A 63,472-nucleotide genomic window follows, 5' to 3' on the forward strand; every position below is an offset into this window, starting at 1 on the left:
AGTCATGGCAAAGGCATGTCTGAGAAAAAGCTTATAAAGAGATTTTAACTTATTTCTAACAAAAAATTAAACTTTTAGTTTTGTTTGATTGATTGTTTGTTTAAAGTTAATTAAAAAATTACCTTTTAACTTATATAACTACTTTTGGCTTATAATATGTTAAAATATATAAAAATCTTTATAAAACTTTGATATTATTTTATTAGTACATTGTTTCTATCATTTTATACTTTTAAGTTTTAAGCAACAAATTTAGCTATTTTGCCGAATATCTTTAAAGAAATACGAGAGGGGTACCCGCGCAATGCGGCGGTGGTAGTGGCGACGGTATTGGTGATAATGGTAGCGGTAACGGTGTAGTTATCAATGTAAAAGTATAAATGTTTCGCTAATGAAACCCTAATTAGAGAGAGGAGCATTTGCTTATTTAGGTATTATAGATATAGATTATAGATTTAGATAAATATAAAAAGTCAAGGACAAGTCTGTTATTTCAAAGACGGAATAGTTTAATTTAAAATTGGGTCTTTTGCTTTATAAGAGAGTAAGATAAGATATATATATATATATATATATACTAGGTCTTTTACCGCACGATGTGCGACTAATTAAAATATCGTTAATAAAAAATATATATATATATAAGAAAAATAATCTAAATGTGGACATTGATAATTAATATAAGTGTTTTGTGTTAATTTATACAACCATATCATTTGTTGGTACTTGTATTTTTTTAATATGAAGGCCAAATAGGGCATCAAAGCCGAAAATCCATGAAAAAAGCAGATTATATTTAGGCTTAATAAAAATGGGAGAAAATTTTGAAATTAAATAAAAACTTGGTTAGTCAGATAAAGGGTTAGTTAGTAAAGAAAATAAAGATGAGAGAAAGTTTAGAAATAAAGAAAATCACGACCTGCAAATCTACGCTAAACAACAAATATATTTATTATTGGATAGTCGGTAATATTAGTCAACCGTGTAAAAAAAAAATATGTGAGTAAACCTCATTAATAAAAAAATATAATGGACAACCGTATAAAAATGGGATAATACATTGTTCTTCCCGTGATTAATTTTTTTTAAAACATCATGCGAGACAAAAAAAAAAGAAAAAGAAAAAAAAAAAAGGCTAGAACTACCTTACTAAAACACACGTCCTCTGTAAACTCTCAATCCCTTCCTCCATCGACGGCCGCCGCAGCCTTCACACCAGCCGTCTCACCACTAGCCGCAGAACTCTAGGGCCGTTGCAGCACATCAGGTTTGTTTTCTTTCTTTCCTGATTTCTGTTTGTGAAAACATAGGAGTATATGATTTGTGAAAAGTATATGGATTTATTTAGCATTATGAACTGAGTCAATCTTTAACATCGGAGATATGTGTGTCTATATATATATATATGTATGTATGTATGTATTTCTGTAAGCTAACACACTTTCTTTACAATATGCACATAAGGTGTTCGATAAAATGCCATTCGAGTTTATTCTATTGGTTAACATGTATAAAACAACATATGATATAGTGAATAATGTGTACTTTCTTTATTGAACATTAGATACAAAGGATATAAGTAATAGAGATGGAATTCTGCCCAACTTGTGGGATCTTGTTGAAGTATGAGTTACCTGGTGCTAATCATCCTGCCCGGTTTTTCTGTCCGACGTGTCCGTATGTTACCAAACTTGAGCCCATGGTAACTTTACCTATAAAATACTACGCCATAAACTAATAACTATTGTCTTGCCTTGTGGTTTATATTCGTTGTGTTTAATATCAATGTGTAGGTTGAGATTAAACGAAAGCAACGTTTGGTTAAAAAAGAAGTTGATCCGATTATCACGAAAGATGACATGAGTAATGCACCAAAAACCGATCAAGGTATGTATATGTTTTATGATTTGTCGGAGATGAGTTGTTTTTGAGACTTTGTTGTTTATCTTTAGTTTACGGGCTCTTTGTTTGTTGCAGCACATTGTCCAAATTGTGGTCACAACAGGGCTGCATACATCCAGTTTCAAACAAGGTCAGCTGATGAGCCTATGACGATTAACTTCACTTGTGAGAAATGTACTCACTGTTGGCGCGAGGACTAACTTTCATATCTTGAATGTGTTTGTGTATCATACAATAACGACTTACGGGTACTTTAAATTAGTGCCTTCTTATTGTGGATCGTTTATATCTTGTTACGTAATTTTGAAGTTATCAAGTTTTAGTTGATTTAAGGCATTTAAAAGTTGTGAACACATGCCCAGTTGCCCACAAATGCAGCTTTTATAACATGTTATTACTTGAGAGAGGAACAAAATTGCATTACTCTGCAGCAAGATAATTTTTCGTTTTCTTTCAATTCAACATTTTTTCACTTCTTTGTAGATCTCTTTCTAATTGCTTCAACTTCCTTATCCCTCGCCTTTTTTCACCTCTTAGCACTATTGTATATACCTTGCCTCCAATCATCCATAGCTTTGCTTTATCACCTTCATATAGGGAAAGAAACGAACCATTTCCGGTCATCTCCCTTTACTTTCAAAGACCCTACTTGTGGTGACCATGTCCAACTGTGAGTACACTTGAGCAGCCACATGAGCTGTTAGCTTATCCTTCACCCTCTAATCTAAATGTCATCCAGATTATTTAATAAATTGTTTATTTCAAGCTACTGTTTCACATGCATTTTCTTGGAATATCCACGATACTGCTGATTCATGATTATGGCAGCAAACCTTGGGATTTTCTTAATTACTTTTACATTTACTTTGTAATCTTTGTACTGGTGCCTACCTACTAAACCTAGGGGATTTTGTTAGAAGTGAAAGTTGAACAACCAAAAACTATGTGTTAGTAAAGATGTAAGACATTGAAACGCGATAATTCATCATGAGCTGCAACCAAGTGGTCAGAGCGAAGATTGTACGTAAGCGACGGAATTCAGGGTTTTGTTGTGGTAATCTTCTTGTTTTTCATGTATATGTTCGGCTAGAGAAAGAACGATGGCAGAAGCGGATAGAAGCCTATCTCATGTATATTCGTAGTAGATTTGTAGGCGTTCATGTAATTGCGATATATGAGTAACATCAGGGCTATAGATTTTGTGAGATATGTTGTACCTAGTTAAAGAAAACAAAACATCGAATACGACGGTGTAGTTTTAGATAGCCTGTAATTTAAGATAAAACGACGATTTGTAATTAAAGTCATGTAGTCACTGATTGTGTGCTAAAAAATCTAAATAGATAATAAATCTATACTCAGTAGGGTGTTTTAAAGTTATCATTAAATGTTTATCACTGTGAGTTCGCGGAGGGTTAATTGAGTGTTTGAGTCCTTTCACCTTTGTAGCCTTGTTTGCTATTTTAAACATTAAATATTTCCATCTAATATATAACATTATTTGCCCGACACGGGCAGTATACTACTAATATATCAAATTTCACTTTGCAAACTTCTTTGTTAACCAATATACATGCCCAAAAGTACATGGTATAAGAATAAAACTAAACTCCATGAGAAGGTTGCTTAGAAGCGGTATATGAGTCATATTCAGTAAAACTTACAAGTAAACCAGATATAAAGATAACAACTAGGGTTGATGTTTTCATTATTATATAATTTCAAGACCACAGTAAATCTATGATAAGATTGTTTATTTACAATGGGATGGTATACAAAGTCAACAGATTCCAAGCACGATATTCATTTCCTTAAACATGTTTAAATTGCAGGGACGGACTTGTATTCAAATGATGGTATAATGTTTTCAATTTTTAAAATAAAGATAGTATAAATACACAACGGCTTATACACGAATGAAAAAGGATATTGTATACTGAAATACGATTTGTTAAATTCGCCACTGTATATAAAGAAACTGAATATTTCAATCCATAAAAACTAAAAACCAATACGCCTAATGCAGGCCACCAATTTCATCCAACACAACGACCGATGCATACGCATCGGAAAAAAGAACACGTCAAGGCCTCGACTTCAACCTGTTGGATGCCATACATCACAGGTTACCGATGGTGATGGGTCACGGGCGGCGTGGATTGAGATCATCTAAAGTTGAAAAAAACTTTATAGGTAAAGTGAAAGGATTTTGACCATTGGATATTTATGGTCAAAATTCAAAGATCTTAATTTTACTCATAAAGTTGTTTTTATCTTTTGGGTTTTGCTAAACGAAACCCTAAGGGCTTTCGTTAAGCTGTATTAAATAGTTGTACACTTATTATAAAAATCAAGGGGTGAACTTTTGATATTAAAATATACATCTTTTTATGCACGTTAAGTAAAATCTTAAAGGCTATATTTAGCATTTCCTTAACTTTAATGGATATTTATCTGGACGCAATAAAGGAGTTTTTTTCCAAACTAGTGTAGTTGAAAAAATTATTTACCAAATTAGTATAGTTTTAAATTTATTTACCAATTTGGGTTGGAACTTAAGTTAACAATTTTTTTCATTAAGTTTAAAACTAATTTAACATCACTTTACCCGTTATAGTGTTGTTATTCAACTTTTATAAAAATAACAATAACAGTAATTGGTTTTCTTACAACTTATACGCATGTAATGACTGTCAAATTGTTTTTGTGTTTTGGAAAAAAAAAAAAAAACAATTGAAACTTTTCGTCAGAATGAACTGAATAATTTTTTTTTTTAAATTTCTATTTAACGGTTGAACTGAATAATTTTGTAATGAGATTCAAAAACGTTATCAGAATTACATATTTACAAATATAGAAATATGAGTAACACTTACACTTTTGGTTAAAAAGGAAATGAATAATCTGGACTTTTGGTTAAAATGAAATGAATAATCTGGTAATCGGATTCAAGATCCGACTTTCAAATACCGCTACAAAATTTTAATTTTTAGAAAACCATTTATTATTAAAATTGGCTAAATGGGTCGGCATGGGTAACCCTCAAGATCTTATGCAAAGTTTATCTTTTATGATTCAGTATCTAAAATATAACTATAAAGTCATCTTATTTCGGTAACAAATCAAATTCTAAAAAAGATATTTAAAGAGTTTATTATTAGTTATAAAAAAATATAATAAAATATAATGTAAGATGATTGATGAAGATTATAAAAAGATAATATAAAAATAATAATTTGTGAAAAAGATTATTTAGAGAGTGTACTCATTAGTTATTTTCAGTATTTTAAAATTTCAAAGTTTTAATCAATTTCATATAATAAAATATAATGTAAGATGATTGGTGGAGGTTATAAAAAAAATAATTGTTTGTAAAATTTAACGTATATTGATGTAATACCATAATACTATATAATGTTAAATTAAATTTTAAACCAAAATGGTAAATATTTTTAAAAATATACTAATTTGGTAAATAAAATTCCCCATTACACTATTTTGGAAAAAAACTCCGCAATAAAGTATATTTATTGTTTCACATCTATTTATTGTGACTCAATTTATTGTTTGATAAAAAAAAAAGGGAAGGAAGGTTCATAGAAGGGAGGAAGAGAAAGAAGACAAGGAATAGAAGGTGATATCCATTTTTTAGTGAATGTTTCCAAGGATTTAGAACCTACCTTCCCATGAAGTTTCCTACGAACGTTTGCTTTGGTTTTTCCTTAAAAACATATAGAAAAGAAACGATATCTACAATCACGATAATTATTACTATAACTACATTTTATATATGATAGTGTGAAACACTTTATTATACCGACATTCTCTTATCAACATTGTCAAATATCGAAGAAAATTAGAAGCGAGATTCTCTATTATCTCCATATATATTATAAAGATTTTATTATTTTTGTTTAAACCCTTTAACCTTTTATTAATACCGGAGTTATGTCCGTGCGATGCGGCGGTATAATGGCGATGGTGACGGATTGTGGTGACACGCGGAAGTAGCGGCGACAACGATGACGGCAGCGGTGGTGTGGCGGCGAATAGTTTTGGCTATTGATATAATGTAGTTTTGATGAATTATTGAAACTTAAAATGAATATCAAAATTTAAATTTAATGTTGAAAATAAAAGAAAGTTTGCGAGAGAATAGATTGAATAGATAGATACTTACCTTAAATACATATGCACATGCGTTAGAATGTTAGATAACCAAAGTCGACAGTCGACGAAGTCGGTCATCTGTGGGTCTGCATTACCCTAGGCTACATGTAGTAATTGAAGTTAAATAGATTTATAAAAAACTCAATAATCATTGAACATTGCGTGGATACCATTTTTAATACCTATCAAAACTTTCAAAAGCGAAATTTTCTTGATCAAATTGTCAGATTAATATTGATTGTAAATCAATCTACGAGTATTACATTTGTTATTGAATAGTTATATCTTTAAGGAAAAATGTTACGATTAGTTATTATTAGTATAAGGTTTAGTATTTTCGATTTCAATCTAACCAATATTGTCTCTGTCGATCATTCTAATTTTTAGACTTTCAAACAAAAAGAATACTTTCTTGGAAATATATATAACCTCTCGTATCATATTCTATTATGAACAATGATATTTTTTTTATTTTAGAATGACAAATTATAGAAATAAGGCCATACATAGATGCAGAGTGCATTTATTTGTAAAATATTAAAAAACTATTTATAAAAACCCTTCACCTTTATGATATCTACAAAGAGAAATGATTAATCTTTCCTCCTAATTTCAATATATTAACAAGGGATAAAATTAAAAGATAAAATTTGAAAAGAAAATTAGTGGTTACATGTCTCACCATCTAATGATTTTAAGATGATTTTTAAAAGAATCTTTCTTTTTTCATCTACAAAATCAATTCTTATTATCGTCTTGCTTTATGTGCAGTCAACTACCCAAAACAGTTTCTCATAAAAATATTAAAATACCGATACTATTCAACAATAACTAAAAAGAAAAATAACAAATCAACGATGATGGACAACAATAGGTCGTTATTTTCGATGCATATATGTGTATAAGCTTACATCTTATTATACATTTTGCATTGCGTTGTTATAATATAAATGTATTTTATAATGAAGTTGTGAATAGCTATTTAAGAAATATCTAAAATATATTATAAAATAGTGTATATATTTGACGTAACGATCGATTATTAGATTACCTGTTTATTTTAATTGATGTGAAAGTTACCCATAATGTTGGAAACTTATAATGATCAAAATTTATACCTTCCCAAGTGCAAACCTGATGACAAGTTAATTATTTTTTATTTTTAAACTAAGTTTTGATTCAGACACGTTAAAGACAATTTTAAACAGAAATTTTCTGGACCTTCAACCCCCTTCTCATGGAAATTCCTTATAACAAGTTGTTAATTATTATAGTAATTGCAACAATTCTTTTTAACTACTTTATAAAAATCCCACGAACCTAAGATTAATTTGCACCCATGATTTGTGGGTAGAAACCCAAATGCACCCATGAGTTGATCTGATTTCATTTACAATCGCTAACAATACTTAATTTTGTTTAACCAACGTATTAGAAAAAGTGGGATACGATCTTTTTTACTTTTACATGTGGGTATACTATTTCAGAATGACAAGTTTTTAATTGACATCCATAAGTCAGAAGCTTTCCATCGCTATATATATGTCATTCAATCATTTCAAACTTCAACCACACCACCAAGAAAGTAAAAAGACAAAAAAAAAACAAATGGAAGAAAAAGGATATCAAGACTTGCTTCCTGTGATGGCGGAGAAACTAGATCTTAGCACTTTCATGGAGGAGCTATGTGGCGGTTTTCGTCTACTGGCAGACGAAAAAATAGGGGTGATCACACCGCAAAGTTTACGAAATAATTCAAGAGTTCTTGGAATTGAAGAAATGACCATGGAAGATGCACATGGTATGGTTAAGGAAGGTGACCTTGATGGAGATGGGTACTTGAACGAAACCGAGTTTTGTATACTCATGGTGAGACTTAGTCCAGAAATGATGCAAGATGCAGAGATGTGGTTGGAAAAAGCCATTGAAGATGAGATCATCAAGAAAGCTTGTACTTGTACTTCACCATCACTGGATTATATTGAATAAGTTTAATTAGTATGATGGATAAGTTGTTCATATCGATCATCTTCTCTGTTCATTTTATTATTATTAAGTACAATATTATTAAAATAACTATATAATTATATGTATTACTATGTTGTTAAGAGTGATATAAAACTAGTCAAGTTTTCTTTGGAGCTCCAAAAAAGTTGCATCTTATTAATGGCAACGATAGTTTCTTTATGAGAAATGTTAAACATTTCATACAAGTTTTTACATTATACTGGGAAGGATTAATCTTCTTAACTAATCATCAAAAAATCCTCCTAATTATAAGATCATGACATGTGGTATAATTAAGAGATGATATTAGGTAAGAGAATTTATGGAATCCATATGTAAAGTTTTGAAGGTTTTAGAAGGATTTTTGAAAGGATATTTAAGAAGATTAATCATTTTCCATTCTATCGATATTTATTGATTCTTCAGCCATAAATTCGTAAACCTTATTAATAAAGATCTATTTGTCACTATAACAATGGTTTTTTTTCTACTAACAAATCTAATTAATACAAGAGTACTAAACTAACTACTCCTAATACAACTAAATTATTCTATGCCAATATGACACGCATATATATTTCACGGAAAATGATAAATCTTCCTAACCAATCCTTCTAATATATCCACTTGCTAACACATGTAATCCACTAATTCTCTTTTCTAATCCCACCCCCTGATTTTCCACATGTCACGATCCTATTAATTAGAAGGATTTCTAGGCTAAAGAATTAGGAGGATTGATCATTACCCATATTTCACACACATGTATATTTCACACTAAGAGAGCGGGCCATCATGTCGACGCTCCAACGGATAGTCAAGGTTCGGTGTGCTGACCCTTTGCATTTTTGCAAGTCAGGCCGACCTCTCTTGTTGGAGATTATCTAAGAGGCCAATCTAAAGTAATAATTTGACTAATACATCCACAGTTTATTGGTGTTTTTGTTTTATGGAAGATAAAATAAGCAAATCAACCATTGACAATTTGATAATACACGAACCTATCATCAATATAGATATCGGATAGACGGGCAAAGTCGAATAGTAGTAGTAGACACGGTCCCCTAGCCTATATCCTTAATCCTTAATTAATTATACGCCGAACACCAAACTTTAATTAATCACGAAGTGCATAGACCTCCTAGCTCGGTTGTTAAGACCATCCCCATTTACAATTCAACTCACCAACATTATTCATTAAAAAATTAAATCCTTTCTTTTATATCTACCAAACCAACTATAACCAATTTTTACACTCCCATTAATAACCCAACCAAACTATTTTTTAATATAGAATAATAATAATAATGTTTTAATTATTAACATTTCTTTTATTCTAAATATGTTATAAAAAATGAAATATTTTTATATAACAACAAATTAAGTTATTTATCTTTAAAAAATAATAATTAATAATACAAAAAAAAGTAAAAAATATTATGCTACAAGGAAAAGAAATTGTAGTCACTATATAAAATAAAATTGTAATATACTTTATACAGACTATATAAAATTTATATAACCATCCAACTAAGTATAATATGCAAATGTGAAGTAGCATATATAAAAGCAAAGATAATATAATACATCTGCGATATCTGTTAAGCAGAAAAAGAGCCACGTCAAAATATTAGTGTCACAAATGTTAGTTGTTCAGCCCACTTGGTTGGTCACAATTTGTATTAATTAATAATATTATACTACTTTATGTCCAACCGACCAGTCCATTTTTCAAGCGATATGATGGTCTAAAGAAATATATTTATACCTTAATCAATTGTATAATAAACGAGCATAGTATATGCGCGTTACGGCGAATACTATTGACATAGAATACAAGTGTCCTTATTTTTCACTGTTGATTTGGGTCTCATAGAGATGTTCCGCGCGCGGCGGTGGTGTTGAAGGAAGGTGGAGGCGATGGACGGTGGAGTTGATGGTTGGGTTTTGAAGACAGCGGTGGAGGTGTGTGTATTTTTGTGGCAGAAAGAAAACAATAGGTAAAATAGATGTGAATAAGGGCAGGAATAAGGAGAGATAAAAAAGTAAAATTGCATGTTCCAAATCTTGTAAACTTTTAACAGAAGTTGATAATTTTTAATAAGGAGTATAGATAGTTCAATCTAGTTTTCTTTCAATCCTATTGAATCATGACTATTTGTATTGTTATTCAACGATTCAAAGTTCTTTGTTTTCTATTCAAACGCAAAATACATTTAATTTTGTTTTGTTTTGTTTTAAAGTTAAAACGGTCTAACACTCATCTTGACCTTTGAACAAACTCATTATTCAAATTGGGGTTATAAACTATAATCAAGCATTAGCAATTTTCTTGAGCTATAAACATAGATTTGTTTTTTTTTATTAATTTGGGCTTGTAAACTAGGGCTTATTGCCAAATATTATCTATTATTTTTTTTTAATTAAAAGGTGAATAAAAAAAATCTACATCTAAAAAGATATAATGTATTTTTGTCGGTATGAAAAAGTATATTCATTTTTCGTTCGATTTAAACATACGCTTTGACATTCATTAACTATATGTTCATCTATGTTTATCACGTGTTTATCGGCAAACAAAAAAGTAATTACGTACTATATTTGGCGGAAGCCAAATGAAGAGTGGTTGGCTCAACTGCAGGCTACTTGTAATTTTTAGGGAGATTTACATATGATATATATATATATATATGGGGTAACACTCCGGTAAGAACAGTTTTAAAATAAAAATGGTGAAAATATCTTAAAAACATCATTTTGATGCATTAAAAGTCCATAAAACTAACATAGTGCAGAACTAATTATCTTTATTTAAGTGTTTAACAACACATTCATCTGTCAAAATCGAAATAATCATGTTTTTTATTTTGTGCATCCATCTTGGATGCATAATCATCAAAATGATGCATCCAACAAAAAAACGTGATTTTTTCGATTTTGATGAATCAAATTGTTGTTAAACACTTAATTAAAGATAATTAGTTCTGCACTATGTTAGTTTTATAGACTTTTAACGCATCAAAATGATGTTTTTAAGGTATTCTCACCGTTCTTGTTTTAAAACTGTTCTTATTTGATTGTCCCCATATATATATATATCATTTTTTTTAGGCATAATTATAATCGAGTTATTAGGACTCAAAACCCGTAGAAGGCGACACTGAGCACTTTTTTTCTTTCGACATATCTACCCAAACTTTGCTTTAGAAACATTGTATTTAAGCATTAAATTGTATTTAAGCATTAAAAGCTTACACTTTGGGTAGATATGTAATTATGTCTAAAATGTAGGATATATATGTTTATATTCTTAATTTTTATTAGGGTAAATTACATAAATTATACTTGAGGTTTGTTTAAAACTACATCAGTCATGCCTACAATTTAAAAATTACCCAAGACATGTTCATTGTTATCAAAAACTTACACTAACCATATCTTTCACTGACGTCCGTCCATTTGGTCGTTAAGTCAAGTTACATGTCGTGTATGTGAGATATCAAAACTGTAATTTCGTATATACTTCAGATATCATCTTTGTAATTCACCATAAAATAATTATTAAAATTTTAGAGTTACATGGTTGTCAAAACTATATGATTCTTTATTCACCTTGCATGTGAGGTATCAAAATTGGAAAGTGATATATCCGTAACAATTTTTAGCCATTCACAATAATACATACTTTATACAGTTATACATTGTACAATACAACATGTATATTTGTTGTAAATGGCAAAAAACAGTTGTAAGTATATCACTCCCCATCAAAATTGTATTCTAGTAGACAATTTTCTAACTATTTCGTTTTGTATACTGTTATAAAACAATAGGTTCACCTTTTTACTGTGTGTTCTATTTGTTATACTTCCTTATTATTTTTATTAAACTTTTTATGCTATATTAATATACAACTTGCTGTAAAATATTATATCATTGTTATCGATGTGTCATTGTTTACTTAATAAAACTATTATTCTATGTTATGGTGGTATCTCATATTTGGACTTTATTATCTATTGATTAGAAAAAGGTAGAACAGGTTGCTAGTGATTTTTTTTTATTTATATTTTGTTATTACTTTTTTTATTATTATTATTATAGCTTACGTTGATATATGAAATTATGACTCCTTCTTTAATGTTGGTATAAGACTTATAACTACCTTTTATTAAGTTTTCAATTTTAAAGTGTATTTTGTATATGTTGTGTTGACATATGACTAATTGTAAGACATCATACCATTGTTATCGAAATGCTATTATTTATATTAAGTAATAGATCTTTAGTAAGGGTGTCGTTTCGTTGTCAAAATATGTTGGCCATATGTAAATGATATGGTATAATTTCTAGTCTTGTATTATGTTGTAGTGGTCGTGTTAAAATTTTGTTGTAATGTACTATAGTAAGTCATTACGGGTCGTTGGCCGTTTGGTCTTTTTGGGTAATGAAAGCTACGTTGTAGTTTCTATCGGTTAATATGTCTTGGGTATGATTTAAGTGATGTAAAGTGTTTAAGTTATTGTTTTATTGGGTTTGGAAAGGTGTATAAGTGTTGAGTAGTTTTGTTTTGTGTAGAAAATCATTATTTAGATGATGAGGTTTCAGATGTAACACATCTAAGCTTGGTCGACCAACGTCAGATTGGTGAGTCGAAAATCTATGACCTTAATTTGACCCACTAAAAATTTCAAGTAAGATATATCAATTTAAACCTGATCTGGGTCAACCCAAATCAAATTGATTAATCATAATAAACTGTTTTTGGTCTATTGGATTACGGAAGCCAAATAGCTTGATTTTGGGCTAAATGGGTCAAATGAGTTGTTTTTGGGTAAAATGGGTTGGCGGCTTGATTGGTTAGTATTCGATCAACTTGGTTAAATGGGTTGGTCTTAAGTCAAGTGAGTTGGGGTTGGCGATTTTGTATGTCAAATGGGTTGGTTTTCGGTTAAGTCGGTCAAATGGGTCGATGTTTGTTATTTTATCCTTGGGTTTGTGGGCCGACAAGACTACCCAACCTGAAAAAATTACGTTGGTGGGTTATCAGGTTGATAATCTTTGACCCAATTCTAATATTTTGCAGATCAAGTTTCAGATTGAATCAAGCATTGATAGTCTTAATTTATAGGGCTATGTTTAAAACAATAGCCAAATGAGTCATGTTTTTTTTTTTTTAAAGCAATAACTATATTATATTACTCAAAAACCACTAACAAGATGTTAGAAGTCATAATACAAAATTTAAAATATACAAATTTACATATCTAAATTCTATCCAAAACTGCTAAGATTGCAAAGTGGTTGAAAAAATTTACGCCGATTACAAAATTAACTAAGACATAAGAAACAAACCCCAAGAACGAAGGTCGATTAACCGGGTTTTTACTGCGTGATGTTTTTTGATACGACTCCAAACAAGTCTTGAGGAAAACACGACCCAACAAACAAAATAAGAACCATTTGGCTTTCAAAAAAAAAAACATTACCCTTGACAAGGTCGTTTGGAAGTGTGTTTATCATGTCTCGAACCAAATCCAATTCGTCAAAGGACTTAAGTGGTCTTCGCCAATTCCATTGCCAACACAAATTACCCTTGACTCTTGATGAGGTAATATCTAAATAAGTCTTGAAAAAAATTAAGTGCGACCCATCTAGTCTTAGAGAGCGGCATACAATGAGTTTTATGAATTATTTTAATCATATATTTCTTTATTACAAGTAATATAGTTGGTGGAGATGTGAATATACTTTAATTTATTATAATGGTTTATATTTTATAAATTATAATTAAAAAAATAATTGTATTATTTATTTTATATATACGATATTTTCTTTGAACATTCAATAAATATACGACATTGACAAAACCTCATCATATAATGTTGAAGCCTTGCACATATTTTAGACAACGAGATGTTAATCATAACCCGTTAAAATCACAGGTAAAATGGGAAGTGTTTCTAACCACTTAATTCATTGACAAAACAATATTTTTTATATTTTACAGAGATATCATTTGATTAATTATACAATAATTTAATTTGAAATTAATGTGACATGTGTATTATCTCGTCAGCATTATAACCAGTGTTTCAAATACCGGTACATACCGGCCGACATTACCCGGAATACTAGATACCTGGTGATACCCCGGTACAATTATCCCAGTATTTTGTTTGATATTTTCACTATTCAATACCGACCGGTATTTCTGGTATTTTCCGGTATTACCGGAATGGTAATACCGGTAAGTTGATTTTTTTTTTGAATTTGTTTTAAAATTATTTTTTGATACTTTAATGTTATGTTTTGTTATTTGTAAACTTTAAAACTTATATTTTGTTATGAAATACCTATTTGGTATTATTTTTGAGTGGATTGTACTTGTATTTTGACTATTTTCGTTAAATTATAACAAGTTTTGTAGGATTTCTATAATAATAAAAATACAAAAATTAAATTTCCGTCGGTATACCGATAATACCGGTACTGGGTACCCGACGATACGACCAAAATACCGTTATTTAAAACATTGATTATAATAGTGAAAAGATAGATTCAAATCTTATTATTTTCATCACGAGAACTCAAAATTCATCTGATTAAAAAATAATCTTAAACTTTATCATCCTCCTCCTAATAGAACTCAAAATTCTCCTGATTTAATTATTTTGCAATATTTACTTCATTCCGATTTTAAATTATTATTTGATCGGGTTCCACCCGTAGCTAAACTCGTCATCCCAACTGTCCAATACACTAATCATTGTCTTATTGTTCTAACATCAACCGTAAATTCCTATATGCAAGTAAGATATATACCATAAATCTAAACTTAACTTTCATGCTTTCTTTCCCCAATATTTATATAACTCTGCAACTCCAGTTTATTTCATCATCATCTGTTTTTACTGTATCTATTATATATAGTTGTATCTATCTGTATCTCTGTTCATACTTCCAAATTCAGAAATCAGAATCAACAACCTCTCTTACATCTTCATCTTCGAATCTACTACCATGACTTACGTTTACGCGATCTAATTTCATCATTTCTGAGCGAAAGGTAATTATTTCCTGACATAATTTCTATTTTTATCTGACTGTAAAAAGTTAGCTGCAATCTGACATTCAGTATTTAAGACTGTATTTATGTATGTTATTATATTTATAACCTAAAATTATTTAAATGAACAAATTGTTATTGACTTTAGGTCTATTATATTTCTGAAGTTTTTCAGTGTTATTTGTAGTCCAGTATATATATATATATAGTCTAGTTATATACTTGTTTCAAGTCATGAGGTAATTAATTTATGGAATTCATTAACTGTATGACTGTAAAATTAGATATAGTTTGAAAATCTGTCCTGTATGTAGTGTGATAACCTAGAATTTTTAGAATGAATGACGGATAGCGATAAATCGGTACTGTATCTTATATCAGTAGAGTATAGTAAGTACATATCGTCCGGCATATGTATATATTTAAGATGATGCTGATATGGTTGAATATAATAGTTATGTTTCGTTGTTGGTTCGGATGTTAGTTGATAGTTATAGAAGCTCATTAAAGAAATTAAAGTTATAGAATAGTTATAGTTTACTATATCAGTGTTAGAAGTTTTGTTTTGATTTTCAACGTGTATGCGGAATTTGCGGATATAGTTAACGGACCAGATAGTTTTGTTTTGTACGGTTTATGAGAGTGTTTGAAATCATACTATATGTCGGATATTATATATATATTAGAGGGTGATAACATAAATCTCTCCTTTGAAAAAGGTAAACCTCACAGTTTCATTTGTACTGTTGGTGTAACGTGGAAGGCAGCAGGCAGTGACTTCATGGTTTAATTTTGGGTTTTTTTTTAGATATTATGATTACTTTGCTTGGTTCTTAAAGGTTGTATATGTTAATTGCCATGACTGTCGATTACTCTCTTCGTATAGCTGTGTATAGGCCAGTTTTTGTATTTCCTTGCATCTCTGTATTTATGCTTTTGGAAAGTTAATTATTTTTAGTTTTATGCAACATATCATGACAAATAATAGTTGTATCTGTTATTGTGATGACAATATATTCAAAAGGTAAAACCTGATATTCATCATATGTCATATAAACCTTTATGTGAAGTCAACGTGCTTACCGGATAGTTATAAATTCTGAATTCAAGTATGGCAATTATGTCCTCATTCGTTTGCCTTTGCTTTGGATAGCTAATGAAGGAGATATAAAGAGGTTGTTTAATTTTCTTATTCATATTATCATGATAATTCTCTCAATTATCACGACAGTATTAACATGTAACAACACCTTTCTGCTAAGTTAATGGCCTGAAGAAGATAACTGATGTAAATAATTATTGAAGATATATATAAGCGGAACGTTTAAAAGATCTCGTAGTCAAGATTATCAGCAATTTCATATAGTAAAATATATGTTCTCCAATATTGTGAAGCTCCATATAGGAAAAGCTTAATTTGGTTTGCCATGTTTACCTAAAAGTTTTTGACTTTCAACGGTTTGTTTTCTGTTATTATCTAGAAATTATTACCATAGGGATGGCCAAGCGGTGAGTGCTTGACATTTTCCAAAGGAGGTCTCATGTTCCATTCCTGGCAGCTTCAATTGCTTGGTGGCCTTATTTTTCCAAAAAATAAAAATTCAGACATATAAGAAAAGTTCTTTTGATGGCATCTCCTTTTTTTTTTTTTTTAATTTGATTTATCGTCTTTTCTTTTCTAGTAATTACAACATGACTGTCAGCTTTGGCGAAGAGGGACCTGCTATTGTTCAACTACAAAAATGGGAACCTTCACGATTGAAAACGACCATGGCACAGTTTCGTGAAGCTTTCCTTTCCCCAACCAGGGAATTTATATTATTACTTTCGCATAACCATGATGGGCTACTTCTGCCTTTAGTCAAAGGTGAACAATCTTGGTTTCAAATACTAGAACCAAACCTGGTTCATGTTGATCTAAACATGTAACTTATCTTCTTCTTTTTTTTTTTGTAGGTGTAACGATGGATGATCAAATCAATTCTAATCCAATGGATATGGGTTCAACCAGTACACATCCTCTTCAAACTGATTATGTATCTAATAGCTTTCCTATGATTTCTGGTATTAATTCACTTGCTTGGAGTGTATGTGAGGATTCAAATAGTCAGCACGAGGGGGGCTTATTCAGAGAACTTCTTTTCATTGTTGGAGACCATGAGTTGACGGTTCATGCATTTTGCCAACCCAATGACTGCAACAAACCTGTTGAAGCTATGTCAGATGAGAAGAATGAAGAAGGGATATGGGTGGAATGGGGCCCATCTACCTCAAGCGATGCAATGCAGTTAGATGAGCCTGATAATGATAGTGAAAATAAGAATGTTGAACAAAGGAGATGGTTGAGAACTTTTCTTACTAAAGTCAAAATGGTCAAATCCGAAGGCAAGCTTTACAGCAGATTTCCGGACAAGTCACAGTTTCCGTCTTCCAGTACAGTTGTTTCCTTTAACATATTTGAAAATGATTCTACAATTCTGAGATTCGTACTAGAAGGGAATACCAAGTTAGATCCTGAGGGTGATGAGATGAACATTTCATACAAATGCTGTAGAGTGTTTGTTAATAATTCACATGACCTAATTGGGTTTGTTTTAACATTCCCATCTGTCTACTCTGATAATGAATCTGAAAGAAAGCAAATAAAATTTTTACTAGTTGGTAGGATAGTTAGCTGGGGCATACAGTGGGTCAGCTCGGTGAAGCTTGATGAGGATGTATATATGGTTCCTGTGGATCAATGGACAGACTTCAGTTTTTCTGATAAATATCTTATATGTCTTAATTCTGCGGGACAAATATATTTTTTCAGCTATATAACTGGTGAATACATCGCATGTGTCAATCTCTTAGAGATATATGGATTAAAAAAGTTATCCGATAAAACCAGTGATTCTGGGAAAGGTGTGTTTAGGAAACTTCTTGTTGCTTCACATACATCATTGTTGGCTGCAGTCGATGACTATGGTATAGTTTATGTAATTTGTGCCAGTGACCATGTTCAAGGTATAAATAACTCAGTTAAGAAGTCTCTGCCACAATTTCAAAAATTAAGGTACCAGACATTTGATGGTTGGGAGGTTGGTGGTGCTGACATCAGCCACCAGATGTTATATGACAATCTATCTCCAGACATAAGATTTGTAAAGGATAGAGGTTTTTCTATTGAAAATATGCAAAGTAATGAGTCAGGTATCACTGGTTTCTCAGCTACTTTACAGAGAGTGGAACATAAGATCCACAGTTCTGAAAAGTTAACCTATGCTTTGAGAAGTATATTTCTTCCAACAGATAAACATGATAACGATGATATTATTTGTCTTTCTCCATTTGGAATCACTCGGCTCAGTAGAAAGTATAGTACACTGAGAATAGGGACTTCACGAATTATACATACTAACATGTATGTAGATTCAGCTACGAATGATGAAAAAGGCTCAAATAGTGGAAGTCAGGAAGTTACTTTAGGAGATACAGTTGGTTGCATGTTCCATGGATGTGTGTATCTGATCACATCAGATGGTCTTTCTGTAGTTCTTCCCTCCATATCAGTAGCTTCTGGTTGTGTTCCTGTTGAAGCCATTGGATACCGCCAGAATAGTAGTTGCTCGACAGATCAACCTGTTAACCTCATCGAAATAAAAGGATTGAAGCAACCCTGGCCAACTTGGAAAATAGAGGTTCTGGATAGAGTTCTTTTATATGAAGGCCATAAAGAGGCAGATCACTTATGCTCCGAAAATGGTAAGTTAACTCTGTATTAATATTAGTTCATGGTAAATAGAAATATCATGTATCACTTCCACATATATCTTTAGACATCCTTTGCAGTTGAATATTTGTTTGATTCTTGAGCATTATTTATGTGCATTTTTTCCATGTATCTTCACTGGTAGATATGTAATTATGTAATACTGGCTGATGCACTGATCAACTCTCCCTGAATTATTAAAAGTAATAATGATCTTCTCAACATGTAGTCATGTATTACTTGAACAGTCCTCTCATCTTAGCTTGAAAGATCAAATAGTTATAAGAACTTCACATTGCCTTTAATTTTCATAGGCTTCTGATAAAAAGAAAGTATCAACCTATTCGCCATCTAATTTAGTCCAAATGATGATATATGTTTTTAATGGATCTGATGCTTTTGGCAATTTTCATAATTAGAGGTCTTAGTTGTCTTTTAAGTTTTAATAAGATTACTTTCCCTTGATTAGTTAAGATTATTGGTAATGAAGTCAAGGTCTTATGGTAAGGTTTGGGCACCTCTAGTATTAATAGGGACATAGGGTTAAGGTTTAGTTATTTGTGAGATCACCTACTTCTCGAATTGTAGGAATATAACTCTCCTTTTGTTGCTCTTGCTTTATTAATAAAAATTTAACCCGTTCTTATCAGGATTGTGGATGTCTTGGGTCACGACACATGCAATGTGCTCCATATGAACCCCCTTTTGAAGAATTGTTTGAGAAATATATATTCTTGATATCTATTTCATACTAATACCAGGTGTGCATGGAGACTTGATAACTAACCAAACAAATTGATATTATATTAGCAAAATGTCAAAGGTATGGTGCTCTTCATATGGGTGCAAGTAACTCTTGGCTATTAATCAAGCCTTTGTATGTGTGAAAGTGCCATCCAAATTAAGTATCATGAGATATACCCCCGTATAACCAATATACGGGGGGTCATTAAACACCTAGTGCTCATTACCCAAAAGTGCATATATATCTTTCTTGTGCATACTCTCTCATCTAGTAGGTGACAGTGGCTCAGAAATTGACCTAGGAACACAATTACTATCATTGAAGAAACAAAGCTATAACATTAATGTTATAGGTTTTATGCCTAGGGCCACCAATTAAGCATCTATGTCAGAAATGAGCACCACCTTAATACAAACTAATCACTGTATTAAATGTTTCAAAACATTTTGGTTTGCCAGGAGTTTATGCACTTAGGTCTTAAATTATTCCACTACATATTCACAAAGTTTGTAATTCTTTTCTGCAAAGCATCATGTGCTGAAATGACTTTATAATATAGACATCATAAGAAGAAACTATAGGATGAATTTTAGGGCGAACAAATGCAAGTAACCATGGAGAATAATCAGAAACATATTAAAATACATAAAATCTCCTTTTGATTAGATGACCTGGACACCAAACATTTAGATAAAGAATATCAGGTTGTTGACTCAATTTAGACATGTGAAGGATGTGAAGTGTACTTGTTCAACTTAGATACACACTTTGTTTATAGTTGATTCCTCTTTAGATGCATCAAACGAAGAATAATCTTAAACGCCTTGAATATTTTGACTTTCTCACTCCAATAAGGAATATAAAGTTGAACCCTTATCCAATACATACCTCAAATTCATCCTAGAGGCGACACTTTCGTGAGAAACATGACAGGGAAAGTAGTAGTAGGCTACAGATCAGTTCAATATTTGTTCATTCTATTTATAGACAGGAGAATATTGATAGATGTTAAAAGTGGAAGGCCACGATGGCGCTGTTCAGGTCCTCTCCTCTTGATGGCATTGTGGTTTTGCTCAAACTATTTGAAGCAAAAGCTGGGGGTGTTGATTTAGGGTCTATATCTACACCCCTATGGCCAGTGCCATGTAATGGGTCTGTCTTTTTGTCATACTCTATAAGGCAGCCAAGTCAAGATTGTACGTCGTAGGTTGGTAGCAAGACAAGATAATGTTATCTGTGAGGTACCTAGTTATCTATATTATAAAATCATATGTTAAGAGGTTTATTATATCCGGGCATTTGGATTGTCTTATAATCGTGATTATCATACAGTTCTATGTAAGTATTTTAAACCAGATGTTTAACTTTGGCTGGAGACGGTTGGCTCATAAACATATGATTTCTGAAACTGACGTATTGAAAGTTGCATGTAACTTAAATTTAATTTGATTTCTGTCAGGGTGGAACCTGAAGGTTTCTCGGATTCGTCGCTTGCAACTGGCATTGGATTACTTGAACTATCAGGAGATTGAGATGTAAGATTTAGAATTTCCTTGTATCCATTGTAAACAAGTAAATTTTGCTATCGTCTTGTTAAATCTTTACGTCCAAAACAAAGTTAATCATCCATATAATTACATAACTAGTTTCTACACTAAGTTGATATTGTCAAACATTTTTAGATTGGCTATTGAGCAAATATACAATGAATCAGAGGGAGTATTGTTTATGGGACCTTAAAAGTTGTTACGAGTGGTAGTAATTATGCAGTTAAAGACTCTAAAAGCATTATTCTAAAGTAAACTAGAGACCCTTGAATTTAAAGATTCGGCCTTAATGGCTGGAAGTTGTTTCAGATGCCTGTCAAGTAGTTTTCTATCAACTTGTTTGTCAATGTGTATGAACTATGATCTGTATAGAAGTGTGACTATCTGGTGCTTGTAATGGATAATTAGTTCGTTAGAGATGCTTGCTAGTGTGAGTTTGGCAGAAGAAGGTGTCCTGAGATTGATCTTTGCTGCTGTTTATTTGATGTTGAACAAAGGTGGAAATGATAATGATGTATCTGCTGCTTCAAGGTATGGTCCTGTTATGCCAATCACTAGATATTCTTGAGTATGTCCATGGAAAATTTATTGTTTTTCCAACTAATGTTTATGTGCTTTTTGTTGGTTATAGTTTTAAGTGCCATCTAGTGTATCCATTCCTCTTATTTTCTGTATCCCCTGTTTTCTTATGCTATATAAGTTGTGATTCAGGCTTCTGTCTTTGGGCACCCATTTTTCTACCAAAATGATACGCAGATACGGCTCATTGCAGTATATGTCAAATGGAATTATGTCAAGAAGTATTCCGGGCATGAAAGATACTTCTCCCCCATTGCTTTTAGCAGATAAAGAACATAGTGAAACTGAGAATCTAAGAAGGCTACAGGAAATCGCTCGCTTGCTGGAGATTATAAGAAACATGCAATGTAGACTTGCGACTAAATTTAAGAAATCTGTAACCCGCTTGGTATGTTCTATTGTTATTTTAGTAATTTACTATATCTCTTTACGGATGTTATTGTGCTCGAGTTTTGAAGTCTTGTCTCTGATGTACCTCAGAGGGATGGTTTAAAACCATTGGAATTTGTGGATTCGGAAATACCACACGATGATCCAAATCCCTCATCGCTGGAAACAACAAATGAACAGGAAAAGCATGCTTTGATATCGATGGAGTTAGTTGACTCAAGATCCAATTCAGAGTTAGAGAGCTTACGGGGAGCGTCTATTCCTCAAGTAGATACAAGTTTTTTAAATAGGAGTGCCATTCCATTTGAAAATCCTAAGGATATGATGGCACGTTGGGAATTAGATAATTTAGACCAAAAAAACATAGTGAAAGATGCATTATTATCTGGTCGTCTTCCATTAGCAGTTCTTAAATTGCATCTTTTTCGTCAAGAAGATATGGATACTAACAAAGACCCTAATGATACCTTTGAGAAAGTTCGTGATATTGGAAGAGCTATTGTCTATGATCTGTTTCTAAAGGTGGTTGTTTTAAAACTTTAATCTAGTTATGTAAAACCAAAATTTTGTGGTTTGAATCTAACTTACATCGCTTGTTACGATCAATAGGATGATATTGAACTTGGTGTAACCACGTTACAAAAGCTTGGAGAAGACCTGGAAAGCTGCTTAAGGCAGCTGGTTTTTGGGGCTGTAAGGAGATCTCTTCGAAAGCAAATAGCTGAAGTGATGAAAAGTTATGGATATCTTGGGCCTTATGAGATGAAGATATTGGAAAGGATAGCGTTTATTGAGGTACTTATTGACCATTTATACGTATTCTTTAAGTTCTAGCAATGAGTGATAGTTGCCTCAATCTGATCCTACACTTCATTGTTTTCTGAAAGGGGATATACACTTGCAGTAGTTTCTCTGGAACATTCCATGCCCAGCAAACTGAGATAATGGCAGTGAACAATGTCAATTCAACAGAAGAAATCAAGTTGCCTCTGTTACATTTACTATCCAATAACCTTATGATTGAGTGTGGTGAACTAGATGGAGCTGTGTTAGGTTTATGGAGGCACATCAGCAAAAATACGAAAGTTCCGGTGATTGATGACGATGATACCCATCATTGTTACTGGGCTGCAGCCGCAGTCTGGTCTGATGCTTGGGATCAGAGAATCATGGATCGTGTAAGTTCATTTCAACATTTTAAGTGTGCTACCATGGATATACATATACTTTATAAATAGATGTATAGGTTTAGGCTGAGTGAGTAGTTTGGTAGGGGAAACACATTGGCCTTTTTCCTGTCATTTATGTGATTATGTCTTTCACAATATTCACACCTTGAGCTTTCCGTTTGTATTTCTAAGCAAAATCTTGGTGGAAAAAGCTTTATAAGATACTTTCTTGGTTCCTTTTCTTAATCAAGTAATCTAGCATTACTGCATTGTGTGAAACTTATTTTGGGTGGTTCCATTCTAGATTTCAAGCAAGATACTTTCTTGGTTCTTTTGGCTGATGTATGAATTAACATTGACATGATAATATATATCTTTAATCCGGACCAAAATAATTTATAAGCTTTTCTCTACAGATAGTGCTAGACCGACTTTCTCTTGTGGATCTCAATGTCTCATGGGAATCACAATTTGAGTACCACATATCCCACAGCAACTGGGAGGAAGCTCTCGGGCTTGTAGATATCATTCCGTCATACTCATCATCACTAGGAAATCTTCAAATTAGTTTGGATGGTTTACCAAGTACTTCTGCTGTGAACAAAAGTGAATTTAGTGATTATGGAAACTACATATATTCTATACAAGACTTGGATGCTGTGTGCATGGATGTCCCAGATATCAGAATACTAAGATTTCCTACAATTAATACATGCTCCATGTGGTTAAAGTCACTTTTGGAATCACAGCTCGCTAAGAAATTCATATTTCTTAAAGAATTCTGGGAGGGTACTGAGGAAATAGTATGTCTTCTGGCACGGTCAGGCTTTGTCACCAATTCCAGTGATCTATCTTTTACCGAGCTATCAATAAATGAGTCAGCAGAGTTGCCGTTAGCGAAAATTGATGATGGCATCAGCACTGTTGCTTTCCAGGGTCTGCATAAGCTTTTTCTGCACCATTGTATTCAACTTAACTTGCCATACCTGCTTGATCTTTACCTTGATCACCATAAGTTGGCTATAGATCGTGAACCTCTTTTCGACTTGCTAGAAGCTACTGTAACACATCTTATCACCTTTTCTCACTTTATTGGATTTTGTACATTCTCACTTCATGTATGTGTATATACATATTAATATCTGTCTACACAGGGAGATTGTCACTGGGCAAAGTGGTTGCTCTTATCAAGGGTCAAAGGAAATGAGTATGAGGCATCATTTTCAAATGCTCGTGCAATTGCATCACATAATTTTTCTCTAGGAAATACCCTTGGTGCGGTGGAAATCGATGATATAATTCATACAGTTGATGACATTGCTGAAGGAGCAGGAGAATTGGCAGCTATAGCCACATTAATGTATGCACCTGTTCCTATTCAAGATTGCTTGAGTACTGGTAGTGTAGATCGGAATCGCAGCTCTTCGGCTCAGTGTACATTAGAGAATCTTAGGCCTGCCATGCAACGGTTTCCTACGCTATGGCGCACACTTGTAGCAGCATGTTTTGGACAAGATTCGATCGGCAATTATATTAGCTCTAGATCAAAAGGAAAGTGTTTTTTATCTTGTTTTATTTAAAGATTTACTATATTTACAATGAGGTGGCAGTTTGTATTCTCTTTACCTACAAGTGTGTCTAATCGTGACAATTTTTTTTTAATATCAAGCGGGTCAAAAACACATTAGGCCAAAACATTTAAACTAATAATGGAACTGGTAGAGTTGGTTGAACAGGTCAATCAGTCAAACTTTATATGTGGTGTATTCAGGTATCAAATGCATAAAACCTCCTAACTAGCTTTAAGATTATTGCATGGCTATTGCAATAACTGTACTCATATAGTCATATGTAACAAGTTAAATCTTTATAAAACTAATGGAATGGACAAGGCAAGTCCTTGATTTGCTTGACCAGCCGCGTGGTCCGTACTAAAGTTAGCGAACCCACCGATTTGCCATCCAACCATCTGTTCTTGAGGAAACAGGTTCTAAGGCTCAACTGTATTTTTCTGACCCTTTTATTTGCATGCAGTGTTCGGAAATTCTTATTTATCAGACTACCTGAACTGGCGTGACAATATCTTTTACTCTGCTGGACATGATACTTCACTCGAACAAATGCTTCCAGGATGGGTCTCTAAGGCTGTCCGGAGACTGGTTCAGCTTTATGTACAGGTTAATAGTGTGATAGCTACTTAATTTCTTTTTGATAGCTGTATGTACAGCTTTATGATGTCCCAAAATAAAGGCCTGGTAGCCACTTAACAGTTTGAAGTAAGAGTTACCTAATTTTCCATTCTTCTAAAATATTGATAAAGGTTTGTTTTGATAGCAAGATTCCCTTTTGTCAATAGTAAGGATGTTTTTCATTATATATTTTTATGTTTAGAAGACAGTACCACTGACAACATGTATATGTAATCAGTTGATAAAAAGTTTACATGCTTTGTGTGGGATTCCCACACATAAAGACACAAGGTCCTAGATCCTGACGCATGTCCAGAGGATCATGAATAGACCTATTCCAAACTAAATCTACGCCTTTGGAATAGATTCTAGAACCATATACACAACACATGGAGCCTGTCAGATGTTTTCTTCAATATATGCTGGAGCATTTTTTTGGGCAGGAAAATAAAAAAAATGTACGTGATAGCTGTTTATCTTCTTGCATTGACCGCAGGGTCCTCTTGGTTGGCAATCTGTACCAGGATTGCCGGTGGAAGAATCTTTGTTTCTTAGAGATGTTGATTGTAATGAGCAAGCCAAGATCAGCACGTTGTCCTGGGAAGCTGCTATCCAGAGACATGTAGAGGAATTATATGGTTCTTCAGTAGAGGTTAGTCATTCTTGTAATCCAAAACTCAATAATGAGGGACCATGCCACTTAGATAAATTCACTATCTAGAAGTTAGCCATTCTCTTTCTTTAGCTCTCTTTAGTGATATTGTGGACATCACTTAAAGGTTCTTTTTCTAATCAAATACAGTTGAGCCTCCAATATAAATGTGTGGTTAAGAAGTCAATAGAAGAATTATATCTTATTTTCCTACTAGTCTAACATAAAAAAAAATACATATAATTTATTTCTTTGTGAAACATTTAACCTTGACTTTCATTATCGTATCCGTACTACGCTCTCTAGATAGCAAGGTAATCGCTTAAGAAGTAAATTCTTCAAGTGCTTAGCTAATAATCTCAAGCTGGTTATTAGACTAGGATGATATTAGTAGTATCATGGTCTATATAAACTACACGTATTCTAACCCTAATCGCGTCACAAGATATTATCAGTACAATTTCATCCTTTAGTTTAATATGGTATCATAGCCACAAACACTCCAACAAGCTACTCCTTCCTCAAAGGGGAAAGAAAAAACTCATCACCATTCCTTCCCATAATCATATTTTATCATTTGTTTCTTTGTTAGCAGTTGATCGAAATCTTCAATTAAATTAGAGGTTTTAGTTTGTGTCAACTTTTTTTAATTGATTGTTTACGTCATTTCTTTGTTACCATTTGTATATTCCAATATCCCAATTCGGTTTGTGTGTTCAAGCCGTTGAAAACAGATAAGTAATTGTTAAATGAGGCCCTCCATAATTCTTAGCTTGTTTCGTATTTGTCGGAAACAACAATATAATTTTGCGTTCGTTGTTTTTATATTTCTATGGGAAGTCGTGCCTAGTTTTGCCACCCTGACCTCTGCTAAAGTCTAGCGCCGCCGTACGCATCCCATCCGTCAGCCTGCTATTGTAACAGGCAACCGCCGCTCTCACCAACATCGAAGCATAAAAAGCTTCTGGATGCCGCCACCATCTGCCGCTATACAACGTATGAAAACATATAGAGACCGTTCCGGCAACAGTTTTATCAATTTGTGAAAACATATGAAACCCTAGTTGTCGCCACAATGCGCCGCCAACGGAAGAATACAACCGTAGTATACAATCGGGTGAAGCACACAACTGTTTCTATTAACCCAATTCAACATACTTCCGCCATGCGAAGGCGGCACCGCTCACAACAGCGATTTACTTTTCCTTTTCCGGCACAAATACAAGTTGGAGATGGAAACGAGGGAGAAAAGGTGTTCAATGGAGGGAATCTCGAGACATCAGCCATAAAACCCAAAGGGATCAAATGTTTGAAGAGCAGAAGTTGATGAAAATTTGAAGATGAAGACATTGCTTTTAAATCTGAGTGTTTTTTTTTTTTTTTTATGGTTTTTTGTTATTTACGGTTCTTATCTTTTTTATGTTTCAAGCTTGAATCGCTCCCACGCTTAGCTTGCAGGGGAGTATTAGACTAAGATGATATTAGTAATATTGTGGTATATATAAACTACACGTATTATAACCCTAATCACATCGGAAAGTATTATCATTACAATTTCATCCTTCAGTTTAATACGGTTCAACTTGAAGCACAAAAAAACACATCACTAATAGAAGAACATAAGATGTGATTTGAGTGCTAGTTAATATATTAATTGATTCTATCTCATTAAGCCTATAGGTTCACTGAAAGGGGTAGTGGTACTTTCTTAACTGTGATCTAGTAGAAAGAGGATAAAGTTCTTTTGTAGAAGTCTTTCGTACTAATATTACAATACAAAACATAGAAAGACATGATATAGGGAACACTCAAAGATAAATATTATCCAAATATATCTGATGACAATAACTAACAAACCCTGAATATAATATTGTCTAATATATACCAATTGAGCGTAGCTCACGTTGTCCCTCACCCGTAAAACACATGGGCCCACTGAGACTTTTGGGAATAAGGAGGTCTTGGGTTCACCCCTTTGCCTCCAGCATGCCTACTGTGCCATGGGAGTTGCTTGGAGCTATTCTTTGTGGGGTGGACAATGAGTAATGCCAAAATGGCACTTATGGGTCAAGGGTGTCCCCGTCAATTTACAACTTTTTGGGGAATATTGTCTGATATATGTTTTAGTAATTTGTAAGACTGGCAGTTGATTCACTTTGTTTTTATTCATTGTTTTCATTGTGTTAGTTTCTCTTTTAAGTGTGTTTGGGACTAGATACTACGTCTTGATCTTAAATTTAATTTTATATTTCATCAATCCTGTCATTTCTCTCTTCTTTTGCATGTAGTTGCGTGTTCACTTTTTTTCCATGTTAGCAAAGAAGATTAAACCACTTATATTCAAAAAGTACTATTTATTAATATATATTGTGCATATACGGGCCTACATTATCATACAAGTTTATATGACCCAAGAGTAGTTGACCCTACTAAGCCAATCCTGGAACTTGATTTTGCCTAGCTTTGAAGTTGGCCACATGAGCTGAGCTATGCCCACACAACTTCCATGGCCTGCATCACATACATCTATATACACCCTTTGTTCCATTTTGTATTTAAGTGATATGAAGAACATTTACAAAATTTATGTTCTAAACTTCCGAGTTTTCAACATTTATTTTTTCATGTTGGACCAATAAGCTTGTAAATGGTTCATAACTTATTATATCAAGCTCTAAGTTATATATTATTATAAATACCAAAAGTATTTTTGTCGACTGATATCTCATAAATGTATCTGCTGGAAAGAAGCGTTGCAATTTGACCAGAACAAAGAGTTTGTTGTCAAGTGATTGCTAGCTGCTAGGGTTTTGGACATTTTGCACTTGTATTCACTGGTGGTCTCCTATATTCACCCCTTTCATATTGTTTCAGGGATCTGGACTTGGGCTTGAGCATCACCTGCATCGTGGTCGTGCCTTGGCAGCTTTTATACATCTCCTTTCTCTGAGGGTGAAAAAGCTGAAATTCGATTTTGAAACACGTCGACTGCAGTCAGATTCATCTGTAAATGAGCAATCAAATATTCAATTTGATGTTCATACTCTACTTTCTCCAATAACACAAGAGGAAGAGTCTCTTCTTTCATCTGTGAGATCACTGCTCGTATAATCTTCATCTTTGGTCCATTACTCTCGTTTTATTTAATTACATAACCTTGTGGTGCTGGTTATGTGCAGGTCATGCCTCTTGCGGTTATGCATTTTGAAGATTCTGTGTTGGTGGCTTCTTGTGCTTTTCTTTTAGAGCTATGTGGATTATCTCCCACCATGCTTCAAGTGGACATTGCAGCTCTGAGGAGAATATCTTCTTTCTCTAAATCTGCTGATTATACCGACAAATCTGTGCAACCTTCATTTAAGGGCTCCACATTTCTTTCAACATCTCTTGAAGATGATATAACTGGTTCTCTGGCTCGAGCATTGGCCGAATATTATTTGAAAAATTATAATACTGGCATTGTGAAAGAAAAAGATAAAGAGAAACAAGCCACTCGAGCACTTGTGCTTGTCCTTCAGAATTTGGAGAAGGCAAGTCTCCCATCACTGATTAGTGGAGAAACATGTGGATCTTGGCTAATGAGTGGAAATGGTGATGGAGCAGAGTTAAGGTCACAGCAAAAAGCTGCAAGTCAGCACTGGAGTTTGGTTACAGATTTCTGTAGAATGCATCAGATCACCATGAGCACGAAATATCTGGCAGTGTTAGCTAAAGACAATGACTGGGTACTATAATACCTAAGCTAATGTGTTTACTCATTATCCTAACCACTTTGTGCGTGAAAGTATAAACTGGCATTATTTTTTCAGGTTGGATTTCTGTCAGAGGCTCAAATTGAAGGACATCCTCTTGACACTGTCATTCAAGTGGTAGGTTTCTTGGTCCCTTTGTCTTATGTTGTGGTGAAAAAATGGGCAAGACCCGTCCCGGGGGGGTGGGGGGTGTTTGTAACCATCGGGCTAGTTTGGGTTGACCCAAAAGGCTTTTCTCCAAATTATAAGGAGCTCTATAAATAATTAGTGTGCCAAATAACATTACAATTTTTTTTTTCTTGAACAGAAATAACATTAAAAATATTAATCTATTTTGTATTGTAATCAAAATGATAGGAGGCTTTATAGATTTAAGTTACACCTTGGGTGACTTTTAGCCTTATTGACCTTCCAGTCCATTTCTTACTAGGCTAGGTTTTTCTGTTTGAGGAATGCTAGATCTACGAACAATTTACAAACAAATGATTACAAACACATGTGGCATGTGGTGTGAACCAATTAACAAAGAGAGAGAAAAAAGAAAGAGAAAAAATAACTTGATTTGATTGGTTGAAGATTTGTTGTACAATTTTATTTGTAATTTGTTTGTCAACCTAGCATTTCTCCTTTTGTTTTATCCCCTTTCACAGTTTGACCTGTTATGGATAAAACATAACCTGGAATAGAGCTATTTATAAATAAATGGTTCAAGTTGTCATCCCTTTGATCATAGGTGTTATATTACAGGCTTCGAAGGAGTTCAGTGATCCTTGTCTTAAGGTTCATATTTCAACAGTTCTCAAAGGAATGCAGTCACGAAAAAACTCCCCTTCCTCCTCAAACTCCAGTAGCACAAATAAAAAGAATGAATCTTCATTTATGGAAGATAATGATTACATTCCTGTTGAACTTTTTGGTATCATAGCTGATTGTGAGAAGCAGAAAAATCCTGGAGAGACCCTCTTGTTAAAAGCAAAGGATTTGTGCTGGTCAGTTTTAGCAACAGTTGCTTCATGTTTTCCAGATGTATCTCCATTATGCTGCTTAACAGTTTGGCTAGAGATAACAGCAGCAAGGTTAGCGAACATATTCTTAAAAGTTATGTGTCATAACTACAGTATCTTCTTAGCTCTGTGCTTTTGGGCTCTGCAGTGACCTAGATTAAAATCTTATATTAACATTGAGTTTTGTTCCTAGGGAAACATCATCTATCAAGGTGAATGATATTGCATCTCAGATATCCAGTAATGTTGCAGCAGCTGTGGAAGCTAACAATCTATTGCCGGTGACTGCTAGAGCCCAAACACTTCATTATAACCGTAGGAATCCCAAACGTAGGCGGCTAATGGAATCCGAGCCTGTTGATACATTAGCTTCAAAAGGATCTGACGTTTCTACTGCTTCCAGCAACACTAGCATATTCATTGACCAAAATATCATTTCTGGAGAAGAAAGCAACGAAATGGCCGATGAGAATAAAATTTCAACAGAATCTGATAAAGTGTTTACCTCTTTATCCAAAATGGTTGCAATACTTTGTGAGCAACGTCTATTTCTTCCTTTGCTAAGAGCTTTTGAAATGTTCCTTCCATCATGCTCACTACTGCCCTTCGTCCGTGCTCTTCAGGTTTTTAACAGAACTCCAATTTAAATATTAGATATGGCAGTATGGTTGGGGTTGGTGTTGGGTACTTGGTCAAAAGGGTAGTCTTTGTATGAGGTGAAGCAGGTTGGATTGCCCAAAATCATTTTGGTTTTCCCATAATCTCAATCTTTAGTAAGTAGTAGCATAATGTTTTAGTAGAATATCTGGAGGGTTTTATTTTTATGCAATAAAAATACACAACCTTCGACCTGTTTGACCATTTTTTCAAAACTTTACTTATTTCTATCTCTTTGGCCCATCAAGAATGAATCGAGTCAACCCATTTATATGTAAATAGACTGAAGTCTTTCCTCTGTTTAGCATTTGAGTTTTAGTTACCACTCGGTGATCATGTACTGGCTCTTTTTTCTAAAAAAAATTGGATTCAGGCATTCTCCCAGATGCGTCTGTCGGAAGCTTCTGCTCATCTAGGGTCGTTTTCTGCAAGAATTAAGGAAGAACATCCCAGCATACAAACAACTTCTGGAAAAGATGGGTGCATTGGGAGTTCGTGGGTAAGTTCCATTGCAGAGAAAGCTTCTGATGCAATGCTTATGACATGTCCATCTCCATATGAAAAAAGATGCTTATTGCAACTACTATCCGCCACCGACTTTGGTGATGGGGGATATGCCATGTCAAACTACCGAAGGATGTATTGGAAGATTAATTTAGCAGAGCCTTTGTTACGTAAAGATGATATTTTACATCTAGGGAATGAATCTTTGGATGATGATTCACTTTTAACTGCCTTGGAAACAAATGGGCACTGGGACCAGGCACGCAATTGGGCCAAACAGTTGGAGGCTAGTGGTGGGACTTGGAAGTCAGCTGGACATCACGTGACTGAGACACAGGTACTGTTCACAACATGGAAGCCATAGGATTATCTGTACCCATTGTTGTAACCTTTGATATATTTGTTGTTATCATATGAAGTCTAATCTTTGATTCAATAGGCTGAATCAATGGTGGCAGAGTGGAAAGAGTTTCTTTGGGATGTCCCTGAAGAGAGGGTTGCACTATGGGGCCACTGCCAGATGCTCTTTCTTAGGCATGCTTTTCCTCCGCTTCAGGTATTTTTGTAACTTCCTATAACTTAAGATTGTTGTTGATTAGAGGTTACAAATTAGACAGCTCAAGATTGGGTAATATTGCTGTACATGTCAAAATGTTTCATTCGGATCGACACTGAAACACTATTTTTCCCTAAGTTTTAAAGTTTATATATATATAGGTCCAAGATAGTTGTATAAGTATCATCTCAATAAAGATCCAGAATATCTATTGAAGTGGTTTAGAGGTTTTATGCATTATAGTAAAATGTTGGTCATTTTTATTCCTTTTGAGCTTGTCTTACCCATTTGACTTGTTAGAGATAAAATTTAATCTGAATAAACCCACTTATGAGTAAATGGGTCGAATCTGACACCTATATTGTTAATGCTTAATATACTACTCATATATGTTAGTGAGCAACACGTTAATTTAATTTGTAACAAATTGTGGTTTTTTGGCTTGAAGGCCGGATTATTTTTCCTGAAACATGCGGAAGCTGTGGACAAAGATCTTCCGCCTAAGGAACTGCATGAATTGTTGCTTCTTTCTCTCCAGTGGTTAAGTGGGACAATTACTCAGTCTGCTCCGTATGTGCACTCATTTTACGAGTTTTTACATTTTACTGATTTTATCATATTAGATTTTCTTTTTAATATATATTGTAATTCATCCAGAGTGTACCCGCTACATCTTCTGAGGGAACTTGAAACTAGAGTATGGCTATTGGCAGTAGAATCAGAAGCTCAAGTCAAGAGTGAAGGGGGATTGACCCTGAACAATCCCAGTAGAGAAGTGGGATATGGAAAGGCATCAAGTATTGTAGACCATACTGCAAGTATTGTATCAAAAATGGACAATCATATTAACTCAGTGAAGATAAGGAACGAGAGAGACCATAATTTGGCACATAAAAGAAGCCCACATCTCGTAGATGCAGCCACTTCTAGTAGCTCAGGAGCAAACACAAAATCAAAACGTAGGGCGAAAGGCGTTGTGCCATCACGAAAGCCTTTTGTTGATGTTGAAAAAGCTGCTGATTCTGAAGATACTTCTCGAATGGAATCCTTGTCAAGGTGGGAAGAAAGCATTGGACCTGCTGAGCTGGAGAGGGCAGTTCTTTCTCTGTTGGAGTTTGGGCAAATATCAGCTGCAAGGCAGCTCCAGCATAAGCTATCTCCGTCACATTTACCATCAGAGTTCACTCTTGTGGATGCAGCGCTGAAGCTTGCAGCTATCTCAACTCCTAGCAACAAAGTAACGGTTTCCATGTTAGATGATGAAGTGCGTTCTGTAATTCAGTCGCACAACCTACCAGTTGACAATCAACTTGTTGATCCAATGCAGGTACTAATGAAATAACGTTGTAAACCTTTTAACTACTTATAAGTTGGTTGATTTTGATATTTCTTTTCTTAGGAGGGGTTAAACATTATCTTTAACTAAAGAGGAAATGGTTGTGTTGGTCCGTGTGGGTCCAAACAAGTTGTTTGTTTCCTAAATTTGTTTTAACACATAAAACCTCCTAGATAGCTTTATTTGACAGTTTTAGGTTGTTTTTGTAATACTTTTGATATTTTTAATCATATCCAACACTAATAACTTGTGAACTAATTCTCAAAAGAATTTTTTGTGATATTTCAACCCGTTACTCATCTTTTCACATTAAAATTTAGTATTTCCCATATTAATACCGAGTTCTTAAGTTGTTCCACACTTAATTACTTTTCATGCATTTGATTAAATATTGACAATAACATCTGAGGGTCAATTTTGTGAAATTTTAGGTATTGGAAAGTTTGACGACCTTTTTCGTAGATGGTAAAGGGCGTGGATTGTGTAAAAGATTAATGTCTGTGGTGAAAGCTGCGAATGTTTTGGGTCTTTCATTTTCAGAGGCATTTGATAAGACTCCCATTGAACTGCTACAACTGCTTTCTCTTAAGGCGCAAGACTCGTTCGAGGAAGCATATCTCTTAATTCAAACTCATTCCATGCCAGCTGGTAGTATTGCTCAGATCCTTGCAGAATCTTTTTTAAAGGTGCAATTTAATTTACTCGCCAGTTCACTAGTTTTTTGTAGGTTTCGATGTTCGAATATGAATCACTGATGAGATTATCCTCCTTATTCAGGGGTTATTAGCTGCACATCGTGGTGGTTATATTGAATCTCAAAAGGAGGAAGGCCCTGCCCCTTTATTGTGGAGATTTTCTGATTTCCTGAAGTGGGCTGAGCTGTGTCCGTCAGAATCAGAAATCGGTCATGCTTTGATGCGTTTAGTGATTACTGGACAGGAAATACCACATGCGTGTGAGGTACTCTTATCTTGCTGGATAATTTGTTAGAGAAACTCCCATCTGATTCTTTTTTTAGAGTTAATAATTTATATGATGATATGAAGTTTAAACTGCTCCTTGGGAAAGAATGGGAGGCTTGAGATCGGTTTCATCATAAACATCATCCTTAAAAAGTGGAATTTGCAACCCATTTACTAATGACTGGGTCGATTTAGGTTGTATTTTATCTCAAAAAAAGCGAGCTAGCTAAATGGTGAACTTATTGAAAATTCCCCAAGTTTTTGAACCTTTTAAGTTATTCGCTTCAAAGACTTGTATTGTTATTGTAATTTTTTTTAGTTTCAATAACAATTACTACACTGTTTATTTATTAAGAAATATCAAATAGCACAAAATGAAATTTTTGGCTCAACTCAATCATCGCTGGCATGTTCTAATTGTAAATGCCTCTTTTTTACCCGTTACCCACCCGCCAATCTTGCCACCTCTAGTCACCATGTGTTTGCTCATCTCATATATTTATATGACGTGTGTAACGGTGGTAGACAATATCATTGTTGTGTGATTAAGTATTGATTAACATATTCTCCTTTTCAGGTTGAGCTTCTTATTCTATCACACCACTTCTACAAGTCGTCCGCTTGCCTTGATGGTGTTGATGTTCTTGTGGCCCTAGCAGCAACCAGAGTAGATGCATATGTTTCTGAAGGCGATTTCCCATGTTTGGCCCGCCTAATAACAGGAGTTGGAAATTTTCATGCCCTCAATTTTATTCTTGGAATTCTTATTGAAAATGGGCAGTTGGAACTTCTCCTTCAGAAATACTCAGCTGCCGCTGACACTCACACTGGCACCACTCAGGCTGTCAGCGGATTCCGTATGGCTGTTCTCACATCACTCAAGCAATTCAACCCTAATGATCTCGATGCATTTGCCATGGTATGTGATCTATCCATAAGCCATTAATAGAGATGCGATCTGGGCAGGCGGGGTGGGTCGGGTAACGCGTCAAAGAGGGTAGAGTTTATACTGATCAAAACAGGCTGGGTCAGGTTGACCCAAAACAATCTTTTGTTTTACAAGTTTTCATCAATAAATTGTCAGAATTTTTATTAGTTGTCTTGAAATTTGTCTCATCTGACCCATTCCCCTTTGTATTTGTCTCATCTGATCCTGAGATAAAGCACACCTCAAACTGGTGTATTAGTTGATAAACGGGTGAAATTGACTTATTAGCATACTACAACACATCTATATACATAATAGCAGTCTGTCAGTGATATGTTATTTACTTCCACCTCAGGTATATAATCACTTTGATATGAAGCATGAAACAGCTTCCCTACTCGAATCACGGGCTGAACAATCATATCACATGTGGTTTCATCGTTACAATAAGGATCACACAGAAGACCTCTTGGATTCGATGAGGTATTATATTGAAGCTGCTGAAGTTCATTCTTCCATTGATGCTGGTAAGAAAACCCGTGCTGCTTGTGCTAGTGCATCTCTCGTTTTACTTCAGATTCGGATGCCCGATTTCCAGTGGCTCAGTTTATCTGCTACCAATGCACGACGGGCTCTTGTGGAACAATCCCGTTTTCAAGAAGCCCTAATTGTTGCTGAAGCATATGGGCTGAATCAGCCTGGTGAGTGGGCGCTGGTTCTCTGGAATCAGATGTTAAAACCCGAGCTTACTGAGCAGTTTGTAGCAGAGTTTGTGGCAGTCCTCCCTCTTCATCCCACCATGCTTGCCGAAATCGCACGGTTCTATAGAGCTGAGGTGGCAGCCCGTGGGGATCAGTCTCAGTTCTCTGTTTGGCTGACAGGTGGAGGGTTACCTGCTGAGTGGGCAAAGTATCTAGAAAGATCATTTAGATGTTTACTAAAGAGGACAAGGGATCTACGGCTGAGATTGCAGTTGGCAACAGTAGCTACAGGATTCACGGATATTATTAATGGCTGCTTGAAAGCATTGGATCGAGTTCCTGACAATGGTGGGCCCCTTGTGTTGAGGAAAGGGCATGGTGGCGCCTACCTTCCATTAATGTAAAAAAGTAGAATATCTACAATCTGTAAGGTGGTGGAAAATTTTGCCGGGAAAAAGGTTAGTTGATTAGATTTGGAGTTTTGATGCATCACTTTTTTTGACCTTTTAGAGGGCGGCATTCGCTCACAGGAAAACACAGATATAGTCGACAGAGGAAAATGTTTGTGACGATTGTTTAGGTGTGTCTTTGGTTGAGGGAGTGTCTATTTGTGTTTAGTTGGTGTATAATTCTTTTTGTAACAAATGTACATTGTAGCATTTAGTGCCGGTTGTACAATTTCTTTAAATCTTAAAAACATACAAGATTATGGTGCGCTTTGCTACGTTACCCTTCTACATAGAAATGTTAGCTGTACCTGCAAAGACCAAGGTTACATGTAATATGGTTCAGCATATTTGGTGCTGTCCTCAATTATATCAATCCAAAGCAGGTTTAAGGCATTCGTCGTAGGACATCTCACAGCTAATGATCTATGTGTCAAAGGAATGTAAAACAAGGTATTGCTCAATAAACCTATGTTTAACAGACTACAGATTAATTCTTACCAATTAATTCTAGCACACACACAGTACCCACAAATAGCATTAGCTCCTGCAGTTGTGCATTACATGCTGTTACTGATATAACTGAAAAGTTTATGTTATTGGCATACACATGAGAATTGTATATTATTGGCTCATTCTCACATAAAAGCTCGAGTATAAACAGCCACCCATAATCTAGCAACGAGGGTATACAAAATTGTCATCTTAATCTTGCTTGGGGGGCTCAGTAGTTTGATGATTAGATGGCTGCAGCGATTGTTGGGCAAGGATTTTCTTTGTTCTTTCCAAAACACCAAAGAATATCGAACCTCCGATTCCTATCCACAGCACACGTGGCCCAATACCCTATACAATTCAACAGGTGCCATCTTTTCAACAAAATGTCTTATATAAAGTTTGATTACTTAAATTGAATCATAAACATTTGACCCAAATCCAAAGACCATTTTTTGTATTGATGACAATAGACGAATAACTCTAATGAATAAATTGTATATAATGATGATGAAGTGTGCAAAACTACCTACTATTAGTATAAAAAATGGAAGTATGTAATTGTAGAGAACCATTGCAGTTTTCAAAGGACAGTGGGGGGATTGCCTAAATGTGCTGCTTAGGGCATACAATGTTTATGTAGTAGTTTCTTAGTAACGAGTCAAACAGGTACATTTTTTGTAAAAATGGCTTCAAAGAAAAAAGGTAAACTGGTTGAGGGTCTTGGTTGAGGGTCTAAACTGTAATTTTGCTGCATAAAACTATGATTAGTTTTTTAAAAAAATGTATTGATATTGAAATAATAAAGGATCTGGTAATTTTGGACAGGAAGTGTTTAGGGTAATCAGATAAAAATCATTCAAACAGAAAAAATTTTTACCTGTAACCCAACAAATTTACTAGTTTTATTTTTGATGGGATAAAGATCACAGACCTTAAGAAGGGCAGGAGGTCCTTCCTCTCTCAAGATTGTCTGCACACAATCAACTATTCCTTTGTACTGGTTTGCTGATCCCTGAATCATCAACCTAGTTTTTATGACATCAAGTGGAGTCGTTATAGCTCCGGTAAGTGCACCTGTAAAGGTATGTAAATATAACTTTCGTGATAAGTATCATACAGAGTTCCGTCGTAGAATTGCTTATTTCCTGATGTATGCATTAGTCATTAGTATTACCACCACTAAATTTCTTTATTTAGTCATATTATTGGAGACTATTTGAAAGATTTAACATACATCATGAAAATTTTGAGGAACTATGAAGCAGCCTGTTAAATAGATTTATGTTCCATGTACAATGGAAGTGCCACTTTTCTAATAGGATCATATTCTAAACGCAAGTATCAGAATTCTGATGTGATAAAACATGAAACTTTGGATAAGCATGGAAAATAACTGGAAAAGCATAAATACCAGCAAAGGCACCAATTGCTGCATTTTCAGGATCGTAGAGGTCTCTACGTGCCTGGCAGAAATTTGAAACCAGTTAAACAATTGCATTTAAACCAGAATAATGTTGGGATTATTATGATGTGAACACACAATTTGATAACTATGTATTTATGCATTTAAAATATAAGGGTCACTTACAGCCCACTTGTAGCCAATCCGAAGTTGCTCATATATACAGAACTGGATAGCGTCAAAAGGCAAATCTCGCAAGAGAAATGATCCATATCCCTAAAGTTATTGCATGTAAAATTTTAGAATTCGATTATGTATCACTTTCAAATACCATTAACTAAATACATGCAATACACATATAAAATGCATACTTTCCTTCCAATGCAAACTTTCCTTCTTGGATTGTTCCATAAAATATAGCATCTTCATTTTTAGCAAGATTCAAGTTAACCTTACCTATTTGCACTTAATGAATTACTTGTAACTGGAGGGGTTGATTTGGGTCTGAAAGAACTTATTATTTGTCCTCATTCAACAGTACTTTAGGCATTTGACAAATAGTCAAAACATTATAACCAAAAGTGAAGTCAAAGTTTTCAATTTTCAAGGAATAGGCAAATGTATGATGCTAGAATTTACGGAAAGTACAGCAAAACGTTAGTCGTTGTAGAGATGTTTAGAGAGGTGCATACCGCATATAGACCTTTAAAACCCTCCTTGGCAACAATAAGCCGGACTGCATCAGGAGCTGAGGCAAATTGACGAGTCTGCATTCTTTGCTTTACAACCTATATGTCAAATTAAAATGAAAAGCTGAAACAGCAAAGTAGACCCTGGCAAAGCAGTATAAGAGAGAGGGATATATTCAACAACATTAAAGCTAGCAGTTTCAGCCCATTATATAGAAACGGGTTAATTTAGGTTGTACTCTATTATTAACAGGTCAAATATAGATAATAACGTGTCAGATTAATTAGAAGGGTCAAAAATAACATGCTGTATTGAAATGCTTACAACGTCCTTAAACGTTCTGTATTACCAAAATTAAATAATTAATCACGTAAAAAGCTCTCAAAAATGGACAAAAAATGTAAGTGGCCGGCCAAGCCTAACCCAACCCTGCCCATTATAACCCAAACCCACTTTTACATTATCCAACCTGCATACTGCAACCCCAAAAAAAATAAAAAAATTCTATGTACCTCTGTTGGAACGCGTACAAGAGATGCAGCAATTCCTCCAATTGCACCTGATGTCTACATAACATTGCACAAACCTTTATAGTAGACATACAAAGGCATCACAGTTCACAAAACTAAAAAGAAAATGCTATTAACAAGAAGGCTTATTTTCCGCTTCCATCTGGGATGCATCTTTACAGGATACATATGTGTCACACTTGTCCCTATCTCCGAATTCTAAATCTTTACATTTTATCCCACCGCATCTATTACATTTCACAAAATGTAGATGGAATAAGCCTTACCAGATACGCAACAGAACTAAGATTGTCAGGAAGCATCTTTAACAGTTTTTTTTTTGCAGGTTCATAAACGCCAACGAACAAGGCAGAAGCCCTATATTCAAATTAGAAAATCCAATATGGTAAGAATACAAGTAAATAGACAAAATGATATACACATAAACACATATCATAGGTTTTAAGCAAACTAGTAAGCAACACTGAACTGGAAAAAGGTGGAAACACATCAAAATTAAATATCCTTACGGTAAAACACCAACAAGATTTCCAGCCAATCCTGAATATAGCCCCTGGAGAACAATTTTTCCGCCACCCCGGGCTGCCTACAGTGATAACATAACGTTGATCAGAATAACCCTTTACGTTATTATTTATTTATCTCAGATATAGACAAATCCGTAGATATTGACGCTACAACAAACAATTATTAAGTCATGTACAACAAACTCGGACATTGAACCTACCTGAAGTCTCGTCTTAATCGTATCAATTGGATATAAAGCTGTTTCCACGACAACTCCAGCTGTACCTCCCGCTATAAAACCGTCTGCACTAATCATGAGAATAATGAGAACTGCTTTTTTTTTTCTATGCATATGCCTATATAGTTGCTAACTTAGGTGCATCAATAGTCTTTTTTTTTCTTTTGGTAAGACGTCTCGTGGTTTAAACTGAATATGCAGAGATCACCAACAGTTCTAACTAAATGGTAATAGACAATATAAAGATAGATTTAACTAAATAGTTATATAAAAAAAAAATCGAGACATGCCAATTAAGGTTCGTAAGAAATCAAACGGCTTTTCTTCCCCTATGCTGACTGATGCAAAAGATTTTTTCGGTATCAACTTCAATGTTTGTGATTTCCCACTTGATACATCTGCAAAACCACACACCTGCTCAAACAAGAACCATGATATAAATGGCACTAACCAAGACAAAACTGAAACAGCAAAAAATTACATCAGGAATATGCTAGAATTGGAGACCTGAACTATTTTAAAAATAATCAAAATTCATAATCAAACTATATAACATGACAATAAGATTATTCTTTCAAGTACACTTATTTATATTCATTCAATACCTACATCATATACTACTAAGAGAAATTACTTGAGTAACCAATATATACTATTTTAACCAAGTTTTTTGGGTTTTTCACAAAATCGCAATGAGAGGCTTGAGACTTACAATAATGATAATAATAATAATCTCTTTTTAGCAATTCAAAACATGCATATTTATTGTGTAACAATACTTAAATTTCACACACACACAAAAAAAAAAAAAAATGTATTATCATTATATGCCACCAATATTGGGTAAAGTAATATTAATATTATAATATTAGTAAAACGTAGAAAGTTACCTGATGAAGAAGAAGTTGAGTTATTAGAGTGAATGGCTAAAGTAAGAGGACCCATTTGATTATTTTAATTATATTCCAATGTAGTGAAGCCCGCCTGCAGATTAAATTAAAAATTTAAAGATTCATTCAGTAAACAGAATGTATGAGAAAATCAATGAGGTACGTAGATGGATGGGTTGGTGAAGTGACGATACATACAGGGTGGGGTGGGTAGGTGCTGCCCCAGCAGCTATGGAGGATAGATAGAGATAAATACGGTGTTATGTTGCTACAAGAGCAACCATGGTGACAATGGTCTATTTTGATTGGGTAAGGATATAGTCTAGGATTTGGGTTGGGCTTCAAAGTTTGGTTATGGACTATGAAAATGTTTGTTAAACAGCTTATCATTTAATAAGTCCGGGGATGCTTGGTTCAGCAAAGGGAATGCCAAGGAATATAATGAGCATTTTTTAGTATTCTTTTAATTATTAATGTTGCTTGGTTATAAATGTAAATCAATTAAATACTAGTTAATCTAAAAAATATTTATAAAATGCTAACATCTCATATTATAAAAAAAAAAAAAAAAAAAAAAAAACTGTTCCTCTAAAAAAAATTAAAAGGAATTTAATTTAAAAATGTTCACATTTATGTTAAGACATTACATTATAGTAATTACATTTATCTATGACTATAATAACTAAACTATAATGTATTCCATATATCGATCTTATATGACACGTAGTTGGTTTTAATCATGATTAAAGTATGTGTTTTATGCTCTATATTTTATTAGATAGTTTAAAATATTGTCATAAGTCATTTTTGGAAGTTACATAAAAATATGAATTCGGAAGTGAGTGTGGAAGTTATATAAAAATGAGGTTAATTTGGAGGTCATTCATTACCTAGCTTTATTACCCTCAATTTAGTGAGGAATGGAGTATTATATGGTAATGGGTAATGATTACTTAGTGAATAACAAACCAAGAACCATTAATGATAATTATTTCCATTACCCACCCCATAATACCCTCAACCAAGCACCCTCTAAGTGTTTAAAACGAGTTAGTATACTCAAAAGTCAAAACCAGTTCCAAACTGAAACTGGGTTTGTTCAACGCAATCAAAAACCGATTTTGACCGAAAAGCCTAAGATAACAAATAGAATATGATAAAGGGAGTTTATTGATTAATTTGTTATGAATTACAACTTATCAAGGCCCCAATTTATACAAGAAATCTAAGAGCTAATTATAAAAACAAAATCATAGTTGAAAACCGTCTTGATCTTTTGAGTGTTGCCTAAGTCGAGATCTTCTAATTTTGGATATGACAATTTGAGCTGATCCAAAATTCTCTTCTTTCTAATACTCCCCTCAAGTTGAATAGTGGGATCACCAATATTCAAGTTGGATTAGTTTTGAGTTTTCATTTGAACTACCGCCTTCTTCAGACATGGTAGTTTTTGATTTTAGTTTGATTTGATCTACCGCCTTCATCAGACATAGTAGATTTTGGTTTGGACTACCGCCTTTTTCAGACATGGTAGATTTCGGTTTGGAGCTACCGCCTTCAGACATGGTAGTCTTACAGTTTATTTAGTGAGATACCGCCTTCGGACATGGTAGATTTGGTTTGAGATACCGTCTTCAACAGACATGGTATCTTTTGGTTTGAGATGTTGTACCGTCTTCACTTCTTTATACACCTATATCTCCCCCGAAAAATACAGGTATATTTCTTAAAACTCCAATACCCATTCGAATCTGTATTGGTTGCATATGCTGATCCATTTAAAAATAATGGGCTTTTTGTGTTTTTATTATTAAGCCCATAACAATACTTTTCCATTTTTGGCCCACTTTGAAATCGGTCAACAACCCTTTTCCATGTTGAAATTGATCAGTATATTGGTAGTCGATATAGAGATATAGATATAGTTGTGAGCGATTTGTTAAATTAGGCGGCCATAGGGTTTCAAATTATCTTTTCCTTTCTTTCGGTTGAATCAAATTTCAGGTTAAAGATTTATATATGCTTCAACTCATTCGTGCATAATATATATCTGTATGTGTGTATATATATATATATATATATATTCTAAGTGTCGTGTTGATAAAGCAGGACAGGAGACAGCCTTTCATATATTGGTGATCGATAATGGAAATGTTTAAGGTAATACGGCCTCCGCATTATCACCCACTCATTACGTATATTATTGACTAATATTAATATTTTTGTTTTTATTGAATTTGGGTGGTATTTGAACATAATCAGCGTCAACAAGGCTACACATTATATTACGATGAGGAACACGAATATCCCTGTTTCCATTAACTTTAATCAACTATTATTCATATGTATGTATATATATATATATCTGGTGGCAGGAAGTTATAATACCTTTTCTCAAGAATGAGCTTGTAAAAGGTGCCAAAAGCTTAAAAGAACGTGCTGTTTCTCTTCAATTAATCAAGGAAGTTTTTGTAACTGTTTGTCATAAGGTAGATTCAAATCTGTACTTTCTTTTTAAAAATTAAACTTAACATCACCATCATAATCTAATTGTGAAGCTCAAAATTATGTTACAGGTCTTTAAGGAGATCAATCGATCAACTGAAAGTATAGAAGATTTTCGCATGAAAGATGTACTATCCAAATACTATGCCAAACAACACCCGAAAAAGCTGTTTAGATCTTCTCAGACACGACAACGTGTAGCAGACGTTCTTGTTGGTGTTGTCCATGCTTCAGGATATGATTATGATGATGATGACTATGTTGGTCCTTTTGATTCAAGTTTAGCTGATTTTGAAGATGGATTCGACCTGATTGAAGTAAAGAAGGTACATGCCCTTTAACAAAATCTTGGTTTTTCACACTTTCCTTCTCGTTTTTATTTATTTATCTTTTTATATAAAGGGAGAATTGCATATAACCCCAAAATTACAATCTAAATTACAAATTTCCCCAATTTAAAACCTAATTAACAAAATACTCAATCTTATATTTGACTATGGATAGACACTTATACCCTCTACTAATTGGGCGCCAAAATAATGCCTCCATTTATTCTTCTAGTTAATTGGGTTCTATCTACAATTAATTAAGTTTTCCAATTCTCTCATATTGCTTTTGATCACAACAACTGTATATCGGTGATGTAAGTTTTTTCCCCCTCTTCTTCTTTAATAATAAATTGTCATGCTTATCTTATGTCTTCGATCATGATGTTTTAGTTATGAGTTTTAAAGTGGCCAAATAAGAGGAATGATTTTAATGTTATAATGACGGTGGCTTTTTTAGTTATTAGAGGGCTAAATGGATGTTCCTGTAAACATTTAGTTTTAGAAGTCATAGATTCTCATAAGTGTTATTGTTAGTTGTTTTTGGTGGATTTTTGGAACATTTGGTTTTAAACATTATGGATTTTGATTTGTCATATTATTGAGTTACTTATGGATTTTGATATGCTCTGTAATTGTTAAGTCATTATATCGATGTTCATTGGAATTCATGTGAATTTGGTGGGCTTAAGTTCTAGTTTTAACTGCTGCAATATATGGTACACTTATGCTCGTGGTTTTTCTTTTTTTGTTGCTGATCAATTTGAAATCTCGCTATGCATATGTGGAATATAGGTAGCAGATGCTTAAATTGAAGTTTATAAAAGAAAAGGGTACAATGGTCATAAATTATTTTTATATGATGAAATAGATATAAATGGGGTAAATTTGTGTGTTTAAAGAAATTAATGGGTATTTTTGTTATTTAAGTTTTAAGTTAAGGAAAATTATAATTTTGATTGTAATTTTGGGGATATATGCAATTCTCCCTTATATAAATATATTTGAGATTTTGCGTGATTTGTATGCTTGCATATTTTGTTGAAAAATTCTTTGATTTTTGATGGTAACCTAAAAAGGACTCTAAAACTTATAGAATATTAAGGTATGATTGTATGATGTTAAATTTTTTGTAAAATACTTTAAAACTTAATATATACTTGAAGGGACCCGCGCAATACGGCGGCAGTGTGGTTATTAATGTAAAAACAACTGATGTAAAAGGGATTGGACTAGTTATATTAAGGTTTGAGTGATGATATTGTAAAATTATTTCATAAAGGGTATTATAGATATATTAGTGAGAGATATTTAAATTAATGAATAAAGAAGAGGGGTAGTTTGGGGTTAATTAAGTTCTTTTTTGATAAATTTTGAAGGATGATATGCTTTATAATGTAGAATATATATATATATATATATATATTTGTTTATATGGATATGGATATAGATTAGAGGTGGATATAGATATGGATCAAAGGTATGTGATTAATTGTATAATGTTTTGAGATAATTGTTGTCAAAGATTGAAGAGTTGGAAAACAAACGGTTTTTGTGTTTGAAAAAAGAATTGTACATCGCCCCTCACTCATAAACAACAAACATCACCCTAGATTGTTGACAACACAACTGGTAGAACTGTTATGAGGATACAATATTTTTTTTAATTATTTAATTCTTATGCATCATTTAAGTGTTCTTTTTTCTAGGTTTCTGGTGGTACCATGGATGAATCCTTTTTTTGTAGAAGGTATCACGTTTAAACTACAAGTTGATGATTTTAAGAAGCTGGATGTGGTGGTGGATCCAGAGATCCTGCTCTTAAACATCAAGCCTGTTCATAAATCCAAAAAAAGGGACTTGAGGTAGATATAGTTTTAATCAGTTTGTCTTGCTTATTATAATTTTTTCATGGGATTTTGACACTTTATCATTTTTATTAACAGAGCTAGCTTGAATGATATACTGGATAATTGTCATCCCAACATTGTTTTGTCATGTCAAGTTATTGATGAGGGTGCAAAAAAGGTGGTTAACATCGGTTCTTTCATGTCAATGAAACTCATTTATTATATTTAACTTTTGTATCTTTTTTAATCATCAGGAATTGGCAGAGCGATGTATTTATTTTGCTGATCTAGTACCCAAAGATGATCTAGATCGTGTTGCAGCTGCAACTTTTGCTTTAAGGAAATCGGGCAACCATATAGATCAACCAAAAATAGTAATCCCCTTCTACTTTCAAATAAAACTATATGTTTATTGATATTCTTAGTATTTGCATGTTTTGTTTAACTTATCTAAAGTATATAATGTACTTTTAGTACTTGGAAAAGCGTGTAGGGACTTGCAAGCGTTTTGAGCATAAGAAATTTAAAAATGAAATGTTTGGCATACTTAGTGGATGTCCTAAAGGCAAGGCGACCACTATTGTTCTTTGTGAAGAAGACAAGGTTCTTTCCATAAACTATTCTTAAAAAAGATCAGTATACTGGTATTTGATCTAGAGTATTCATTACATTTCCAAAAAGAACTGTTTTATACCAAATTAATGTGGAATCAATAATTCAATATTGATTATGTAATCTTGATTTTATAATAGCTTGTTGAAGAAGCAAAGGAGTATTTTCTTGATATGATCCCGGGAGTGAGGGTTGAAATGAAGGAAAACGCATTAGTTGCTGGTGGTTCTGCATTATATGTACGTTATGTACTTATTAGAAAGTGATCGCACACACGCTATGTTTATGGTTTAATGATTCTATTATTATTATTATTATTGTTATTATTGCAGGACAAAATAATCAAGTATGTATGCAGTGAGGCAAACCGTGAAGAAGACGCAGATTCAAAACTAAATATGGAAACATTTGCCGAAGCAATTCGGGTAGGTTTTTTCAGATTTTTTAAGTTGAGTTTATTTTTCCAGGACTTGAGAGATTAATACGTTTGGTTTTTTGTTGTGGTCCTAAATATTGTTCATTGTGAATGGAACCAATTTAATATGATGCTGGTATGTTGAACAGGCTCTTTCAGTCAAATACACAAGTCAGGAAAATGCAGTTGCTCTTGGTATGTCTTATGCACTGCTACTTGTCTAATTTTTATTCATTTAGTTATAACCAATTAGATGCCTCAACTTATATAGAACTTGCTAATGCAAAAGTATGCATTAATGTTATATTGTTATATACCAAAAATGCCTCAACTTATATAGAACTTGCTAATGCAAAAATATGCATTAATGTTATATATCAAAAATCATTATAAATAGAATATTCAATATATTTTGTAAAGAATTAGAATTTAAAATTTCGTAACTTATCAAAAGGTAATTTAATTTTTAATGCGGGTCTTAACTGATCAAAATTGTGCAAGTGTATTTTTAATAAATGCCGTTAAAAAAAGTGTATTTTTAATGCATAAGTAGCCTACTTAATCATTGTTATAATACAATGTTTTAACCATGTCTTGTTTTAGCCAATTTTATTGTGCGTATTGGTATCTTACTTGCTTGTGAGAGAACACACCCAAAATTGATCCAATTTTTAGGATAAGTGGCCGGCTACATTTAGCTTCAACTGAGGTTTTGTGAATGTTTTCACGTGTTGCTTATGTTGTGATACGTTGTAAACAGGTGAGGGTGACACTTTGTGGGAGCCATCATCTGTAAAGGTAATACTTGTTGTATATGTGTTTTTTCTTTGCTAATGTTGGGGATTGGTCTTACTTGGTGATCATTACTACAGAGTTCTGCCATTTATCTTGTTGTTCATGCTGCCTGCCGTCGCTTATCATCTCTCAAATAGGTATAACACAACTTTTGGTATTTTGACTTTGTCAGTTTATTTTCAAACTTTAATAATATGCATTGATGGTATATCATTTGTACGAGCTTGGAATACCCATGAAAATAAGATGTAATACGATTTGGTTAAAAGATCTAATTGAAAAAGAAAGAAGTCGAATTCAATGTGTAAGGGAATACATAAATCTTACATTGCTTCAAAAAATCTGTTTTCTACCTGAACGTGTTATCCAACTCGTCTATTATCACCACCTTTAAGTTTTGGTACCAACTGTTTGAATTGTAGATGATGGAGCGACAAGTTCATAACGGAAGACAAAACGAGAAAGAGGAAAAGATACTGAGCTGGTTTGAAGATACTACCATGGTACCACGACAATGTTTATGTGTAACTAGTATTTATCATGTTGACTTTGACTAATTACCTACTGAATCACTTCCTTGTGAAGCACAATTGGTTACATACTACTCCCAAAGCCCTTTATTATGTAGTCACTCGCTCATGCTAAAACTTTTTTCCACATGCCCCCTACACATCAAAATCCTGGACCCGCCTTTGGAAACAAGACACCTTCAAACAATGCCAACTATAACCACCACTCGGTTGTAACCAACTATCGAAGATAATAAATAGAATTATACTTACCCAACAAACGTTTGAATGATAAAGGATACTAGCTCATCGGAAATAGCAACAACTGGTCCACATAATTAATCCATAAGGTGTTATGCACGTAAATTGTCTCGCCCACAAGACGTGCCACGAGGAAAACCCTTGATATGATTTATTACAATAGTTGGAAATGGAATGAGGGGATGATGATCCATAAGCATATATGATAGTGGGGAATCCTTGTAAGCATGACTAGTCTTATTATTTTTAAGAATAACATTATTATTATTAAAAGGAGCAATAACATAAAAGAAAAAAAAAACTAACTGTCATGGTAAAATGGTCATCATAAATCATCTCCTTACCATACAATTAAATTATTTCTAACATATTAACAATATATGATTAGTTAATCTTCTTTTAAAATATATAAATTCAATAAAAAAAAAATCAAAAAATTTATCACTTTTAACATACAGTATATTCTTGCTTAAGCTTGTAAGATAATACTAACGCTAGTTTAGTATCAATTACTAATCATCTATAGTACCATTAAATCCCTTGGATCTGTCCATTCTTACTTAGAAGTCGATACATTACACACTTCAACCACTTTCGAGTAAATGATATGTTAAATTTCAAAAGAGCGATATAGTTTCCAATTTGTAGCTAACTTTTTTTTGAAAAACAGAAGAACCGACAACACCCTTTGAGATTGGTGCGCCCACCTTGTATTCGAATCTTGAGAATATGTTAAAAGGTTTGCTCTCTTTTGTCTTAAATGAGTATAACATTACAAATGTCTCATTTCTATATGTATTTGACAAGATTGAACCAATGACCCCCATAATAAAACCCCTTTGACAACTGGACCAAGCCCAATGGCTAACTTTTTTAATTTTCTTTTTTGCTAATTTACAATTTGAGAAATAAAAAGAAAATCAAAAATAAGTAAATAACTCAATCAGCTCATAATATATGTCCAATAACCGAAACAACAAAAGCCCAAAAGCCCAAATAAAAATCCAACAAGTAAAGAGCCCTAATGTCAAAAACCTAACTATAAAAGGAACCCCCAACCCCATTTCCACAAACCCTAGCTCACACTAACTGCGTGTTTTCTCTGTGTGTGTGTAACCGGCGGCGATCAAAAATGGTGAAGTTTCTCAAACCAAACAAAGCAGTGGTGGTTCTCAACGGCCGTTTCGCCGGCCGTAAAGCCGTGATTGTGAAACAGTTCGATGACGGGACTCGCGACCGCCCGTACGGACACTGTTTGGTAGCCGGGATCTCAAAGTACCCTAAGAAAGTGATCCGAAAAGACTCAGCGAAAAAGACGGCGAAGAAGTCGCGCGTGAAGGCATTCATCAAGCTGGTGAACTACAACCACATAATGCCGACAAGGTACACTCTGGATGTTGATTTGAAAGATGTGGTGAATGTGGAGGCGCTTCAGTCACGTGATAAGAAGGTGAGCGCGTGTAAGGAGACAAAGGCGCGTTTCGAAGAGAGGTTTAAGACTGGAAAGAACCGTTGGTTTTTCTCGAAGCTTCGTTTCTAGATGATGAGGTTTTCGTCTGTTATTTTATTTTATGTTTTATGCTTATTTTCATATGTATTTGAAAGAGATTATTATGCAGAATTGCTTATGCTTATTATGGATATTAATTTTGCTAGTTTTGTTAAACTTGTTTGATTATTAAATATTATCCGTTGAGCTAGTATTATTAAAAGTGGTTATTTTGTTAATTATGTTAGAATTTGGATTAGGCTTGTTGAATTATTTAGAAAAATTAGGGTTGATATTTTTGTTGCATACTTTAGGTAAATAATCTGTAGTTATATTTTGTTGATGATATAAATACTTGCTAATATGTATGCGGAAAAGGGGAATATCGTATGAACGTAATGCTACATGTACTTAAAATACACTACATCCATTGTTTAGTGTTAACATTGCTTGTAGTTTTGTATTAATCTTGTTTTGTTCTATTTCATTGAGTTGTAATGAATGTTACTTCGTAGATGGGTATTACTTATTAGTATGTCGTTGTATGAATTTGTCTGTGTTTGACGGTTGTCACTGGTTTGGGGATATGCATTATGTTGAAATGGAAATCCAAACTTTTTACACATTTGTCAAATGAATTACAACATTTGTGATATTTTTCAGATATTGATTATTGGTGCTTTAGCTGTTGAACTTGATTAGAATATATTGAGTCGGTGGGCATATAGTGTGAATCGTCGTAGAAAGTTGGTGTAAGTATAGCTTTGAAAATCGCGAGCCTAGGTTTTGGAGGCACGATAAATTTTTATAATGTTTTTTTGGAAATTATTTTTTATGTTCAGAGGCTTCACTAGTTGTGAAGCTGGTGTTGTTTCATAAGACGTCTTTGGGGATATTTAGTCCCTGCTAAACCCTTACAGGTCTTTTAACATACAATGTCACACTAAGGAAATTGGTGCTCTTAGTTTGATTTTATTTCTGTGGGGGCAACTGCAAGTTTGCTGTAAATGCCGCACCATTGTTATACCATTCTTTGTGTTGGTGCAGCCAGGAACTACCCAGTAATTTGGACATATATTATGGGTCTTCAGTGTCACTATAGGCATATTTGTTATGTTACTGTAAGGTTGAAAACACTAGTTTCTTTTTAGTATTAGTAACAATTATTGAGAAATAATCTGTAACAGTTGATGTTTCTTAGTCAAATTTGGATTAGGCTTGTTGAATTATGTATGAAACATAGGTTAAGGATTTGCTATGCACCTTGTGGAAGCCGAGATTAGGTAACAGTTGCTGTAATGTGGCATACTTTAGGCAAATAATCTATGGTTATATCTTGTTGATAATCTAAATACTAGCCTATATGTATGCGGAGAAGGGGAATATTGTATAAACGTAATGCTTACATGTACTTGAAATACACTGCATCAATTGTTTGGTGTTAACTCATTTTAATGAGTGTTTTATTGCTTGTAGTTTTGCATTAATCTTGATATGTTTCATTTGTTTGAATTGTAATTAATGTTTCTATGTAAATGGCTGTTAGTATGACACTGATTGTATGAATTTGTTTGTGTTTGTCTCTTTTTGGAGAGATTCACATTAATTTTTTGTACTTTTGTCAAATTAATTACAACTTTGGTGATATATATGAGCCTAATCAGATATTGATTATTGAATTTTTAGCTGTTGAACTTGAATAGAGTATATTGAGTCGGTGGGCGTATAATGTGAATAATCGTAGAAAGTTGGTGTAAGTATAGCTTTGAAAATCGCGAGCCTCGGTTTTGGAGGCAGGTTAAAAAAAATTTTGTTTTGTTTTTTGTTTTTGTGGAAATGTACGCCTAGGTTCAGAGGTTCACTGGTTGTGAAGCTGGTGTTTCATCCTTGGGGGATATTTAGTCCCTGCTAGACCCTTACAAAGTCTTTTAGCATACATTGTCACACTTTGCCCTGGTAGTGAGGGCCTATTGGGCTAGGCATTACTAGTGAATAACTTGACTTATGAGCATGTTACTTTTAAAAGGAAAGCTGGTGTCGTTTTTAGTTATGTATCCTAACATCATTGTCAAGATTTTAACCGAATTGTTTTGCATGTCTTCTTTAATTAAAATTGGTGCTCTTAGTTGGTTCTTATTTCTGTGGAGGCGTTTCTTCTAGCTGCGAGTTTGTTGCAAGTGCCACACCATTGTTAAACCATTCCTTGTATTGGTGCACCCAGGAACTGCCCGGTAATTTGGACATATTTCTTGTGTTAATGTAAAGGCTGAAAACATTAGTTTTTTAGTTTCAGCAAGACAGTAACAATCATTGGGAAAAGGGGTTAGCTTGTTAGCAGGACAGTTTTAGTTTTCTTCTTGATTTCTAGCTCAAGTTTTTTCTTTGGAGAAAACTTTTTAAAATTTTATAATAATTTTCAATGTAACCAAAGGCATATATCTTATGTTACACTGTAAGATTGAAAAACAATAGTGTTTTTAGTTTAACAATTTATTTGGAAAAGGGTTAGCTTGTTGGCAGGACAAAAAAATAAAATAAAAAATGTGTTATGCATAAGCACATGTATCTGTAGTCTATAATCTATAATTGTATTGTGGGCTTGTGGCTTTATCCTAATTATATTTATTTGTTGTGCCCACCCTTCACTCTGATGATCATGATGTGTGACGTAATAACACAAGGAATCACTAGGTTTATTTTTAATGAAGTCAGATTGATTTTTAACTTTTATAAAGGTACGGTTAAGATGATCAATATGAGTAATGTACATCATCTTGAGTTCATTGTAATTTTAATTAGAAGATTCACAATCTTGTTTAAAACTCCAGTCAATAAACGTTAGTATGCTTATGCTATGCAGCTATTGATTTTAAAATCAAACTTCCGATTTTTGTTCGTAGATCATCAATCCACTCAAGCTTCCAATTTTTATTTTCTGTAAATTATATGTTTTTTAAATAAAAATATCAATTATTATTATTATTTTCGATATTTCCGATCTTGATGTTTTTGAGAGAATTCCTTTGTCGGTTTTGATGGGTTTTCATTAATTTGAAACGGGTCGATGAGATTTTTAAAATTCATTGCGGTTTGTTCAAGCAAATTTTAGTTTATCTAGTAAGATTATTATATATACGGTACCCGTGTGTTGCGGTGGACGTCGAGTTAGTGGCGGTGAGTGGGTGATAAGTCTTAAAGTGTGATTGGTCATAGGAGGTGATAGGTCATAGAGTGTGATAACCAAATGTCTTAGCTATCCGTCCACAGATTTAAAAATCCGTCGAAAGTATATCGAATGACGTCTCTAATGAAAGAGCATAAAATTTTAAGAATACTTATATAATTTTTATAATTTATCGATGTACGGTTTTTGAGATAAAAGATTTTTTAAATGAATTTGATGAATAAATGATTTATGCATGAGAGGAAAAAAAAATGATTGGTTGAGATTTGAGGAGAGAGAAAGAGTAATATAATTATTTTAGGTAAATATATAATTGATATGGGACATTTTGGGAAAGTAAATGTTAAAACTTAAAATTTAGACATGAGCCTTTTGCTTTATAATATACGAGAATGGTACCCACGCGTTGCGGTGGTGATGGAGGTGATGGCGGGGTGGTGATGTAATGGCGGCGACGGCGGTGATTGGGTGATCTACTTGACGGGCTCCGCCCTCGAATTTAAAAATTCGTCGAAAGTACATCGAATGACCACTCTAATGAAAGATCAGTAAATTTTAAGAATACTCATATAAATTTTATAATTTATCGATGGACGGTTTTTGAGATAAAAGATTTTGAATGAATTAAAAAAATAAAATGATTTATGAAGGAAAGAGAAAAAAAATTATTGGTTGAGATTTGAGGAGAGAGAAATGGTATTATAATTATTTTAGATAAATATAAAATAAATTGGAGGGACATTTTGGGAAGGTACTTAAAATCAATATTGAAAATTTAAGTTTTGAAAATCTAGAGGAAATTTGTTTTATAATATAATATAGATATAGATAGTATAGAAGTATAGATATTGATAAGCCTATATATAATATAATAGTACGAGTAATATATTTTTTATATATATAAATTTTTGTGGGATTTTGGTTTTGGATGATTTCTGTTGGGAGAAAAGATGATAGGTAAGGGTTAAGTTTCAATTATGGCATTGAAGATATGGAATTAGAAATTGAACTAGAAGAAAGTGACGTGGCACTTAATGAACACCTGGCGTCACAAACTAATGATATTTCCCTTATCAGAAAATTTTTGAAAACTGAATCCTTTAAATACACTAAAACAAAATAGGATCCCTTTTAAGAATTTTAGGTAAATAAGTTACTTTTTTTTTTATGTATTTCCCTTAAAAACAAATATTGGGGAAATAAATCTATATTTTACTTCTGAATGAAACACATATCTAAATGGAAATAATTCCATTGATTGATCGTTGGAGTGGTCGTATACTCGTATGTATGTCATCGTAGATGTTATTTTGCTGTATGTTGTTGTTCCCCATCGCCTGGTTTTGGATCAACTTATAATCAAAGTTGTCGTGAACAAAAATAATTCGTTCTTGCCTTGATATTAAGTCAAACAAATATGATCATCTTGAGTAATCGAGGAAAAGCCTCCAATATAAAATTCATGTGCTTTAGTTGAATAAAATAAAAAAAAGTTAAAGAAATATTATGTTAACAAACAATTTACAAACAAATCTTTCATTAATCAAATAAAGTAATTTTTTTTCTTTTTTTTTCTCTTTCTTTATTCAAAACATACACTATATTTGAATTTCTTTATTCAAAACATACACTATATTTGAATGTCGGTTTTATTCAGTAAGATAATAAAGTCTATATATGAATTACATATATAAACGAACTACTTATCATCACAAATAGGGTCAAAATAGATTCCACAATTATGAGCTAACATCTCAAAAAGTATCAATTCGTTGGTAAAAACAAAAACACTCGGTATGTTGTTCTAACTCATAACAACATTTTCGGTTTGAGGGTTCGCCAATAAAGACACGTTGACAATTATTAATATTAGCAACTGTGCAGTTTTTTGGTTGTACCGATTGAGAAGATATTGGTCCTTGAGATTATGCAATACCTACTATCATGACCATCATAACAAAAGCACCAAAAAACTTCATATTATTTTAAGTCAAAATGAAAGAAATGTGTAATATGATTATAGGTATCTAACTATCTACATAGAGATATTTATAATGAACTTGAATTAACTGAAGGAGATATTAAGTAAACCATTAATGTAAACGTTTTACATACACATATTTTAAATATTAAAAAAAAAAAAAAACAGTTTAGTTTTGTTTGAAACGAAAAACTAAACTAAACTACGAAATCATTTACTTTACCCCTAGTTGCTGGTTATGTTGCATTGAATAAATTCAAATTACCTTTAAATACAAAAACATATTTTTAATGATTTATATAAAAATAATAGTTAAAAGATTGAATTAATAAGAATTAAATCAAACCTTTTAATAATTTTAAGAAATACATATTCCATTGAATACATCATAAGGCACTAAATACGTTATAAAGTTTTAACTATAAAATTCTACACAACGTTTTTTAACCATACACAACATTGTATACATTATACAGTTGTACAGTACAATCATATAATATATCTATTGTTGTGTTTGGTAAAAAGATGTTATGTAGGAATAACCATCAAACTAAAGTTAAAAACATATTGAAACTTCTTTTTGATAATTTAAGATGATGTAATAATTTTACGGGTGTATGTGTATGTTAGATCATAATTGACCAAGGGCATTGGCATCACCTACACTCACTTAAAACCAATCACGTTATGTCACATCAAATCTACCACTCACCAAAATTTTGTTAGCATTGTCACCACTCACTCACCACTCGCTACAATTTTCATTCCTTTAAATTATATTATTTAAAACTAATAATAATGGTAATATTAATTTATATAATACTAAATAATAACAATAAAAAGCAGCATGGTTGGATCAGTGGTAAACACCCTTGTCTCTGGAGACAGAGGTCATGGGTTCGATCCTCATCCAATGCAAAGGTTGGAGGGCCTTTTCTACCATTTAGATAGAAACTGGAAGCAACCTCTCTACTTTGGTAAAGGTAAGGTGTAACATCCTAAAAATTTTAGACCAATGAAAATCAACCTTATTAATAGTTTTGACATAAAAATGATTTTCTAGTATTTTATTTTTAAATATGGGGTTGAATTAGTTGAGACTTTAGCGGATAGCGGGTGTAATACCCTTTTAATTTTAGTAAAGACGTGGCCATATCAAATTGAGAATCATCTTCCACTCCTAACTAACATCTCATTACAATATTCATATTTCTTCTCAAATCTTCCATGGAGTGTGTGTGTGAGTGATAATTTCATCTTCCAAACAAGATCTAATCTTCAATTCAATTAAAGAATTATTCAAGAACAATAATAATAATTATCTCATAAAATTGTAAAGTGAGGGCTTAATTGTGGTGGTGATGGCCGAAATTAGGAAGAAGAGAGGGAAGAAATTGTGAATTGAAACCCTTAGCTAATATCTTCCATTCATTGAGGTATTATTTCTTTAACCTAATTTTTAATTTCCTTTTTGTGAATTAGGGTTCATGCAAGTATGGAAAATTTGGGGGTTTTATTTATATTGAGTAAATTGCTATAATATGAGGTAGGGTTCTTATAAGTTAATCAAATTAGGGTTTTAATTGGGTTGCATGATAGATTTTGATGAATACTAGTAAGAACAAAGTTGGACAGATTTTGTCCCTGAGTTTGAAACGAGTTAAACACCCCCATGACAGAATTTTCACTTATCGAGTCCTAAAAAGAAAATGTATGTTATTGTGTTAAGTAAATTTTGCAACTGGAATGGGTTAAAAAGACAAAGTAGAACTCTAGATATGAATTTTTGGATTCAAGGGCGCAATGATGATTTTTCAGCAAAACTGATTCTATGTCTGTCATTAAAACGGGTAAAACACATTCTTGCAAGTTAATTCATATCTTGGTCACTGAATATAAAATGTACCTAAATGTGTTAAGAAGATGTGGCCACTGGAATGAGGTCAATATATGGTGTAGAACTCAAGTTATGGTCATTTGAAGTCAGTAAGGTCAAAACTGTTTTGTTAATGAAAACAACAGCAGTGTTGGTTTTTAAAACGACCAGAAATCATCTTTGAAAGACGATTCACATGTTGGTCACTAAAGATAAAATGTAGGTATATGTGTCTTATAAATTTAGCCACTGGAATCAAGTAAAAAGAGTAAGTAGAACTTGAGTTACGCTTGTTTGAAGGCAGCTTGGTCAAATATGAAAATGGTACTTTTTGTATGAAAGTGAGTTTGGCCATATGAAAATGATATAAGAGATACATGTTATGTGAACTAACCCAAGATTAATATAAGAGTGTAAATGATGGGTTGGGTGTTGGAATGCTAGTGATTATGGCTAGGTGACCTTATACGTGATGAATGACCATATGTGTGTTTTTAATGTGAATTGATAGGTTGATTGCAAATACGTTGTTTTATGGTCATCTTGCAATTGTGGTCGCAAATAAGGTGAGTGTATATGCATATCATCATATTCTGAGTATTGAGGTCATAGGTGGGTAAATTCCTATGACCCATAGTCGATTGTTTGTAAGAACTAGTAGGTGTGTAAATTCCTACTAGTCATGTTGTATGTAAGAGCTAATAGGTGGGTAAATTCCTACTAGCCAAAATATTCATGACCATGTTGAAAATGATTGTGTGAGCTAGTAGGTGGGTAAATTCCTACTAGCCAAATTGATTTTGTGAGCTAGTAGGTGGGTAAATTCCTACTAGCCAAATTGTTTATGAGAGCTAGTAGGTGGGTAAATTCCTACTAGCCAAATTGTTGATTAGGACTAGTAGGTGGGTAAAGTCCTACTAGTATTAAGAATGATATGGATGAGATCACTATCAATTGATAGGCTATAATTGATGCACTTTTGTATGGTAACTTGTTTATGATTATATGTGTATGCATTCACTAAGCGTTTAACTTATTCTTTTAGTTGTTTACCCTTTTTATAGGTTGTCCCGGATGCGGAAGAAAGTTAAGTAATGTAAAGATTGAAGTTAAAGATGCTTAATGGATATGATTGCTTTAGCTAAATGCGGATAATGGTATTGGTATTAGGACCCTTAATGACCCCCTTTGAACTATCGGCTCATTGTACCCTTGTTATGTCTTTTTGGAAAAAAAAATATTATGATGTCTAGCGTAGACCCGAGTTTTTGGGTATTTTTCAATGGGTCATGTTGTAGTAGTGATGTATTGATCATGATTAAATGTGTTTTGGTAAAATTCATAATCCGTAACAGGTTTGGATGATGATTTTACGAATGGGTCATGCCGAAATTTCTAACTTTTGGTGCATTGTCTTTTATAACTAGTTTTACTTTTGTTAAGTTTATTTCTATGTCTAAAACTTGTTTGAACTCAGAAATGCCTTTTCTCCGCAGTGGGAGTGTGTCCAACCCACTGGGCGCAGTGGGGTTTTTCTCGCGCAGGGCCGAGACTTTCCATTGCAGCGCAGTGGAGAGTGCTCAACCCCACTGCGGCGCAGTGGGGGTATAAAAAAAAATTCTTATTTTTCTATAAATTGAGTTGTGTTGTTACATAAGGTCTGCCTACATCTTAACCTCCCCTATACACCGTCGAGGTATTGGGGCTCAAAACCCCCGGAAGGCGGCACTGAGCAGTTACTTTCTTACTAAATAATAACAATAAAAATAGAGATTATTACTTGAATATACAAAAAGAATGGGGTATTTTACAAAATAAATGCACTTTTCAAAACTTATAAATTTAGACACAATACCCATGATTATTGTATACATGGATCACGGACTCCCAACAGCTGGCCTATCAACTCCCATACGATACCTGCCTTTCGCCCATCTTCTCTCTCTTCCAACAACCCAAGTTTCTTTCTCTTTATTCAATCTCTTTCCAGGTTAATGAAAGAGAACAACAAAATTGTTCCATTAAATTTGATTCTATATCTTGGGACGAAAATGGATCAATCGTTTTTGGGTTGAGCTCGTCTAACAAAGTTTAAATGACAGCAAGAGGCATGTGAGATCACTTAAATTCATCACATTTTACTCTTACCAATACATAGGTGCTAAACTAAGTAAATCAGCCAAAGCTCAAGTAATTTTCATTCAAACCTTACATCAAACGGTTGGCGTACATCATACACTAGTTAAAAATCTAGAACATCTTTGAACAAATTAGACTTCTTGATAACGCTCAAATTATAAATATTTAATTTAGCGTTTTTGTTCCATTTAACGAATAAATATGACCCATTTGAATATAAATTAGTGTATTTTAGTTACTTATTACTTGCATAAGTGTTTTGATAGGTTGCATTGAAAATTGATGGAAAAATGCACTAAAAAAGGCAATAAAAATGTTGCTAAACTGTCTTGGCCATAATATATTCATTCGAACTCCGATCGAGATGATTCAACTTTCTACGGATTCAAAAGATTATTATCTACAAGTTTCACGTTGTTCACTTTTGACGAATTAAGCACCATGATCATGTTTTGGAAGATTGAAGCATAAAGATAAAACATGAAAGCGACATTAATCACCTCGATCCCATTCAATTAATATATGCAACAACGAATTGAAGAATTCACTTTAATAGTCACGTTTTTTAATACTATTTGGTTCAAAAGTTTACAATTCACATACTATGGGGCAACCTATGTTCCCTACAATAATTGTGTTGATTGATGAAATTCGGATATAAAAAGAGCATGCGGCGGATTAATTGAAGGTGTGTCTGAGAGGTGCCTAGGAAGAATCCTAAGGTCTCTACACCATCACAGTCATAAACTAGTCTAAGTTATCATCCAAAATTTTTAATATCAGTGTGTAATAGAGTAATTTAGTTCTCAATTTACTTTATTCTTTTGTAGAACTTTTGCTACTTTCCGAATAAACTTCAATCACCAATTCTTAGAATTAAATTTGCAGTTGTTACATTGCTCAAATTTACTAATATTTCAAAGCACTCATCCATTTAATCTTTCATTTAAGTTTAAGTACAAAAGTTTGTTTGGGAACTTCTTTGTTACAACTTTACTTCAGTTCTTCTAATTTTAATAATAATTGGGTTTTGATTCTCTCATTGAGAAAAGTCTCATCAAGTTTAGTTAAAATTCACCAACTTTAAGTTTTAGTTATTGGCATTATTCTCAAATTACAATTGGATAGATCATAAGGGTTAAGTGGAGAAACCATTGGGATTTAGCATTTGAGTAGAAGTTAATTGTCCTTAATTTAGTGCTTGTATCAATTATTGTTCTCGTTGTGCAGTTATCAATCTTATTTGGTACACTTCTATTTCAAGGTTACAATTTCACTTTAACCTATTAGTTTATCAATTAAATAGTGACAGTCTGATTATAAACTGGGTTGGAAACAATTTTTTGTTACAAAGATCAAACAAACTCTTTTTCGTTAAAAATAGTTAAAAAAAACTATTTTTAGGGTGTAATGACTTTAAGATTTATCTTTTGCTCATCTTACGCCAAAATTTACTTTTCAGTCATTTAATAGCTTTCAAAAGATCACTTGTAGTTTGTTAAGCAACGTGACAACTCGGTCACAAACCCCCAATTTTACACTTTATTTTTTAGACTAAGTTTAATATTGTTATTAACTACTAAACTAATTCCCTTGGACAATCATGGACTTACTACTAGCTATACTATACGCGACGGTAGGGATGTGCAAATGGCCCGACCTGTGAAAACCCGGGCCGACCCGCAAGTGCATGAAAATAGGAACCGCAAAGGTTCGGGCCGGTCACGGGTTTCCTTTAGCTTTTTCGGTTTTTGGCTTGACCCGACCCGACTCACGCAACCCGTGACCTAAAAATGCCACAAAAGCTTGACCCGTGACCCGACCCGTTAGCCCTACGGGCGGGTCGGTTCGAGTCGGGTCGGGTCACGGGTCACGGTTTTTTTCTCATCCCTACGCGACGGGATACACTGCCCGTGTGTATATTATAATTATTAGTATATCCGTGTTTTATAAATTTAAAACTTGAGTGATTTTTACGAGGAAAACAATTTAATAAAATATGCACAAAAATACACGCATCACTTCTCATTATGCTTTTCTAAACCTTGTAAGTTGGTATTTGTATAGCTTCATTTGGTGGGTATTCATCTGGCATAAATTAAACCACCTATGAAACAAATCTCATTGATTTCAATTGAAACACGTATTGGGAATCTGTTGGAGTATATGATAGCTTGAGACATAGCCAAAACACCTTCATCTAGTGTTCCATTTCTTGCACCTAAAATCCGACCTTCGTAATAATAACATTGTTATTCTGTTATTTATATGGAAGATGATTTTGTTATTGTTGTTTAACTGATTGCATGATTTCCCTCTTGATTTGTGGTGTTATTGCATAAAGTGATTGAAGAGGGAGAAATGGGTGGGTAGGTATTGCTCTGTTATTAGCTGACGTAATCCGTGTGATTTATAACTAAAATTCACGGGTATTTAGTTTAAATTAGTTAGTTTAAAAAAACATGTCTATTTTATAAAGAGAAAAATACATAAAAAGGTAACCTATTTACCTAAAATTCTTAAAAAGGGGAACCTATTTTGTTTTTGTTTATTTAAAGGATACATTTTTCATGAATTTCCTAATAAGGGGAAGATCGTTAGTTTTAAACGTCAGTCAGCCGTTAGTTTGCTTACATGGCATTACTAAAATAACTATTCATCTTCTTCTCCCCCTTTCTACTCCATCCGCCGACCATCCCCTTTCCTAATAAGGAGGAACGTTCAAGCTTTTAAACAAGCCGTTACAGATCTGTCCATGTTTAGTTTTCATGTCGCAAACCCCAAAAACGTTTCTCATTTGTTCCTTACCCTCCTGGACGATTATGGAGTCGAGTGGTGGCGGCTGGAAGTCGAACAGAAGCAGCAGCGGCGGAGTGTAGCAGCAGTAGCGACAGAGCAGTGGTGGTGATGGAGTATTTGGAGTCTAGAGTTGAAGAAAACCCTCTTGTGGTGGCTGCCGGATCTGTTTTCCGTTGAGGGAGAGGTGGCAGGCGGCGGTGGTGCTGCAGGGGGTGGTTGTCGGCGGATGGAGTGGAAAAGGGGAGAAAAAAATGAATAGTTGTTTTAGTAATGCCACGTAAGCAAACTAACGATATTAACGGCTGACTGACGTCTAAAACGAACGATCTTCTCCTTATTAGGAAATTTATGAAAACTGTATCCTTTAAATAAACGAAAATAAAATAGGTACCTCTTTTTAGGAATTTTAGGTAAACAAGTTATCTTTTTATTTATTTTTCCCTTTTATAAAATAGGCCATTATATATGTGTATTCAAGTAATTTTCCCATAAAAATATATAATTAATAATAAATAACAAAAGTTGGGGATACTTTGAATAATTATAACAAATTTGGGGTTAAAACAAAAAATGGGGGTGGTTTTGAGATACATACCAAAATTTGAGGGATAAATACGAATTTGAGACGGCGGTGTTCCACGCGTGGTCACCACCCACGCCGCATGTTCCAGGCTAACGTTGCCACTGACCTAAAAATATAATAAATTGAAAAGAAATAAAAAAAAAGATAATTAGACAAAATAAATAGTTTATTGCTATTGGTGTTTAATTTACATATATCAACAAACATTTATCGGCTAAATTTGAAATAAGTGGTGATAGGATGTAAAAATATTAAAATATTATTATAGATTTAGACTTTTTTTTTTTTAATGTCATATATATTTCTCAAACCTCGTTTGTAAATTTTCTTTAAAGGGATAAAAGAAAAAAAAAGGAAAATTACATAACACAAATGTA

General features: G+C 33.4%; 5 protein-coding genes and 1 long non-coding RNA gene across 6 annotated transcripts; 5 read left to right on the forward strand and 1 right to left on the reverse strand.

Annotated features, from left to right (window-relative positions):
- The first annotated feature begins 1,115 nt into the window (after nt 1–1,115).
- On the forward strand, nt 1,116–2,238 carry LOC122585104 (DNA-directed RNA polymerase III subunit RPC10-like). The gene is made up of 4 exons (XM_043757200.1): nt 1,116–1,267; nt 1,565–1,702; nt 1,794–1,887; nt 1,978–2,238. Exons 2-4 carry the CDS (start codon nt 1,589–1,591, stop codon nt 2,100–2,102), a joined length of 333 nt encoding a protein of 110 aa, XP_043613135.1. The 5' UTR covers nt 1,116–1,267; nt 1,565–1,588; the 3' UTR covers nt 2,103–2,238.
- Nucleotides 2,239–7,621: 5,383 nt separating this feature from the next.
- Nucleotides 7,622–8,259, forward strand: LOC122585472 (calcium-binding protein KIC-like). The gene has a single exon (XM_043757601.1). It carries the CDS (start codon nt 7,681–7,683, stop codon nt 8,059–8,061), a length of 381 nt encoding a protein of 126 aa, XP_043613536.1. The 5' UTR covers nt 7,622–7,680; the 3' UTR covers nt 8,062–8,259.
- Nucleotides 8,260–14,987: 6,728 nt separating this feature from the next.
- On the forward strand, nt 14,988–37,294 carry LOC122601459. The gene is made up of 26 exons (XM_043774219.1): nt 14,988–15,148; nt 16,831–17,015; nt 17,105–18,892; nt 21,104–21,179; nt 21,600–21,722; nt 21,903–22,158; nt 22,251–22,682; nt 22,770–22,955; nt 23,048–23,338; nt 23,746–24,390; nt 24,484–24,880; nt 25,364–25,506; nt 26,015–26,170; nt 29,045–29,260; nt 29,350–29,895; nt 29,980–30,039; nt 30,670–30,998; nt 31,120–31,549; nt 31,957–32,424; nt 32,527–32,643; nt 33,092–33,213; nt 33,301–33,970; nt 34,411–34,665; nt 34,757–34,939; nt 35,519–35,860; nt 36,225–37,294. Exons 2-26 carry the CDS (start codon nt 16,841–16,843, stop codon nt 36,972–36,974), a joined length of 9,156 nt encoding a protein of 3,051 aa, XP_043630154.1. The 5' UTR covers nt 14,988–15,148; nt 16,831–16,840; the 3' UTR covers nt 36,975–37,294.
- Nucleotides 37,295–37,458: 164 nt separating this feature from the next.
- On the reverse strand, nt 37,459–42,073 carry LOC122601467 (S-adenosylmethionine carrier 1, chloroplastic/mitochondrial). The gene is made up of 12 exons (XM_043774228.1): nt 41,970–42,073; nt 41,772–41,865; nt 41,172–41,279; nt 40,864–40,946; nt 40,646–40,722; nt 40,403–40,493; nt 40,119–40,172; nt 39,609–39,704; nt 39,103–39,192; nt 38,926–38,977; nt 38,446–38,588; nt 37,459–37,862 (listed from the first exon to the last, which is right to left on the reverse strand). Exons 2-12 carry the CDS (start codon nt 41,824–41,826, stop codon nt 37,722–37,724), a joined length of 990 nt encoding a protein of 329 aa, XP_043630163.1. The 5' UTR covers nt 41,827–41,865; nt 41,970–42,073; the 3' UTR covers nt 37,459–37,721.
- Nucleotides 42,074–46,805: 4,732 nt separating this feature from the next.
- Nucleotides 46,806–47,661, forward strand: LOC122598595. Its single transcript, XR_006323662.1, has 3 exons — nt 46,806–46,826; nt 47,397–47,489; nt 47,629–47,661. It is a non-coding gene; the product is annotated as an uncharacterized LOC122598595 (long non-coding RNA).
- Nucleotides 47,662–50,106: 2,445 nt separating this feature from the next.
- Nucleotides 50,107–50,710, forward strand: LOC122610737 (60S ribosomal protein L27-3-like). The gene has a single exon (XM_043783702.1). It carries the CDS (start codon nt 50,177–50,179, stop codon nt 50,582–50,584), a length of 408 nt encoding a protein of 135 aa, XP_043639637.1. The 5' UTR covers nt 50,107–50,176; the 3' UTR covers nt 50,585–50,710.
- Nucleotides 50,711–63,472: the final 12,762 nt, after the last annotated feature.

Source organism: Erigeron canadensis, chromosome 1, assembly GCF_010389155.1.
Source record: "Erigeron canadensis isolate Cc75 chromosome 1, C_canadensis_v1, whole genome shotgun sequence".
Classification (NCBI taxonomy): domain Eukaryota; kingdom Viridiplantae; phylum Streptophyta; class Magnoliopsida; order Asterales; family Asteraceae; genus Erigeron; species Erigeron canadensis.

Bases quoted from the DNA above. Each gene is read 5' to 3' on its own strand.
- LOC122585104 (XM_043757200.1), top strand. From the start codon at position 1,589: ATGGAATTCTGCCCAACTTGTGGGATCTTGTTGAAGTATGAGTTACCT. The intron at 1,703-1,793 runs GTAACTTTACCT...ATCAATGTGTAG, and splicing joins TTACCAAACTTGAGCCCATG to GTTGAGATTAAACGAAAGCA. The intron at 1,888-1,977 runs GTATGTATATGT...TGTTTGTTGCAG, and splicing joins TGCACCAAAAACCGATCAAG to CACATTGTCCAAATTGTGGT.
- LOC122585472 (XM_043757601.1), top strand. From the start codon at position 7,681: ATGGAAGAAAAAGGATATCAAGACTTGCTTCCTGTGATGGCGGAGAAA.
- LOC122601459 (XM_043774219.1), top strand. From the start codon at position 16,841: ATGACTGTCAGCTTTGGCGAAGAGGGACCTGCTATTGTTCAACTACAA. The intron at 17,016-17,104 runs GTGAACAATCTT...TTTTTTTTGTAG, and splicing joins ACTTCTGCCTTTAGTCAAAG to GTGTAACGATGGATGATCAA. The intron at 26,171-29,044 runs GTTAGTCATTCT...ATATTGTTTCAG, and splicing joins TATATGGTTCTTCAGTAGAG to GGATCTGGACTTGGGCTTGA.
- LOC122601467 (XM_043774228.1), bottom strand. From the start codon at position 41,826: ATGGGTCCTCTTACTTTAGCCATTCACTCTAATAACTCAACTTCTTCT. The intron at 38,589-38,925 runs GTATTTATGCTT...ATACCTTTACAG, and splicing joins AGCAATTGGTGCCTTTGCTG to GTGCACTTACCGGAGCTATA. The intron at 37,863-38,445 runs GTCTGTGATCTT...TGAATTGTATAG, and splicing joins GACCTCCTGCCCTTCTTAAG to GGTATTGGGCCACGTGTGCT.
- LOC122610737 (XM_043783702.1), top strand. From the start codon at position 50,177: ATGGTGAAGTTTCTCAAACCAAACAAAGCAGTGGTGGTTCTCAACGGC.